Source organism: Schistocerca gregaria, chromosome 4 (genome assembly GCF_023897955.1).
Source record: "Schistocerca gregaria isolate iqSchGreg1 chromosome 4, iqSchGreg1.2, whole genome shotgun sequence".
Taxonomy (NCBI): Eukaryota; Metazoa; Arthropoda; class Insecta; order Orthoptera; family Acrididae; genus Schistocerca; species Schistocerca gregaria.
The window spans coordinates 497741832-497813920 of NC_064923.1; the positions used below are offsets into that span (position 1 = coordinate 497741832).

A 72089-nucleotide genomic window follows, 5' to 3' on the forward strand; every position below is an offset into this window, starting at 1 on the left:
CTTCAAATTTCATCCAGTTCTTGGTTCCTTGAATAATTTGAGCACATCAAAATTCATGAAAATGTATTTGTATTCGGTTGTTTATTATAAGTTGCAATGTTGACTCTCACTATGAGGAATTAATCATTATAGTTGACATCCATGTGGCATCATTTCTGCAACACCTGTTCTCTTAGAGTTCAATGTTGTTTGCACAACTGTTTTTATTTGTTTATTGCTTAACAATGCTTCCAATTATGTTTGTTTTATTCCTGGACCATTTTTGACACAATATGCATGTTTTGCCTTTCAATTATAAACAAGAAGATATTAAAAACTTGGGGGAAAGGAGTTTTTGTTCTTGGTTACTTTCGCCTCTGAACTGGGTACAGTTTCCTTTTCCTGGCACAAGATATTATAATCCAATGTGTTATCAATTCCTCATCCCTGCTTCTCTTTGATTACTCCAATAGAAGAGTCCTGGTAGATTTTACAATACTGGTATCAGTTAAGTTCTGCAGTCTGCCTGGGAACATGTTCTGGTCTGCTGTTATCAAACGTTCACATATGCAGGGGCAGCTGCAGGTTTTGAAACTTTCACCAGTTGCCAGTGTCTAACTCCCTGTACTAATTTTAGGCATCTGTGTGTCTGTTTCTTCACCATCACTACAAATGACATCGCAAAGATAAGTTTTTTGTTTCACCATATGGCAGGTGAACCTTGCTTTAACATATTCTTAGAGCTTGCACTTGTTAAATGGTATTATAAATGACCGTGCTTTTTACAGCTCACTGTTAAACTTCATCATGTTACATTCTAAGACAACGAAAATGATGCATTACGTAGGAATTATCCCAACAAGATGGAAATCAATAGATGTGATGTACATGTGCAGACAAAAAAATGATTACAATTTCAGAAAAATTGCATGATTTTTTTACGAGAAAGAGGTTCACAAATTGAGCAAATCAGTAATGCACTGGTCCACCTCCAACCCTTGTGCAAGCAGTTACTCAGCTTGCCATTGATTGATGGAGTAGTTAGATGTCCTCCTTAGGGATACTGTACCAAATTCTGTCCAAATGGCCCATCAGATTGTCAGCATCCTGAGCTGGTTGGAGGGTCCTGCTCATAATGCTCCAAACATTCTCAACTGGGGAGAGATCTGCCAACCTTGATGACCAATGTAGGGTTTGGCATGCATGAAGACAAGCAGTAGAAACTCTCAACATATGTGGGTGGACATTATCTAGCTGAAAAGTAAGCCCAGGATGCTTGTCATGAAAGGCAACAAAAAGGGGCTTAGAATATTATTGACATACCACTGTGCTGTATGGGTCACATGGTTGGCAACCAGAGGGATACTGTGCTATGAAAAGAACAGGCACCTCAGACTGCCACTCCTGGTTGTCAGCCTGCATGGCGCGTAACAGTCATGTTGATATGCCAATCTTATTTGAGGAATCTTCACATACATCTTCACTGGCCATTGGTGCTCAATGCAAAGTGAAACTCATCACTGAAGACAATTGCATTCCACCCAATGAGATTATTAGCTGAAGACATGTCTCGAGATGCCCTGGATAGTTGCACAACACCAACCTGACTGTCACCCATCATGTGGTCTGACAAACAGAATGATGGCTTGGGGTGCAATTTATTTTTGCGGCAGCACCCCTTTGGTTGTCATCCGTGGCGACCTTACAGCACAGCAGTACATCGATGATAGTCTATGTCCCATTTTGTTGCCCTTCGTAGCAAGCCATACTGAGTTCACATTTCTGCAAGATAATGCCCACACACATGGTGAGAGTTACTACTGATAAGCCAAACAACTGCTGGTATAAGGGACAGAGGTGGCCCAACACATTGTTGGCTTCCTGTTTGTTAAGTTTTCCCTACAATAAATCAATTTTTTACCTTGGAGTGTGTTTCTGATGTTTGTGAGTACTACTGTCTGCTGCTGAGAAGACTATACTGACAGAAATATGGCAGCAGGTGACGTATTCTAGAGCAGAATAGTATCCATGATTCTAAAAAATTTTTCATGAATGCAACTACATCAACAAATACATACTTCTTCAAGCAACCTCTTTAATAAACTGATACCTCCAGGATACTATTGGCCAAATCCTCCATTTGCATATATGTGTTATCTGGCTGCTGTATCAATAGTTTATTAATACTATGTATGCAACTACTAAAATGTGTATTTTCCATCACAATGCATGTATTGTTCTACCCAACTGAAACAACATCAAGTAGGGTTTTCTTGGCTGTTTGTTGCTTAAAGCAAGGGCATTATGTCTGCACACAAGTGTCACTAGTGTAGTAACCAAAACCAACTGCGGGAACATCTAGGGCTGCGGATCGGAGCCGCCAGGTGGGGAAGCTGCCGGTGGTGGAGCACGCACCACCGGGTAAACACAAGGACGAGTCGGACGACAGATCAACGACAACCGACAACGACCGACTATGAACGACACAACAAGGAAGAGATAAACAATGGAGGCTTGTAGAAACCACAACACCAAACACCAACAGTAAATCCACTCGGAACCAGAGCCAGGCAAATGTCAACAATGAGCAACGACCAGAACGCAGTACTGCTGAGATAGAGACGCAATCCAGAGCGGGTACCAGACTGACTGGACTAGGTCAGAGCGGGTCCCTATATACGAAACTGGAGGGAGCAGCCATTGGCCGTGGTCTGCACGTGGTGTATCGGTGGCACCCTCGCTGCCCGAGAGCCGCTGCGCGGAAGAGCCGCCACGGATGCGGAGCCCTCTGTGGGTTGGCCACGTCCGTTTGTTCTGGCGCGTGTTCGACTTCTGCGGCAGGAGGTACTAGAACTAGAATTTCCCTCTTTGGCAGAGGTGGTGTGTGTAAAAAAGTAAAAGGAAATGGGAAATTATAAATGGCAAACAATGGAACACAAGAAAGCTGACGACGACATCTTCTGGTAAGGCAATATATTTTGGTCAGCCAATAACATTGACCATGGCCATCTATCAGGCAGAAAAAAAGCAAAGAGGCAGGCAGTTTCTCCACTCCCTGCCTCAGCCTTCACAGCATCCTTCTGTGCTATCTACTATACAGGCTCTCATTCTTTCTCAAGTTGAACACTTTCCATATTAAAGGTATCTCCATACAACCCAGTCCTTTTACTGAAGTTATGGTTGTAAACAGTTGTGTTATAATGGTACCTCCAAGTGTTCAGTTTGTAACATGACAGGCTGTAAAACACTCTTATGAATTGTTCAGTGCTGGGACTGGTGCATATCCCAATACACAGGTTGTGGTTACAACTAAAATGTTTCGTAAATTGCTGTTAACGTTGCCATACATAATTTCACTAGAAATTGAGTTTATAATTGTGTTTACACTTAAAAAGGCTGTCTGCTGGATTTACAAAGCTTCAAAGAAATTCGAGAAACTTGATTTTACATATGAGAATGCAGGCTTTCTCGGTGAATCTTGAAGATAAATTCTTCTCGGGTTGACAGCCGAGTCAATGCGTTGTTCTCCAGCAACGTTTCAGCAAGTTTCTTACTTGCCATCTTCAGGCGAAGTGTCGGGTTCACGTCTCGTCCGGGTCTTTATAGCCGCTGGACCACGGGCATCTCTGCATCCTTGGCGCGGGTCGGGCCAATCAGGCGCGAGCGGAATTGGCGCGGCGGCGCGTGGTGGGGGGGAGCCGCGGGCGCCGGGTCCTGGCGTCTCGTCTCGGTGCGGCCTGTTTATTCCATATGCCGCCAATGACTTACCTCCATCGGAGCGCTCTCGTCTCATTCTTCATAATGTTGTATTCCACGCGCTGCTGAGTTGGAAGCCACTGTCCCGATTGACCAGGTTGTCACTAACCCGTATCTCCACTGCCTCTTTAATAACTGAGTCCCAGAAACCTTTCGCTCTACACAGTCTCTTGGTTTCTTCAAACTGAAACGTGTGTTCTTCACTGTGGCTGTGCTCCGCTACCGCGGATTTTTCTTTTTGTCCGAGGCGGATGCTTCTCACATGTTCAGAGATGCGTTGCCTTTTGCAACGCTGCGTCTGCCCAATATATTGTTTCCCACATTCACAGGAAATACTGTAGACACCCGGAGTTTTTAGACCCAAGTTGTCCTTCATTGAGCCCAGCATATTTCTGATTTTTGTTGGAGGATGGAAGATGGTTTTTATCTTGTTTTTCTCCAGTATCCTGGCAATCTTGGCCGTGGGTGGTCCTGTGTACGGGAGGAACGCCAGACTTTTGTTGTTCTCATCTTCCTGAAGGTTCTTCTCCTTCTTCTTCTTGCTCATATGGAGAGCGCGTCTAATCTGCGTATCAGAGTATCCATTCATCTGGAAGGTTTTCTTCAGGTGCTGAATCTCAGCAGATAAACTGTCCTTGTCGCATATGTCATGAGCTCTGTGGACCAGGGTAGTGAGCATGGATTTCCGTTGTGCTGGGTGATGTCAGCTGTTGGCGTTGAGGTACAGGTCTGTGTGCGTTTTCTTTCGGTAGACCGAGTGTCCCAGTGTGCCGTCCGTTTTCTTCTTTATAAGGATATCGAGGAAGGGTAGGCACCCATTTTCTTCCATTTCCATTGTGAACCTGATGTTCTCGTGTATGCTCTTCAGATGGTTCAGAAATTCCGTTAGTGTGTCTTCGCCATGCGGCCAGACCGCGAAAGTATCGTCCACGTACCGATAAAAGACCTTGGGTTTAAGGCGTGCTGTTTCCAAGGCGATATCCTCGAAGTATTCCATGTACAGATTAGCGATACATGGTGCCAGTGGGGATCCCATAGCGACTCCATCCACCTGTTGGTAAAACCTGCCGCCACACTGGAAATATGTGGTCGTGAGTGCATAGCGGAATAATTCCACTGTGTCTTCATCGAAATGATTTTCCAGTAGTTTCAGGGAGTCCTCTAGCGGTACCCTTGTGAAAAGGGATATAGCGTCAAAGCTGACCATAATATCATTTTTGTCAAGACGCCACTCCTTGAGTGTCTTAACAAACTCCGTAGAATTCTTGATGTGGTGGGGACATTTACCCACGAGAGGCTTAAGCAGTAGCGCCAGGTGTTTGGCTATACCATACCTATGGTTTCTTAGTTTGCCAAAATTAATATATTTGATAAAGACTTATGCAAATATTATGAAAAGGATTGATTGTCACTCACCATATAGTAGAGATGAGTTGCAGGCAGTCACTACAAAAAGACTGCTAAGCAAGTAAGCTTTCCGCCAAAAGGCCTTCTTTTGAATTAGACAACACAGACACACACTCTTTCACGCAAACCTAACTCACACACAAACATCATTCTTACATTCTGGATTTTCAATTTTTTGGTAAAGACCTATAATATAGAATGAAGATTGATCAAAATTTGATGTACCTTATTTAGTTAGAGTCCATACCTGACACTCCACGTGCTTGGAGAACCTAAAATTAATCTGAACTGCAGATAAGCAAGATTTTTAACAATCACTCTAGCCATAACAAAGGACGTAAAGATGAGTAACATTCTCCTATAAATTACACCAGTGTTTTGTAAGATCGTCTGTGAATCATTTATCAGTCAAACTAAAAGATCAGTTTTCACCCTCAATATTTAATACCATTTTGTAGCAGTATGTTACAAGTTGAGCTGCTGCTCCCATTTTCTGCACAATTTTTCAATGAACAACCTAGTCATCTTTTTTAGGTGCTGTAAGTTGTGCTCTTATGTGTACAGCTTGCAGCAAATGAAGAAGACAGTAGGGTTGGTCACTGAAATACTGTGCACAAAGTCGAAATAACAACTCAGCTGAACACTGAGAAACATACTATTAAATCTTCTTTCTTCTGTAGAATCTAAATACAGTCTTACTTCTGTTATGTATTTTGTCATAATATTTTGCTCCAAGTTTAGGTTGAGCATCCTCAGGTGGACTAATCTCACGAGTTCTCTTGTTGGGTTGTACATGTTTACTAACTACAGACCTTCCTATGGCACTAGCAATTTTTCACTTTGGAACTGTAGGCTCCTTAGAAGTCCCACAAGATGCTACGGAAATAAATGATGATCCAGACAGAGTTCCACTCACCTAGACAAAACTTACACAACATTTCAACTCAACAGCCAATCATCCTGCATCATGCAGTTTTGAAATTGTAGGCTCCTTATGAATCCCACAAGATGGTAGGAAAATAAATGTTGATCCAGACAAAGCTCCACTTACCTAGACAAGACTTACACAATGTTTCAACTTAACAGCCATCCGCCTTATAATTATGCAGCACAGCACAAGATTAGCCCTTGGTTTCAATAGAAAAGCCAAGGTCCTCATTCCCTATGACATATGACACACAATGCGCCACCATGATGCTTAGTAGTGGTTGCTGAAGCATGCAGAGAGTTTACAGTATTGGAGGCATTGACCAATCCTAGCTATAAGTCCAGATTTACCATGACAACATCCATGCATTATTCACTGAACCCACAAGGGAAATTATGCCACAGAGTGATGCTGATGGGCATGGAACCTAAAAAGAGTTGGAACTGCATTATCTCATACCAATTGCCTGATCGGAAAGGAGAGGGTATAACTATGTCATAAAGGTTATTTTGTTGTTTATGTGAAAAGATTAACATTGTATAAATTTTTATGGGTACACTAACACCCAATAAGTCTTATTTTTGAAATTTTGATGGTAGTCTGTACAAAAATATCCATATATTACAGATAAGTCCTGGGATGAAGATGCTACTTTTGTGAAGTATTTATCAGACCTGCATTAGATGATGTCAAGAATTTTGGCTATTTCTGTTTGCATGTATAAGCACACATTTGAAAGGCATTAAGAGGCAATAGTTTTGCTGGACACAAGAATTTGTTTGGAATACTTTAAGTATTTTTAATATAGTAATCAGTGACTAGTGACTACAATCATTACCTGTTTTCTATATTTTATTATCTTTACTTGTTACGTAGTGGCTTTGCCTCAGTACTCCTATACAAAATCAACAAAAGCAAAAAAAATTATGTGAGACATTTATGATTTATTCATTGATATTGTAGAATTACATTTTTACACAAGGAAAACATAATTATGCAAATAAAGAATTTATAATGAAGCAATTTTATGTTAAATTATATTTGGATTCTAAGAGTGGAACTTAGGTAAGACAAATTTTGAATCAATAGTTATTTAGTAAGACAAATGAATAAATGTAAAGCTTAGCTCAATACATCTATACAACAATCAAGCATCCAGCATTTTTGCAAAAAATACCACCATCTTCAGGCATGTGCTCTGAGTATAATTTGGTAAAAAGATTATTTAGAACAACATTGACACAAAATTTCAGACAGGTTTGACATTTTATGATTTCCACAAATATCATGTCACATATTATCAACAGTCAGCACAAATTTCCTTCTATGACGCAATCAAGCTTTTAAATGTGTGAAACAAAGTTGTTACAATGCAATAATAATGTTCTAAAAAAGGGAATAGTATGTTGAAATGAGTATGGTAGAGATAAGAAAAAAACAGATAATCATTCTATCTGCATGTTTTGTGAAACTTCAGACAGCCATTCAAGAATACTTGAAGGAGTCAAAGAATTTATGTAATGTGCAAGTGCACTTTGTGGCACAGAACACACTAAACAATACAACAATGCTGTGTAATTAATAAGGTCCTGCAAATCTTCTAATGTCACATTATCATTCATAGTTTTGGGCAGTTCTTCTGTGAATAAATTCTTCATATCTTGTCTCAGAAAATGTAACTCTGATCTGGTGGCACCTGGAACAGACTTTTTCCATTTACAAAGCTGGTCCCTCAATACTCTTGGTTTATCTTGATGTCCCTCTTGAAAGCCCGTACAAGATGCTTGAGAAATGAACTCTTGTCTAATTACTGATGTTAAATGATCATTTGATTTTACTGTTAGAACCTTGTCTTTATAATCTGATGATTTTTCTGTATGAAGTACAGGTGTAATGCTTTCTTGTTCATTTTCATCTTCATTTTCTGCTATGATTAGGTCACCACTGTCCCCAGAAACAGTGCTGCTGTTACTACTATTTAAAATATTTTCCACTTCTTTTCCATAATGAACTCTTTGGTCCCTGACACGTCTGACTTCATTGTTAATCTTGGTTTTTTCTTCAGTACTGAGGAGTTTTGAGATACCTGTTTCATGAGAGCTAACATGTACCTGCTCTTCTAACTGAAAAAATCCTGTCAATGGCTTTGTGTAACATGGAGATAATACTTCTTTTCCCCAAATCAGATCATTAGTGGAACAGTTATCATGCTTGCACTTACTTCCACAAACTTCAGAATATTTTTTGGAAGAAATAAAGTTTTTTAAACATTTGTTAGATGAATATGCACTCTCAGAGGTTGTTTTCTGGTTACATACCATGACACAGAAAGCCAACACAGCATGGAGAGCATGATGAGCAACTTCCTGGAGATGTTTTCTGTCCTGTGAATCTTGGTAGACAGGTCGTTCATGCATCCCTTCAGCTGGCCATTCTCTCCATTCCCACAATTTTTCAGGAGACGGTGGTGCAAACTCACTTGCCTCTGTACACCGAGATCTTGTCCGCACCTGTTTGCAGTGATATCAGAAACTCTGATAAGCATGCAGCATAAAACTAGGCAAGCAAAATATTTAGAGCCAGGCAAGCAATAAAAATAAATTCCTCCCTTTTCCATATTTTGTGGCACTGTATAAGCCAAAGTAACTCTGTGATACAATGCTCTATATATAAACTGCAGAAGACTTAAAATAAGACACACAGAGAAGTAACTACCCAAGAAGAAAAATAAATATTATATTATAGGTACTGGGGGAAGGATCTAAACTACCATCAGAACTTCAAAATCTATGGTTTACTGCACCCAGCTTCCAATTTTCTGTTGAGAGTGTAATGAAAGTGGAACCTGCACAATAGTGCACATCTTCCTCTGCAAATAATTCTTTGACTGATATTCAATGATTGAGTGGCATTGTTGTTCACAAATCTCATAGGGACTATGAGTACTGGGATGATCATGCTCTTTCTTTCTTCACAGTGCTGTGTAAATTGTGTATGCTAATGTGCTTACTAGTTGTCCTGCTCAGACCATGCTTAGATACTTCTATGCATGACAGGGTTATTCTTCAAGTGTATTTTTTTTTTTTTTTTTTTTTTTTTTTTTTTTTTTTTTTTTTTTTTTTTGAATCTGCTGCAAGGGACTGGGACTTTCTCAGTAATCTCTTTCCCCTGCTTGCGATCTACCCTACAATAATGTCACTGTTAAAGGGTTCACAATACGTTCAGTGCAATGGCTCTTCTTAAGCAACCATCACAATGTATTATTAAGTTTATGATAGTGTCAGTACAAAAATTATGAAGTCTTCACAAAACTTTTTAATTTTTTTATGTCATATTGATCATTTTATTGAAACCATCACTGTGCAAAATTAACAATGACTAGTTTGTAGTAAGACAATGCCACTCACATTTCTACTTTTTCAGTCTGGGAACAACTTGTCTCTTAAATGTGTACAACTGTCTGAAAAATTGAATATGACACTTGGTGAAATGAAAAACAATGTTTATTCTCCAACGTGGTGAAGCCACTGATGTCTAAATGTCAATATAGATATCATTGTCACACAACAACTTTATTTTTTTATTTAAAAGTATTTTACAGTTCTTGAGTGTACACTACACGAAGAAGATGTCTTGGAATTGCTCCTTGCGGCAATCCTTAGGTCAGCACTTGGGGACCAATTAATTCATTTTTGTATTTCATGCACAGTTTTCCACCCAATAATAATTTCTGGAAGCCAAAGAAAAGTGGGAAAGCAGGCCCCAGAAATTAATTGTTGTAATAGTATAGGCAGTACTGTGTTGTAAACTCTGCTGCAACTGACAAAAAATGCTGACAAATATTGTTACTTCCAACACATAATCTGAATTTCCATTGATAAAGTGTACCTTTGCCCTATCAGAAACCATATTGGGATTTGGGTACGAACCTCTGCGAGTTAAACCTTTTCTTTATCCTATGGTCAAGACTTTCACCAGTGCAAGATGAAAATATGCAGGGGTTGGTACAGCTTTGCCTCTTGTGAATTAGGCTTTTAGCAATGGGAATTATAATTGCTGTGCACCAACCAGAAATGATGTCCTCTTTCATCCAAGGAGATTTATATACTTTGAGTAGTAGTTCTCATGAACTGGTAGGCATATTACTAAGCATCATACAGTATAGGTTATTCAGATGTGGCAATACACCTGAAGCTTCTTAATTGTTTTTCAAATTTCTAACACAAAAAGGCCAGCACAAAAAGCTGGTCATATATACTGATTGCTGCTAAATTTAAAGAAGTATCAGGTCTACAGTGCTCCTTCTGCCATTTTGCAATAGATGGCAGTAGCAGCAAATGGTGTTCCAGGTGATGTGTTAAAAGTGTCATACAATTAGCTTAGGAATTTGTAAACATAACACCATCAAAATATCAGTCAATTAGTGATTGCATCATGAACTCATTCTCAACTAAATACAGCAACTTACAAGCCCAATTCTCATCATTTCCACGAAGTTTCAGTTTCGTGCTTTAATGTGAAGAATTCTATGGCTGAGGCTCATAAAAAGCTAGGTAAGTCCTATGGTGAGCCACCTATTAGTGAAAGAATAGGCAGAGACTTGTTTCAATACTCCAAGAACAGTGATTTTGATGTCAAAGACTGGCACAGTGGTGGAAGAGAGAAGGTTTTTAAAGTTATGGAAACCAACTGAAGCAATCATGGGAGATCATTATCAAAAATCAGTTGTTGAGATTGAACTGAGCACTGAAAGAGAAATGGCCACAATACATAGACATGAAATGGTGTTTTTGGAGCTTGACATTGCTTAACCTCACTTCACAAAAGCTGTACAATCTTGGAAGTGCTGAAATGGGAAATCCTACCCCACCCTCCATATTCTCCAGACATTGCTCCTTCTGATTACCACTTTTTTCAATCAATGGCACACAGCCTGCTGACCAGCAATTCCGGTCATATTAACAAGTGTAAAATTGGACCGATACATGGATCTCCTAGAAAGACACCTAGTTCTTCCACTGTGGAATCATATGCTGCCCAAAAGATGGGGGAAAGTAGTAGTCAGTGATGGCTAATACACTGAATCATAAATTTTTTGTCAGTCTTTCACAATGAAGCCTCAAACTTTGAGAAAAAATGGTGGAAGCAAAGTTATAGACCTAACACATATTTATGGGATGGGGTACCTTTTGCACCAGAATATTGCACTACAGTGTGAGTCTAGATAAGGATATATATCTACACAGAAATTATTTTTACTTTTAGTACTGTGGTTATGAATTGCATGGTTCATCCTAAATTTAGTCTCATGATTAACCACAAATATACTTAGGGAACACATGTATTGGCCCATAACAGTAAGAAATCTGAAGTCCATGAAGAGGCTTCTGCAAGATGTTCAGTTAAAAACTTTAAACATTTCTGGACAGTAAATTACTGCCTGAACTTAGTTGCATTGCCTTAGAAGATTATGTCATAGGATAGAACTGCGTGAAAATATGAGAAGTATGACAGTAATACCAACTGTAAGCCAACTCAATGAGAGAGTTTTCTTCATGCAAATCAAGAAAAACTGATTTTTATAGTCAACTTGTTCACATGCTGCTGCTACATCAGTTTGTTATCTATCTTGATGCCTTGGAATTTAACATACGGAGTTTCATCAAGTGTATGACCATTGATCTCTGCCTTTGTTATGTGTAAATCATTTTATTTGATGTTAAATGTGCTTGGGAATTGGTACCATATCATTTATTGCAGAATCTTCTGTTCCAACATTTCAGCCTTCTTGGTGAAGCCTTCTTCCAGGAACTGATGGCACTGCACTGACAATTTTTTTCGAATTTATCACCATAGATGTTAATCCTCCTCTTGGGCACCAAAATGTCCAATGAATGTATCATGCGGATATTGCAGCTAACACCATACATGTTAAAGACTGAATAATGAACTAAGTCACTGTGATTCATGGAAGTATTTACTGGTTTACTAGTGGCTGGAGGGGAAGGCAAGAGTTGTTTGTGTTTGTGTTTGTTTGCATACATTAGAAATGTACCTGTAGAGCCAAGACTAGGCAGCCACGCCACAAACAGTTTAAAGCTGTTGTTGCAGTTAAAATTGCTTATACTTTAAGCAATCTTGTCTGCCTCCTGACCTTGATCCCCTGTAGAGAAATAAAATTTAGCAATTCTACAGCCTGACCACATTTTTCACTATGTTCAGCTACAGCTGACTTGTTGTGTTGCTTGAGGCTTACATATTGTTTGTGTTGCAGCCATCCACAGCAGAGACTCATGCCTGATGCCATGTGTCCACCATGCCGGCAAGGAAACATTAATTACTACACACACAATAGTCAACCTATTAACATTTTCACCTGAAAGACCTGTCTTCTCTATGTATACTTTATTACATTTGAAGCTAATTTTGTACAGTGCAAACATATCCATATTCTGTAAAGCACTGTGAAGCACATGGAACATGGTACATCCCACTGCGTCATGCATTATAGTTTCTACTCATGCCATTCCCATGTGGAGTGCAGGAAGAATCAGTGCTTAAATGCCTTTGTGCATGTTGCACTTAGTCTAATCTTGAAACTTCCTGACAGATTAAAACTGTGTGCCGGACCGAGACTCAAACTTGGGACCTTTGCCCTTCGCGGGCAAGTGCTCTACCATCTGAGCTACGCAAGCACGACTTACGCCCCATCCTCACAGCTTTACTTTTGCCAGTACCTCGTCTCCTACCTTTTAAACTTCACAGAAGCTCTCCTGTGAAACTGGCAGAACTAGCACTCTTGGAAGAAAGGATATTGTGGAGACATGGCTTAGCCACAGCCTGGGGGACGTTTCCATAATCTCATTCTAGTCTAATCTTGTCTTCTTAGTCCCTATAGGAGTGATACATAAGAGGCTGTAGTACTTTACTGTTTCCTCACTAAATATTGGGTCTTGAAACTTTGTAAGTAGGCATTTGCTAAACAGTTTAAGTCTACCTTCAAGTGTCTGCTTCTTCATGTTTTTCATCATTTCCATGGCATTTTCCCATTTGTCAAACAAACATGAGGCTATTCATGCTATCCTTTGTATCAGTATGATATCCTATTTGAGCCCTATGTAGTACAGATCTCTTGCATTCTAGCAATATTCTACAATGGGTCACACAAGTGTTTTGTAAGTGTTCTTCTTTGTAGACTGCATTATCCCAGTATGCTAGGTACAAACCTATAACAGAGCCTGCATTGCCATTATATTTCATTTTTCCACAAACTGTTACACCCGGAAATTTGTATGAGCAGGCTGATTCCAATGGTGACTCATTGTTACTGTAGGTATAGCAAACTATAACTATGAACTAAAGCCTGCCACTTGATTAATGTATCATTGAGCCTGTGTGATCATTGTATTTCACATCTGTGCAGCTTTTTTGTAGATATTACTTCAGTAACTGCATTGTCTGAAAAAAGTCTCAGATAATCACATGTACAAACAATGTACGAAGCTGATTCTTGGACCAATAAATAAATAAACAACATGAACACAGTTCCCTGGGACCCACCTGAAGCTACTTCTACATCTGTTGATGACTCCATACTAGATAATATGCTGTGTCCATCCTACCACGAAATTCTCAATCCAGTCACTAATTTAATTTGATAACCTATATAATCATAATTTTAATAAGACTTTAGCAGTTATGTTCAGTCTCTCATTGATCTTAAATTATCTTTTATTTGATGTTGCTGAAAAAAAAAATTGACTTGTTTAATCCTTTATGTTGGAGGATTTTCCTGCTGTGAAGTTCCCTTTTCCCCTTTCTGTAAGGCAGAAACACTTCTGATGTTTACTCCTCTTTCCTTTTCTTGTCTGCTTCAGATCTCTTGGTACTGAGTTCATATCATAGGTATTTGTTGCAAATGTTTTCCCCAGATAATTTACACAGTCAATGTCTCTCTTTCTGCCAGAATGCTGAATACTGCAGATTTTTGTTCAGGGTAGTGGTGGGAACCTATGCGCATGTCTCTCTCAGTATTTGTGAGTTTTCTATGTAGGCTGTGTCCTAATTTTCTGTAGACTAGGACATCAAGGAACAGGATATGGCAACCATCCTGACTTTCAGTATGTTACTCACTTTTTTAGTCAGGATGCTGTTGAGATACCTTAAAAATGGCAATACATTCTTCAACTTGTCAGAAGGAGATGAGAAGTCCAAGAATAGTTATGTAAACAGTGCACAATAGTAAAAATAGTAAGAGCTAATAACTGTTTATTTACAAAAAGAATGAGCTCACTAAAAAGTTCTAATTTCACATTTTTCAGTAAACAGTACTTTTTATGATGGCTCATTAACCAAATAATAAATAGCATTTAAAGTTTTGCCACTCCCAGAAATGCTTTTATCATTTGAGCCTTTAGGCTTATTTATTTCCCATGGTTGATGCTATACTTTCGTTGCCTTACTTTTTCTGAATCAGATAATATATCTACTATCCAAATAAGCTGCTAATTAAGATGTGATTTCTTAGATTATTCACTAATTAAGAATTAAACCCTCTAAACCACCTCATAGGTGTAGAGTGTATCAATCAAATTGTACCTTGAACTTAAATACTTTTCTAATTCTCTATCTTAAGTGTAAAGAGTTCACACCTAGCCACCTATCAATTAACATCTGAGTTTAAAAATCCATGGACAGCATTCAGTATGGGCACATCATGTAGAAACATGTGTAAAAGTCTGTACTTGTAAAACGCTACGACAGCATATTATGTATAAAGAGTAAGTGCTCAGCTACCAACCAGTTAACTGCTTAATGAAAGAGTCTATGGACAGAGTTCATTTTTGAGCAACATCTCCTTCTCAATCGTCTCAAAAGTTCAGGATTTGTTATGAACATGTGAATATTTGTGTATAATAACATCTCATGTTGTTGTGTCTTTTTTTCTGGTGAATTTTGTGAGACAGCAATCCTGTGTCTAACCACTAGATCATGAGTATCTATGAGTGAAGCCATGTATACAATTTTATTCTGAACTCAGCATGACAACCAGTCAGTATTGTATGAAAGTATGGTGAAGATCCTGCCACTGTTGGAAGTTAGTATATAGGGTCACTACCTTGGCAGACTAGTGTCCTCATCATCTTCAGGGAAATTGGACTGATCAGATCACACGAGAATTAGTATATAAATTTTTGTGTACAAACTGTTAATCAAATGATGAAATGGTGGTCATTGCTCAGGTGCAATTTAAACAGAATAAATGTGCAAACCAATGAATCTTAAATCAATGGTTTTGTGTCCCTTATTGCTCTATTTAGTTAAAAGCCCAAATGATTTCCAGCAAGAGACTATGAGTTTCAGGTATGGCCATACTGTCTGCAACCATGTTAATTCACTTAGATACAGTGCCTGTTGTGTGAGGTCAAGTTCCTACTTTGGTACTACAGAATTAACTAAAGATGTTAGGATTGCTAGAACTTAAAACAGTAGTGAGTTATTTATTGGCAGTAACATCAAGATTAAAAAAAGATTAAAAACTTTAAGAGTAATTAGAAAAAAAGACAGAGGGCAGTTTATAAATGAAATCTGGTATGTATCAGCAGCAATGAAATATGTAAGAACAATGGACTAACAGAAAAGATAAGGTTAAGTTCAATAAAATGCAGATGACTAGCTGTCAAACAGTGTAATGTAAGTGCCAAGTTAGGAATCAGCAAATGAGAAATTCGAAAGTTGCCACTATATTGGATGGGCAGTGGCCAAAAGAAAATCCCAGAATTTGGATGTACATAATTCCATGAGGAATCAGCTCAAAATCCAGATATAAACATTGCAGCTAGAAGTGGGAACACACAATGATTGGCAAGCAGGCAACAATTACTGACAATGGCAGCAACCAAGAATGAAGTTATCAAGTACTGTTTACTATCTTGTCAAAATGACTGACAAATAAGTTAAAGACAGTGTGCCTGACATTGATGAATAAGGAATAGCAATCAGTGAGGAAAATGTTCTATTTATGAGTGAGTTCAAGGATTGGGAGCAAAGACTCCCAGAAGAATTAACTTTTTATGATGAAAAGTGGAATGGAGAGTTTCTTGAAAGGAGGGTATAAGATGAACATAAACAAAAGCAAAACGAGGATTATGGAATGTAGTCGAATTAAGTCGGGTGATGCTGAGGGAATTAGATTAGGAAATGAGACACTTAAAGTAGTAAAGGAGTTTTGCTATTTGGGTAGCAAAATAACTGATGATGGTCGAAGTAGAGAGGATATAAAAGGTAGACTGGCAATGGCAAGGAAAGCGTTTCTGAAGAAGAAAAATCTGTTAACATCGAGTATAGTTTTAAATGTCAGGAAGTTGTTTCTGAAAGTATTTGTATGGAGTGTAGTCATGTATGGAAGTGAAACATGGACGATAAATAGTTTGGACAAGAAGAGAATAGAAGCTTTCGAAATGTGGTGCTACAGAAGAATGCTGAAGATTAGATGGGTAGATCACAGAACTAATGAGGAAGTATTGAATAGGATTGGGGAGAAGAGGAGCTTGTGGCACAGCTTGACCAGAAGAAGGGATCGGTTGGTAGGGCATGTTCTGAGGCATCGAGGGATCACCAATTTAGCATTGGAGGTCAGTGTGGAGGGTAAAAATCGTAGATGGAGACCAGGAGATGAATACACTATGCAGATTCAGAAGGATGTAGGCTGCAGTAGGTACTGGGAGATGAAGAGGCTTGCACAGGATAGAGCAGCATGGAGAGCTGCATCAAACCAGTCTCAGGACTGAAGACCACAACAACAAAAACATGATGAAAAGTCAAGAGCTTCATCTACTGAGTATTGTGGTATTAAAGGAGAGGAAAGTGGAGTAGGAGTCAATAGTTATGTGGAGTTAGCATCATAAGTTGAGTCAGGAGCTTTGTTTAGAAAAGGAAATATTGAATATTATTAATATTAATCAGGGTGTAATGAAATGAATGAAGAAAATTAAATAGACAATTGTTTGCTGAACTAAAATCAAAAACTATTCAATAGTATGAGGGGTAACCTTCAATTGAGGGAGTAAGTGAAAGTCCCCTGGAGCAAGGTCCAGGCTGTAGGGAGTGATCAATGACATCTCAGGAAAACTGTTTCAACAGCAGGGTGGTCTCCTTGTCTGTACAAGGTCGCACATTGTCATGAAGGAAGATGATGCCCTCATTGAGAAGTCCTGGCTATTTCTTACTAAATGCTTACTGCTCATGTCAAGGTCTCGCAGTATCACTCTGCAGTCACTGAGTTCTCTCTTTCCTAAAATTTGACGCATATGACATTCGCGCTGACCCAAAACATTGTGGCCATCACCTTCCCGGCAGGTGACGTCACTCTAAACTGCTTTGTCTTTGGAGGGTGGAGGGGGGGGGGGCAGAGGGGGAAGATGTAGCCATGGACCCATGTTTTGCCACCCATGACAGTGTGATGCTGAAAACTGTTCCCTTCCAAAAGTTGCAGACTTGCCCCCATGTGCTTCTCCTTTTATTGGCTGGGCAGATTTCATGGAACCCATCAGCAATAAACTTTCCATTGCTGCAGAATATTGTGAATATTGTTACGAATGTTTCTGAATGACATTCCCATTTCTATCATATGCCATAACATGACCCTACTGTTGTCCTGGATCCTCCATGCAAGATGTGTTCAAATCTGTTGAAGCCCTGCTGCGTCAACCACTGCGATCCATGTCAGTGATATTTTTTTGGCAACCACAAACTTTCAACACCATTGTGCGATGTGCTGATGAGACATTACAGTCTCTCCATAAACCTCAACCAAACACCAGTGAATTTCAGCCGTGATTACATGTTTCACCCACAGAAGTCGATTTCTTGATTAGAATAGTTTTCCAAATGAGTCAACATTTGTGTTTACCTACAACTAGTGCTGTGGTGGCAGGTGGATGACACTGCACAGTTACCAACTGCACGTATCAGAATTACTGCGCACTACTAATTTCTATATAACAGACAAAACTCAAGGAATATTGGTCTTGTATCTTCAGTTTCTGATCACTTCTCATAACTGCAACCTCAAAAGTGAAATTAAAAGGGACACGGGTAGTTTAGATTAAAAAATGGACAAAAACTGTAATGAACTGAATGAGAAATTGGATCAAACTAAGAATGACTTTAAGAAGGAAAGCAGAAGTGATATTATTAATTTAAATTCAAATTTGAACAAATAGATAGATTCAATAAAAGTAAGGTTTAAAAATAAATTAGGAAATGTAAGAGAAAATTTGGAATTAAAATTGAATGCTTTTGATACTGGCATGTTGTCCAGTGAAAAAAAAAAGAAAACCAGTTAATAAGTGGGTAAAGTAGCTTTTGATGATTCTTGTCAGGCAGAATTAACTGAAGTAGCACAAACTTGTTTTGACAACAGTGGTAGCAAAGTGATTTATGACACAAAGCAAAAAGACAGTCTTGATGTAAAGTACATAGGAGTAATTCAGGATATTGTTGATGCAAATAGTGATGTACTGAACAATGTTGAAACACAGAATGTATGGGTATTAAATTAAATTGTTGACAAAGCTGGTACCGAGACAGGTTGTCGAGTTGAAGAAGTAAGTAAAACTTGTGTAATTAATAGTAATGTAAATAATTTGCATTTAATTAACTCTAGCAAGTGTGATTTTCAGATGACATGAGTGTTATGAATGATGAACAAAGTTAATGAGCTTGTAGAAGAGGAATGTAAGAATTCTGTAATTGTCAGCGAGGTAAATGGAATGCAAATAGTTGAAACTACTGTAAATAAAATGGAAACAATGTGTGTGTGTGTGTGTGTGTGTGTGTGTGTGGGCAAGTAAAGAAAAGTTTGGAAAGGTAAACGTTGCTAATGTAAACAAGACTGTTGTCAGTTTACCAGTATTAAATTTATCTAAGATTTTTGAAAGTGACAACGAAGTAAACAGTTTGCAGAAAGTAGCATTCAATACATATGCAATATTTAAGGGAATTGCATTTGTATAATGTGGAATGTTCATCAGTTTTGTTGAGTGGAAGGCCATATTTTCAATAGGTTTGAATGATAAAAGTAGGATTTTGCTCATTGCTGTAAGACTATGTGGGGGAACATTGAGTCAGAGAAATTGTGAACCTGTGTATTGTTCATGCAAACAAAGTTGACACTCGGCGCAGTGGCTGATGGGATCGACTGTAAATGGGAAATGTCTTTATGGTCACTCCCATCAACCACTGCGCTGAGTGTCAACCTTGTTTGCACGTGTCATACAGGTATCGAGTTCGCTGCACTTCAGTGAACATGTTACTTGGAGAGTACTGCCTCTCCCCCCCCCCCCCCCCCCCCCCCCAGCTGGCGATTCCATATTTTGTTTCTCGGGTCACTTCCTTCTGCAACTGTGCCATCAATAGATTGTGGGTGAAATAGAATCATCTTCTGCCATGTCCCACTCCTACACAATAAAAAATGTTTATTTCAGTAATGGAATTTTTGTATGTTGACAAATATTAAATTTTTGCAATGGGATGCAAGCCAATGATATGTCAATTGAAATTTTGACAAAATATACCTTGTTTTATATTTGGTTTCTTGTTTTGCATTTGGTTTTAGTAGTAATGGAAATTTTGATGAAAAATAACAATTTTAATTCAGCTAAAAGTTATGAAGAAACTGAGGTAAGCCAAAAATGTAAATTTTCTGGTAACTCTTACGATTTCCAGGTTTAATGAAAAAATAAGCATAATTGTCTATTATATTAAAGCGCCTTTCCAGTGAAAATGTCACAGCGTTGCCCTTCTGTCTAAAGTAAACAACATTGAGACATAATAAGTAATGTTGCTATAGTAAGTTTATCGATACAAAGATTTGTCAGTGTATAATCCTCCATGCTTGAGTAAAAAAAACTATTCTGCTTAAAATGAAATAATATTTGGATTAATTAATGATTTGTCTATATGTAGAGGAAGCTGAGGTTTTCTCAAAAATAGTGTTGTTAGTGTTAGTATCATTTCTTAGAATCGTTTTTTAATAAGACAGAACAGGGATTTATTGTATGATAATTTAGTAATTAACTGAAATAATGGAGTAAGGAATCAATGAAATTTATGATGTATATGAAGCAACCAAGTAACAATAAAATATACGCAATGAAGATGTTCATGAAATAATAATGAAACATGTGGAAGGTATTATGTGAAGGAGTGACAATTAGGGGACCCTGCCTTTACAGTAGTTTAATTTAGTGAATGCACTTCTTCAATTAACAAACTTGTAATGAAAGAATTTAATGCGATAACAGATATGTATAAACAATGAAATATACTTGTATACAAGAGATTATGTTTTTTCTTTGATAAAACATCTGTATCATACACTGAAGTGCTGAAGAAACTGATATAGGCAGGAGTATTCAAATACAGAGATATGTAAACAGGCAGAATATGGCACTGCTGTCAGCAACACCTATATAAGACAAGTGTCTCGTGCAATTGTTAGATCAGTTACTGCTGCTACAATGACAGGTTATCAAGATTAAAGGGAGTTTGAACATGGTGTTACCGTCAGCACAAGAACAATGGCACACAGCATCTCCGAGGTAGCAATGAAGTGGGTATTTTCACATACGAACATTTCAACGAGTGCACCATTAATATTAGGAATCCAGTAAAACATCAAATCTCTGAGATCGCTTGGGCTGGAAAAAGATCCTGCAAGAGTGGGACCAACAATGACTGAAGAGAATCATTCAACGTGAATGTCCCACCCTTCTGCAAATTGTTGCAGATTCTGATGCAGGACCAACAACAAGTGTCAGTGTGCAAACCATTCAACGAAACATGATCGTTATGGGCTTTTGGAGCCGAAGGCCCACTCGTGTACCCTTGATGGCTGCACGACACAAAGCTTTACGTCTTGCCTGGGCCCATCAACACCAACATTGGACTGTTGATTACTGGTAACACATTGCCTGGTCAGATGAATCTCATTTCAAATTGTATCGAGCAGCTGGATGTGTATAGGTATGGAGAAAACCTCAACATCATGAATCCATGGATCCCGCATGTCAGCAGGGTACTGTTCAGATTGGTGAAGGCTCTGTAATGGTGTGGGGCTTGTGCAGTTGGAGTGATATGGGACCCATGATATGTCTAGATATGACTCTGACAGGTGACACATATTAAGCATCCTGTCTGATCACATGCATCCATTCATGTCTATTGTGCATTCCGACAGACTTCGGCAATTTTGCAGGACAATGTGACACCCCACACATCCAGATTTGCTACAGAGTGGCTCCAGGAACACTCTTCTGAGTTTAAACGCTTCTGTTCACCTCAAAACTCCCCAGACATGAACATTATTGAGCATATCTGAGATGCCTTGCAATGTGCTGTTCAGAAGAAATCTCCACCCCGTCGTACTCTTACAGATCTACGGACAGCCATTCAGGATTCATGGTGTCAATTCCCTCCAGTACTACTTCAGACATTAGTCGAGTCCATGCCATGTTGTGTTGCGGCATTTCTGCGTACTCGCGGGGGTCCTACATGATATTAGGCAGATATACCAGTTTCTTTGGCTGCTCAGTGTATGAAGCAATATTCAAATAGCGTATATGAAAATTTTGGTTCTGTAGTTAATAACAAGTTTAATAACTTGTCAGGAAAATAATGGTTATCTAAAACTGCTGAACTGAAATCCTAATTTGACTAACAACTCAACACATAAATAATGCCGCAAAATTTATTTTCACAACTTTAATGTGTGTACCTTCTATGTGAAACAAACCTGACACTCAAGGTTTTATGTTCATGATATCATGAAGTGGTGCTCTATGAAAAAGATGTTGGTGATAATCAGTTGAAACAAATGGAAATACCTGACATGAAGAGACCAGACTCTTTAGTGTTGGACTAATTAAAGGTTGAGAAAATTAAGTAATCTGCTTTAAATTTAAAATAATTTTAATATTACAGGACAGATTCCATCTACTTAATCTAGTTAATATTACTGGTCTATGGTACTTTGATATGCATATGTTATGAATATTTTCAACCAATACAAAAAACAATCACATCTTATGCCACTTATGATAAAACAGTATTGTAATTTACTAATGTAAAAGATATTGATCATTTTTTGCGCATATGAGCTTCAAAAGCTAGAGGAATGGAATCAAGGAAATTGATAAAAAGTACAAGTGCCAATGAGGCGTCAAATTAGGACAAGACTTGTATGTTTCCCAGGACTCAAAAGGCAGTGAATGAACATTTCTGTAAAGTGACTTTTTTGCCTTCAATGCTCCAAACCAAAAAAGACCATAATGAATGGCACTGGTTGTTCTGTAATCAGAAATTTCTTTGAAAGTCTTAAAGAACTTGTTTAAATATGTGTATAAAAATAATTCATTCAAGAAAGTGTAAAAGCATTCAAAGGGACTTTTGTTTCAGAAATACACAAAATTGTATTGGTTATAGTCTGTATTTCCGTAATGCAGAGCAATGACCAGTTTCCTGTTCTACCGGAGCCAAGGTAGCCTCTGAGGGCCAGCAACCCATATACCACCACAGAGGATGAGATTGTCTATGCCCAAGGCATACCCAAAAGCACCATGGTAAACACCGGCTATTTACATACAAGATAATGGAAACAGACATGCCAAGCACTACTTCCTGCAGGGGCTAGAACCAGGCCCGAAGTTCTGTTCACACCAGATGCCGACCACGTGTACTGTGACCGCTGAAGATTTCATCTTCCTCTTGGAATTGGACTGTTATTTTGTGTGAGTTACCACGAACCTCTGTGGAAAATTAGAAGTGAACTTTTGTTTGCCTAAATTACAAGACTTTTTTCGTTATTGTTACCTTCCGTTCATATGTTCAGTCATCAACCTTGTGAACTTACATCAATAAAAGTTGTGTTTGTGAAAAATTGTGAATTGTCAGTCACAACACAAGTGGCAACAAGTTGGTGCCTGTGTGTATCTTCCTCACGGCAGAAGTTGTCCTTCAGTAGCTGGTCCAAAGTGTGCATGACTTACTACAAGGTTTTCAACAGTTTTGCAAAAAGTCTCAGGACACACAGGAACTTTTATTTATGAAACTCTTGCAAAACCACCTGGTTCCACCGCCCCCACTGTTTCCAGCTTTCGATGAAGATGCTCAAGACTGGGAAACATTCGAGAAGCAGCTCCAGCAGCATTTTCAAATCCACCAGGTTGTCCAGGAGACTGCTCATTGTTCCTATTTTTTGTCCTGGAACTAGTCCAAAGTGTAAGTTCTCTTGACGAAACTCCAACCTCGACCTCCAGTTTCTTTGACTTTCTCCCAGATTTGTGAGGTTCTCACACATTACTACCGACGACAGTTCCATGTGTTGGCTGCCCGTGTCGAATTTTACCAGCTTAGCAAGAAGGCTGGCCAATCCTATCGCCAGTGGGCAGCAGAGCTGCAAGGTCTCAGCCACAAATGTCACTTCAACACACGAGTCTCCAAAGAATCCTACGCGGACGAGATGGTCCGTGACCACCTCATCCAGGCCACCCTTGACGTGGCTTTCCAGCACGACGCCCTCAGACTCAACGCTCCTACTCCTCTGCGATGTCAACGTCTCGGAGCCCGTCGCATCACTGGTGGAGGTCAAAGACGTTGCCACTGTCTGTTCCGATGACCGGTGCAGGCCATCCTGTTCTGCTCAGTGTCGACAGGGCAGCCACCCTGCCCAGGAATTTGTACCCTCAGACAGCTCTGTGGGTCCGGTGCAGACTGTCAGTGCACGGAGGCCCCCGCACCCTCACCAGCGCCGCCAGCCCCTCCAACTGCTGTCCTATCCGGGATGCTTTAAGAAGCATGCATGGGAAGATTGCCCTGACAGGTCGGCGTATTGTGCAGTGCTTACCCGTAATGGACATGTCATCTCAGTCTGCCAATCTCAGCAGCCCACTGCTCATACAGCCAATGAACATCGGGGGCCTATACCCATGGATGTCAACCAGGAGCAGTCTTCAGGATCTTCCAAGCTGCTCACTGATCAACTACTCCTCTTACGCGAAGACAGGAGCACGTTCCCTGACGCCCATGCCTCGGTGCCTGCTTACTTATAATAAGCAAGTGATCACCCCCTTGTGTCAGTTCACGGCTTGTGTCATGTATAAATCGGTTTGCTGGGAAGTTACCTTCCTTGAGGTCAACAATGTGGCCACGGAAGATCTCTTTGGGTTGGATGCCTTCTGGACCTTTGGCTTCGCCATAGATGAGAATGTTCACCTGGTGTCTTCTCAAGTTCCGTTCTCAGCAGTTGATACCATGTGCATGGAATTCCGGGATATTTTCTTGGCAGGCGTCAGCTGTGTTCAAGATTTTCATGCTTCACTCCAGCTGAAACCGTCTGCCCGCCCGAAGTACTTCTGGGTCCAGCAGGTTTGCCACGCACTCCAGCAGTCTCTTCAACAAGAAATGGACCATCTCACAATGAAGGGAGTAATCACTCCGGTCCATTACAGTTCATGGGCGACATCATTGTTCATTCTCAAGAGACCAGATGGGCATCTTCGAGTTTGTGGCGACTTCAAGGTTATGTTTAAACCTCAACAACAGGTTGAAGACTATCCCCTCCCACATCCCGAGGACCTGTTCTCCAAGCTCGCAGGGGGACAATTTTTTTCAAAGATCGATCTTACCAAGGCCTACCTCCAAATGCCCTTAGATGAGCCTTCTACTCACTTGGCCGTCATCAACACCCAGTTTGGGCTCTTCCGGTTGAACTGCCTCATGTATGGCATCGCTAGTGCATCGGCCATCTTTCAGCGTTACTTAGAACAGCTCTTGTGGGATGTGCCCGGTTGTATACACTACCTCAACAACATCATAGTCAGTGGCTGTACCACGGATGAACATCTCAGTCATCTGTGACAATTGTTCCTGTGCCTGCAGACTGCGGGCCTCAAATGCAACCTTGCTAAATGCTCCTTTTTTTCAACCTGCTATCTCCTACACAGGTCACATCATTTCCCGCGATGGCATATCACCTACCTCCTCCCACATCACCACTATAAAGGCCCTTCCTCGTCTGCGCAGTGTCCACCAACTGCAGTCTTTCCTGGGTAAAATTGCTTACTATTGAAAGTTCATTCCCTCCGCCGCCCACATTGCAGTGCCCCTCCATCACTTATGCAGAAGGAACATGCCTTTTCATTGGTCCCCAGCTTGTGATTCGGCGTTCCAAAACTTAATGCAGAGGTGGCACTCCTGCGGAGTGTCTCATGCCGTATAATCCCTCTCTTCCTCTCCTCTACAGACGCCTCAGACTATGGTGTTGGAGCTGTCCTTTCGCACCATCTACCCGGTGGATCAGAATGTCTGGTGGCGTACATATCTAAATCCCTTACAGAGGCCCAATGCAAATATTCTTAAAGTGAGGAAGCCCTAACCATCGTATTTGACTGTGCCAAATTCCTCCTGTACCTTTACAATGCGTCTTTTCGCTTAATCACTGACCATAAGCCCCACGTGGCCTTATTTTCTCCGTCAGTTCAGTTACCCACAAAGACTTCCCACCGCCTGCAGCAATGGGCCCTATTCCTTTCATGTTTTATGTACACCATCCACTTCCAGCCCACCTCCAAGCATGTCAATGCTGATGCTTTGTCTCGGCTCCCCTCCGGCCAGGATTCGGCATTCAATTTGTCGGACCTCCTAATTTTCAGGTCGATGACAACATACAGGATGTGTTAGCTGCATTCCCAGTCACAGCTGAGTGGGTGGCTGCAGTGACAGCCACCAATCCACTCCTCCAACTGATGCGCCACTATATTCTTTGCGGCTAGTCGATGCATACTTCACATCGCACCCAGGCTGACCTCCGATTATTCTTCTCCATCCGCCATCAACTGGTGGCCGCCAACGGGGTGCTTCTCCATGCGTAAAATGACGCCACTCCACGAGTCATCGTACCAACTTCCCTGCGGTCTCGGATTCTCCACGTCTTACATCAAGGTCACTGGGGAATTGCCTGGACGAAAACCCTCGCACATCATCATGTCTTCTGGGTAGGCATGACGGCGGACTTGGAGCGCATGGTTTGGATGGTTTGGTGTTGTCAGCAGTGTACCCCATCCCTTCCCACACCACGCCGGTCCTTCCAATTCCAGCTGGCCACTTCCCTCCCATGGGAACTCATCCACGTGGACTTTGCGGGACCCTTCCATTGGTGCTTACTGGTTACTCGTCACGGATGTTTACTTCCACTTCCCTTTCATTATCTGATGCTCCTCTATCACCACAGAGAATACCATCATGGCCCTGTCAAAAATATTTTCCATTGAAGACCTTCCCGTCACCTTGGTATCAGACAATGGCCCGCAATTTCGCAGTCAAGAGTTCGCCAAATTCTGTCATGATGACATCCACCACATCTTTACCCCCCCTTTCCATTCCCAATCCAATGGAGACACAGAGTGCCTTGTTCGCACTTTTAAAACTCAGATGAAGAAGGACAGGGAGGACTGTTCCCCGGAAGAAGCTCTTACGTTATTTCTCAGTATCTACAGGGCCACGCCAGTGGGTGACAAGAGTCCAGCTGAACTGCTCCATGGTCGCCAGCCTTGGACCCTACTCCATCTCCTCCTGCTGCAGATCGGATCTTGCGTCCTGCCAGGTGCTTCCCAATATTCATGTGGTTCCAAGACGTGGGCTCGCGGTTTCGGGCACCGGCCCAGCTTGCTTCCGGGGGACATCACCCGGCCCTGTGGTTGACAACTGTTCGACGTATGCCTGGATGACAAGGTGGTTTCGCATCACTGCAACCAACTGCGTCCTCATTTCCTCAAGCAGCTGCAAATACCGGCTCCTCTCTCTCTTTCTGAAAACATCATGCTGAGAGGAAATGAAAATAAAACTTTTCCCAATATGTGACTGGGTTGTGTTGTTTTGTAGGCAAACATTTCAGTCACAGTTGCACTTAGCCAAACTAGTAGCCTAGAAAACACTTCACTCTATGCAGTCACATACTAGACAACTTTTATTGACAGTTCCTCCCAACAAGATATATTCTGGTCAGTGCGGTTGTGTGTTTAGCACTGTAACAGATGATATTTTTTGCAACTCTAAAACCACCAGACTGGCTTCATCTTTTTGGACAGGAATCCCAGGCCCCAGCAGCACAAGGAGGAGGTAGTTTAGACATTTGAGATTTCGTGAAATAATGGTATTGCCAATTCCCCTCGTGATCAAGGCATATTTCCTGAAGACTGAATTGTGCAGTAGTAACACTCACTTATAAAGTGAAGATAAGAAAGTGATTTTTAAATGTAGACCTATTTTCTTCCTCCTTGTGTTATCTAATTTTCTTTTTTGTAGTTGCAACCAAGAACATATTATTTAACCACATTTCTGACAATAAACTTTTAACAGAAGCTCGGTTTCCTTTTCATAAAGCAATATATGACCTAAGAAATTAGAAAGTTACCCTTTTAGCATTTTATGTGATCTCAACACCTTCACTTGTACAGATGATAAAATTTTTACTAGCAAAACTAGAATTGTATAGGATTAAAGCCATTCACCTAGCATGAAAGAAATCATATCTTAATATTAGAAAGCTGAGGGTCACCTAACAAATATTTTTGTAGTTGTAATTTTCAATCCAAAGGCTGGTTTGATGCACTTCACTATGTTAATCTATCCTGTGCAAGACTCTCCATCTTAGTATAACCACTTCAACCTATATACAGCTGAATGTGCTTCTTTTAATCGACTCTAAGTCTCCCTCTACAATTTTTAACCCTTACAGTTCCCTACAATACTACACTGATAATGCATTGATGATTCAGGATGTGTCCTACTACCATGTCTCTTCTTCTAGTCAAGTCATATCATATCATAATACTCTGTTGTCCCCAATTCTTTAGTGAACTTCTTCATTAGTTATATGATATACTTATCTAATTTCAGGATTCTTTTGAAACATCACTTTTCAAAAGCTTTGCTTTTCTCTTATCTGTATTGCTTCTCATTGATATTTCACTTACGTAGAATGCTATATTCCAAACGTGTTTTCAGAAAAGACTTTCTGATGCATGATTTATGTTTGACATTAACTAATATCTCTTCCACTGAAGTGCTTTACTTGCTCCAATCATTGTTAATACTCAGTTAATACTCAGCAAAAATCAAACCTACATTTGGAACGGACTTCCTTAACTCCTGTGCAGAAATATGTGCAGTATACTGCTGCATCCATTTTCAATAAGCTACCACTCGAATTCAAAAATCTTAGCAGCAATCCATGTGCTTTCAAATCAAAGCTGAAGAGTTTCCCCATGGGTCACTCCTTCTATCCTGCCAAGGAGTTCCTTGAAAAATTAAGATGACTCTTGTTGCATTGTTGATTGCATTTACTTAAACTTATGGACTGACTTTTTTCAAGTTCATAAACTTTTTTTCTGTTATTACTTTCATGTTGTAATTTCATGTACTGACACATTCCAAGTCCTTTGCTCCTCAATTTGGTCCTATGGAACATGACTTGTAAATAAATGAAGAAAATGTAACCAAAACTTTAAAGAAATCCTCAACTCACCAATAGCAGTACTATTAAGGATAGATTGCTGCACAGCTTCACCATACACAAGAGATGTCAAATCACAGACAGGCACAGCTGAAGATCGCAGAAAGTGAGCTTTCCTCCAAAAGGCTTCCTTCCAAAGTAGACAACACACACACATTCAGGCAAGCACAAAACACACACACACACACACACACACACACACACACACACACACACACACACGTGACCACTGCCACTGGCCACCAATGCCAGCATCAGTGGCCAGAGACAGTGGTCATACGTATGTGCATCGTGCACGCGCTTGTGTGTGTAAGGCCTTCTGGCTGAAAGCTCACATGTTTACAGTCTTTTTGTGTGCCTGTCTGTGACTCAAAATCTCATCTATACAGTGAGTAGCAATCTATGCTTTCCATAACATAGGCTGGATTTTCCGTTGTTCAACTCACTAATCCATTTGTTTCCCAAATGTACTGTCATAATTTATGGAGACTTTAATCATCCAAAATGCAATGGGGATAATTACAGTCTTGTAAATGGTGGTTGTCATAGGACACATTGAGAAATAATATTAAATGCTTTCTATTAAAACTTCATGGAACAAATAGTTTGGATGTGCACTCACAATGGAAAAATGTCAAAGGGGACAAACAAACAGGAGCTCGTTGAGGATATTCCCAATGAAACTTCTATCAGTGACCATGAAGCTGTTGCAACAACGATTACTAAATTAGAACACACAATTAATACAAATACATGTTCATTAAAATAGACAAAAAAGCAGTCATGTCATATCTCCAAGGTGATTTTGAAACATTTTACACTGAACAGGAACATGTAGAAGGGCTGTGGTCAAGTTTGTAAGAATAACTGATGAAGTACTGGATAGATATGAACCTTGTTAAACAGTTCATGGCACCCTCCTTGCTATACAGTCTCTGTAATGAAATCCCTGCAGAACTACTGCATAACAGGTTAATAAACACAAAGCACAGGAAATAACAACACTGTGGAAAGGATAGATTATTACTCACCACACAGAGGACACATTGAGTAACAGACAGACATTATGAAATAAAACTGTTAAAATATTAAAACTTTTGGAAAGTCCTTATTCTATAGCAGAAAACACATACTCATTCACACACACACACACACACACACACAGCCACTGTCTCAGAGCGAGAGTGCAACTGTGACTGTGTCCGACAGAACAATAATCTGCTGATATGGGGGGGGGGGGGGGGGGAGTAAAGAGAAGGCATGATGTGTGGAGGGGAAGGGATAGCAGCGTACAGGTCAGGCAAGATACTATTGCTGCCTGGTGGAGCATGCAGGCACTTGAGGAGGACAGGACAGGGCTGTTAGGTGCAGCGTTGGAAAGTTGTGAGGTGTGGTGAGTGGGAGAAAGGTGGGGGAGGGCTAGGGAAAAGGGAAAGGAGAGAAGAAGAGAAGGGCAAAGGACTTGTAGGCGTGTTGGTGGGATAGAAGACTTGGAATAATCAAGTGGTAGCAGGGAAGGAGATAGGTAGGTGGGAGAAGATTTAGGCCAGGGGGATACAAGCGCAAAAGGAATGTTGTGGGAAAAGTTCCCACATGTGTAATTCATAAAATCTGGAGTCATTACGAAAACTTCAGATGGCAAGGATTATGAAGCTGTATTTAAAGTGAAGCTCATCACATTGGGTGGAATGTTCAGCAACTAGGTAGTCCAGCTGCCTTTTGGAAACATTTATTTATTTCAAAAACAGTACAGACTAATCTACTGCCTTGAAATGTAATGTGAATTGGATGTTTCTAAATCTAACATAAAAGACTTATTATTATTACAACCTTATTGGTATACAGTTGTCAATGCTTTTATTATCAATAATATAAAGAGCATAATACAGGATGATTCAAAAAGAATACCACAACTTTAGGAATTTAAAACTCTGCAACGACAAAAGGCAGAGCTAAGCACTATCTGTCGGCAAATTAAGGGAGCTATAAAGTTTCATTTAGTTGTACATTTGTTCGCTTGAGGCGCTGTTGACTAGGCGTCAGCGTCAGTTGATGCTAAGATGGCGACCGCTCAACAGAAAGCTTTTTGTGTTATTGAGTACGGCAGAAGTGAATCATCGACAGTTGTTCAGCGTGCATTTCAAACGAAGTATGGTGTTAAACCTCCTGATAGGTGGTGTATTAAATGTTGGTATCAACAGTTTACAGAGAATGGGTGTTTGTGCAAAGGGAAAAGTTCTGGACGGCCGAGAACGAGTGATGAAAATGTAGCACGCATCCAGAAAGCATTTGTTCGCAGCCCAGGAAAATCAACTCGCAGAGCTAGCAGAGAGCTGCAAATTCCACAATCAACTGTATGGAGAGTCCTACGAAAAAGGTTAGTTATGAAACCTTATCGTCTGAAATTGGTTCAAGCACTGTCTGCAGCTGATAAGATTAAAAGAATCGATTTCTGTGATTTTATCCTTGCTCAAACGGAAACAGATGAATCTTTCGTTTCAAAGATTGTGTTTAGTGATGAAGCAACTTTCCACACTAACGGGAAAGTCAACCGTCACAATGTCTGTATATGGGGCACTGAGAATCCGTGGGCAACAACTCAGTATGAACGTGGCTCGCCTAAGGTGAACGTTTTCTGTGCCATTTCAGCCAATAACGTTTTTGGTCCCTTTTTCTTCGAAGGTGCTACTGTAACTGGACTACAGTATCTGTAGATGTTAGAGAATTGGCTGTTCCCTCAGCTTGAACAAGAAGCACAACAATTCATATTTCAGCAGGATGTGGCGCCACCACATTGGCACTTATCTGTCCGTAACTACGTGAACGTCAACTACCCGAGGCGATGGATCGGCCGCCAGGCAGCCCGTGACAGAGCACTTCATCACTGGCCTCCATGAAGCCCTGATCTTACCCCCTGCGATTTTTTCTTATGGGGGTATGTTAAGGATATGGTGTTTCGGCCACCTCTCCCAGCCACCATTGATGATTTGAAACGAGAAATAACAGCAGCTATCCAAACTGTTACACCTGATATGCTACAGAGAGTGTGGAACGAGTTGGAGTATCGGGATGATATTGCTCGAGTGTCTGGAGGGGCCATATTGAACATCTCTGAACTTGTTTTTGAGTGACAAAAAACCTTTTTAAATACTCTTTGTAATGATGTATAACGGAAGGTTATATTATGTTTCTTTCATTAAATACACATTTTTAAAGTTGTAGTATTCTTTTTGAATCACCCTGTATATAAAAATTCCCCTTAGATTCAGAGAATTGAATTCTTAACAACTGTTAAAGTAGTTCCCAAGAGTTTTATCTGCCTAATTGATGAGAATATAGTTTATATAATGCAAATGTCAAAGAAAAAATATAATATAATAAGTGTGGTGATAATAAGTTGCAATATGCAGAAGGAGGTGATATATTATATTTGGATGTGTAATAGATCTAAGTAGCTTGTTGGTTGGTAACAGCTTATTTCTACCTATTTCAGGCAAGAAGGTCTCGGCAGAACCTCGAGCTATTCTCATCTGAAATAGTTTGTGTTTATCTATATTTATTGTGTCTGTGTGCCTTGATACATTATTTTGAGTGCTTCATGTCAGGACACTACATGTTACTCAGTAGTTGTTTGTTTGTCTTATTGTTGGTAGTTGTCCTATATTCTATGCGATACCTTAATCAAACAATGGAAAATCCACTGTGGAATGTAACAGTATTACAAAAAGGAAAGGTGCTATTCAACATATAGTGGAGATGTTGAGTTGCAGATAGGCACAACGAAAAGATTGTCACAGTATACGCTTTCGCCCAACAAGGCCTTTGTCGAAAACAGAACCCCCTCCCCCCCCCAACCCTACACACACACACACACACACACACACACGTGTACTCAAACACAACTCACACACACAACTGCGGCCTCTGGCAGCTGAAGCGACACTACGAGCAACAGCAGCAGTGCATGATGGGAGTGGCAACTAGATGGGGGTAAGGTTGAGGCTGGGGAGGGGGGGGGGGGGAATAGCAGGATAGAGATGGGGAACACTGAAGTTCTGCTGTGGAGCGCACAAGGACAAGATGGAGAGGGGGTAGGGCAGCTAGGTACAGTCGAGAGGTTAGACGGAGGGCAGGGGAGAGGTGGGGGGGAGGGGGGAGGGCAGGGGAAAGGTGGGGGGAGGGGGGAGGGCAGGGGAGAGGGGGGGGGGAGGGGGGAAGGCAGGGGGGTAACAGAAAAGGACAGAAGTAAGAAGACTGGGTGTGTTGGTGGAATGAGGGCTGTGCAATGCTGGAATAGAAACAAGGAAGGGCTCGATGTGTGAGAAAAATGACTGTGTTGTTGTTGTCTTCAGTCCTGAGACAGGTTTGATGCAGCTCTCCTTGGTACTCTATCCTGTGCAAGCTTCTTCATCTCCCAGTACCTACTACAACCTACATCCTTCTGAATCTGCTTAGTGTATTCATCTCTTGGTCCCCCTCTACGATTTTTACCCTCCACACTGCCCTCCAGTACTAAATTGGTGATCCCCTGATGCCTCAGAACATGTCCTACCAATCGATCCCTTCTTCTAGTCAAGCTGTGCCACAAGCTCCTCTTCTCCCCAATCCTATTCAATACTTCCTCATTAGTTATGTGATCTACCCATCTAATCTTCAGCATTCTTCTGTAGCACCACATTTCGAAAGCTTCTATTCTCTTCTTGTCCAAACTATTTATCGTCCATGTTTCACATCCATACATGGCTACACTCCATACAAATACTTTCAGAAATGACTTCCTGACACTTAAATCTATACTCGATGTTAACAAATTTCTCTTCTTCAGAAACGCTTTCCTTGCCATTGCCAGTCTACATTTTATATCCTCTCCACTTCTACCATCATCAGTTATTTTGCTCCCCAAATAGCAAAACTCCTTTACTACTTTAAGTGTCTCGTTTCCTAATCTAATTCCCTCAGCATAACCCAACTTAATTCGACTACATTCCATTATCCTCGTTTTGCTTTTGTTGATGTTCATCTTATATCCTCCTTTCAAGACCCTATCCATTCCGTTCAACTGCTCTTCCAAGTCCTTTGCTGTCTCTGACAGAATAACAATGTCATCGGCGAACCTCAAAGTTTTTATTTCTTCTCCATAGATTTTAATACCGACTCCGATTTTTTCTTTTGTTTCCTTCACTGCTTGCTCAATATACAGATTGAATAACATCGGGGAGAGGCTACAACCCTGTCTCACTCCCTTCCCGAGCACTGCTTCCCTTTCATGGCCCTCAACTCATATAACTGGCATCTGGTTTCTGTACAAATTGTAAATAGTTTTTCGCTCCCTGTATTTTACCCCTGCCACCTTCAGAATTTGAAAGAGAGTATTCCAGTCAACATTGTCAAAAGCTTTCTCTAAGTCTACAAATGCTAGAAATGTAGGTTTGCCCTTCCTTAATCTAGCTTCTAAGATAAGTCGTAGGGTCAGTATTGCCTCACGTGTTCCAACATTTCTAGGGAATCCAAACCGATCTTCCCCGAGGTTGGCTTCTACTAGTTTTTCTATTCGTCTGTAAAGAATTCACATTAGTATTTTGCAGCTGTGACTTATTAAACTGATAGTTCGGTAATTTTCACATCTGTTAACACCTGCTTTCTTTGGGATTGGAATTATTATATTCTTCTTGAAGTCTGAGGGTATTTCGCCTGTTTCATACATCTTGCTCACCAGATGGTGGAGTTTTGTCAGGACTGGCTCTCCCAAGGCCGTCAGTAGTTCCAATGGAATGTTGTCTACTCCGGGGGGGCCTTGTTTCGACTCAGGTGTTTCAGTGCTCTGTCAAACTCTTCACGCAGTATCATATCTCCCATTTCATCTTCATCTACATCCTCTTCCATTTCCATAACATTGTCCTCAAGTACATCGCCCTTGTATAGACCCTCTATATACTCCTTCCACCTTTATGCTTTCCCTTCTTTGGTTAAAACTGGGTTTCCATCTGAGCTCTTGATGTTCATACAAGTGGTTCTCTTATCTCCAAAGGTCTCTCTAATTTTCCTGTAGGCAGTATCTATCTTACCCCTAGTGAGATAAGCCTCTACATCCTTACATTTGTCCTCTAGCCATCCCTGCTTAGCCATTTTGCACTTCCTGTGTAATGTTGGAATAGAAACAAGGAAGGGCTTGATGGGTGAGAAAAATGACTAACAAAGGTTAAGGCCAGAAGGGTTACAGGAACGTAGTATATACTGCAGGGAGAGTTCCCACCTGTGCAGTTCAGAAAAGCTGGTGTTGATGGGAAGGATCCATGAGGCACAGGCTGTGAAGCAGTAATTGAAATGAAGGATGTTGAGTTAGGCAGTGTGCTCAGCTACATGGTGGTCCACTTGTTTCTCAGTCATAGTTTGTCGGTGGCCATTCGTGTGGACAGACAGCTTGTTGGTTGTCATGCCTACATAGAATGCAGCACAGGGGTTGCAGCTTAGCTTGTAGATCATATCACTTGTTTGACAGGTAGCCCTGCCTTTAATAGGTGGTGGTGGGAGAAGGTATGGGACATTTCTTGCAACTCGGTCTATGACAAGGATGCAGAATACCACTGTAGGAGGGATGGGAAGGATAGTGGACATTTCTCATTTCAGGGCATGACAAGTGATAGTCAAAACCCTGACGGAAAATATAATTTAGTTGCTCCAATCTTGGGTGGTACTGAGATACAAGGGGAACACTCCTCTGTGGCCGTACAGTGAGACTTTGGGAGGTTGTGGGAGACTGGAAAGACAAGGCACGAGAGATTTGTTCCAGGTTGAGAGGATAAGTACGGTCTGTGAAGGCTTCAATGAGAACCTTGGTATATTTCGAGAGGAACCACATGTCACTGCAGGTGTGACAAATACGGGTGGCTGTACGGAAGTGACTTCTTGGTATGGAACAGGTGGTATCTGTCCAAGTGGAGGTATTGTGTGTAGTTGATAGGTTTGATATGGACAGAGGTACTGATGTAGCCATCTTTGAGGTGGGGGTCAACATCTATGTGATACCTTAGATACATACACCTGGAATTATACAGATAAAACACTGAGTGAGCATGAATTTTAGCTTTACATGAGAAATACACTTATGGTTGTAAATTTGTTAATAGAAATAGAATGTAGATCATTGCTACCTGAATGCAGTAGTCCTTAAATAACTTAATATGTTACAGTTTTAGTTTTATACATACTTTGTACAGAAAATATATTTGATACATAAAATTCATTGATTATAGTTTTATATAAAGAAGAGAATGTACATCTGTCTACACATAATAAAATGAATAATACATTACTGCTCGTGTGCAGCATTCTTTAAACAATGTGCAACATGTTGTTGGGGAGGAAAAGAAAAGTTCTTCAACCCTTCTCCACGCAAGCGATGGCATCTTATTACTGGTGTCTTAGTATGTGGTGTCAAAATTTGTTTGTTTCATTACTGTTATTGCCTGTTGTGTCGTTTGTGACTGCGTTAGGGCATGCAGTGTCATGTGATGTTGGTTTGGGTCCCTTATGTGTTCATCTCTTCTCGATCATGTTCGCTTAATGTGTTGGTTCCTTCCTCGGTTTCGAAATCTGCTGTCATGCTTGCGTCCTCCCATGTGGTTTGTTGTGTTGTTTGTAATTGTCTATGGCTCCTCCTGTATGGGTTTTGGCACTTGTATTCTTCATACAGTGTGTTCGATGCAATATTGGCTATTGTGTTCTAATCATCAGATTACATATTATTCTGGTGCTGTCACTATCATTCTGTATAGGTCTCACATGTGCTAAGCTGTTGCATAGTAGTGTGACATGTTCTGGTGTCCCAGTTTCTCCACAAATGCACATTTCATTGTTAGTTAGTCCCATTCGGTTTAAATGTGCCAGACCAGGTAAAGCCTGTGGCCTGTCAGGAAACGGACCATCCCCCGGCTTGGGTCAACACATTTTAGTTGTAATCTTTTAAGTATGTCAGGAAAGAAAGAGTGTACTCCGCAACCCTTTTTGGATGCGTCCCACTCTCTCTGCCATGTTTGAAACAACCATTGTTTCATTTTTGTCTTGTTTGTAATGTTTGTTCCTGTAATTTCAGTGACTTTATTGAGCCTGTCCTTCTTAAGCCAGTGAAGTGCAACTCTACAATGCATTGTTATGTCTATAGGGTAGGTCCCCCACATAACGCAAAGTGCCTCTAGTGATATGATGTAGAAGGCTCCGCTCACTCTCAGGAGTACAATACATTGACCTCATCTTGCAGTTGGCTTGTTCATGTGTATGATCAGTCTGTGACCCCAAGCACTTGTAGTAAAGCATGTGATGGATTCAAAAATCACAGTGTGGTAAGTCCTTATTGCATTAATAGGTAATTTGTACTGGATTGTGTTAAGTTTTGCTAGTTTGTGGATAATTTTTTAGCTCTTCCAGGAGCTCCTTGACAGAATAGAAGGAGTGAGCCATGAGGAAACTCTTCAGTTTAGACTTAAAAGTGTTTGGGCTACTGCTAAGATTTTTGAGTTCTTGTGGTAGCTTATTGAAAACGGATGCAGCAGAATACTGCACTCCTTTCTGCACAAGAGTCAAGGAAGTGCATTCCACATGCAGATTTGATTTCTGCCTAGTATTAACTGAGTAAAGACTGCTAACTCTTGGGAATAAGCTAATATTGCTAACAACAAACGACATTAAAGAAAATATATACTGTGAGGGCAATGTCAAAATTCCTAGACTATTGAATAGGGGTCGACAAGAGGTTTTCGAACTTACACCACACATAGTTCGAACAGCCCGTTTTTGAGCCAAAAATACCCTTTTTGAATCAGAAGAATTACCCCAAAAAATAATACCATATGACATAAGCGTATGGAAATATGCAAAATAGACTACTTTTCGTGTTGAAATGTCACTTATTTCAGACACTGTTCTAATGGTAAATAAAGCGGCATTTAGTTTCTGAACAAGATCCTGAACATGGGCTTTCCACAACAGCTTACTATCTATCTGAACGCTTAGGAACTTGAACTGTTCCGTCTCGTTTATAATATGCCCATTCTGTCTGAGTAAAATATCAATTCTTGTTGAATTGTGAGTCAGAAACTGTAAAAACTGAGTCTTACTGTGATTTAGCATCAAATTATTTTCCACGAGCCAAGAACTTATTTCATGAACTACGTTATTTGATAATGTTTCAATATTACATACAAGATCCTTCACTACCAAGCTGGTGTCATCAGCACCTGTAATACTAGAAGGCATATCATTTATATAGATAAGAAACAACAGTGGCCCCAGCACCGACCCTTGGGGAACGGCCCACTTAACAGTGGCCCATTGGGACTGAACATCACTACCACTCTCAATATTGCGGAGAATTACCATCTCTTTCTGTTCTTAAAGTAAGAGGCGAACCAATTGTAAGCTACCCCCCTTACTCCATAATGGTCCAACTTCTGCAGTAATATTTTGTGGTCAACACAGTCAAAAGCCTTTGTTAAATCAAAGAAAACACCTAATGTTCACAACCTTTTATTTAATCCGTCCAAAACTTCACAGAGAAAAGAGACTATAGCATTTTCAGTTGTTAAGATATTTCTAAAACCAAACTGTACATTTGACAGAATATTACGTGAATTTAAATGCTCCAGTAACCTTGTATATACAACCCTCTCAATAACTTTAGCAAACACCGATGGCATAGAAATAGGTCTATAATTGTCAACATTATCCCTGTCTCCTTTTATAATGTGGCTTCATTACCGAGTACTTTAATCGGTCAGGAAACCGATCACTCCTAAAGGAAAAGTTACAGATATGGCTAAGTACTGGGCTAACATACATGGAACAATACTTCAGTGTTCTGCTAGATACCCCATCATACCCATGAGAGTTCTTAGTCTTTAGTGATTTAATTATTAACTCAATCTCCCTCTTGTCAGTATCATGGAGGAGCATTTCAAGTAACAGTCTCTGAACACTTTTTTCTACGAGCGCTATACGATTCCCTGTTGGGACTGGGTTTCTATTTAGTTCATCTGCTATATTCAGAAAGTGATTATTAAATACTGTACATATATGCGACTTATCAGTAACACGGACATTCCCACTACACACTGATTCTATATCCTCGGCCTGTCTCTGCAGACCAGCCACTTTCTTTATGAGTGACCATATGGTTTTAATTTTATCCTGAGACTTAGCTATTCTGTCTGCATACCACATACTTTTTGCCTTCCTAATAACTTTTTTAAGCACCTTACAATATTGTTTGTAACGGGCTGCTGCATTTAGATTGTGACTGTTTCTAATGTTTTGATATAAATCATCTGAGTACTGAGCATATATAGACGACGTGAGCTGTACATCCTGTCATCTCTTATTTCTGCTGTGGCAATGTGTTCAGAGCAAAACTGGATGATCTGTGTTACTATGAGGTTTTTCTTAACTACTACTATCACAGTTTTTGTGTTTAGTGTCCCTGCTATAGAGAAATAGTGTAAGGGGAGCCCTGAAATCTTCCTGCCTCACAGAAAGGGTTCCTGAACGCAGGCATATTAATCACTAAAAACTGTTTCATCCCCTCATCTACAGGCAATTGAAAGCAGGTGTCGGTCAGACCTGTCTTTGAAAAATAATGGCTCCTGGCAAGTTTGCCAGCAATTCTTCTGGCTGGGGAAGTGGATACAAATCAAAATTTGTTTGAGCATTAACAGTAGACTTACAATCACCACAAATGTGAAGTGACCCATTAGGTTTCTTAACTATAGCCATGGGTGTAGCCCACTGTCTAGGTGATACTGGGGATACACCACCTCCCACTTTGCAATCTATCTAGTTTTCCTTTAACTGGCTTGCAAATGACAAAAGATACTGGAAAAGCTCTACAAAACATAGACCCTGCTGACTGCTTTGAGGATACAAGGGCCTAGAATCCTGTTGCACAACCGAATGACGGTTCAAACAGTCGCTTAAACTGTGCACAAAACATGTCAAGCTCTGTGAATGGGATTACTGTTGAAACTAAACTAACCTGGTCTTGAATTTGAAAACCAAAATTGACAAAAGTGCTTAAGCAAAAATTTTAGTTGTCATCCAAGAAGTAACTACTAGTAATGTTACTTGCCAAGCTACATTCTTATATTCAGTGTGGACTACAATCTGACCACTACATGTCACCACTATGCATTGAGGAGACTTCAGCTGCGGGGAGCCAATGCACAAGTATGTGTCCTCTTTGATCAGAAATATGGCTGCACCTGTGTCCAACTGGATATCTGCCAACATCCTATTAATGTTCAGTTGCAACATGAGACACTACGTCCCACCTGCTGCTGCCACAAGTGCCAGCAAGATGGGATGTAGTATGCTAACAGCCGATGTCGATGCATGCTGGCCGAGGCAGATACTAGCAAGGTGATCCAGTTTGCAGCACACAAAACAGATGACATCATAGAAAGGGCAGTGACACCGCTGATGTTGTGGACCAGAATCTGGACATGATTTGATGACACAAACATTTTTGGGGTCTTTCAACAACAGAAGGGGGGAAGGGGGGGGGGGATATTGCATGAGCCTCTGCTCGTTTTGCGCCACATGGACGGTGAATCGAGTGCTTTAGTTTGTGAATGTCTACTGACAATGAGGGTGGGGAATCACTATCTCCTGCATTAACTACTGAATCCCATGATGCCTGACCACTGGATGAATGGGTGTTCAGTAAATCAGATGATGATATTGGCTGGTGGTCATCAGTTGATTGTAGAGCACAATGGCAAATAATACTACTAAGAATGTTGACACCTGAAGAATCGTGAAACATAGCTTGTGCTGACACGGTTACTTCTTGAGCTTTGGCAGTTTTTAAGACATCACTCAGGGTGAGATCTGATGCCTCTAAACCTTTTGCACTAATTTCTTGATATTATCATCATAGATTCTGTATACAATGTACCACACTTTTACTGGAAAGATGACATTTGTGGGTCATGCCTTGTAAATCCGCAGCCAATACTGTGTAGAACTGCTGACATTGCTTCACACACTGATTAAACTTGAGTCTAACTGCAACAATATGACTTTGGTGACCGTAATAGTAGCTCAGCAAACAGAAAAAGTCAAACTACAAGGGTCAGAGAGTGGGTGTAATTTTTGCACCACTTCTTACAGTTTGCAACTACAGGACAGTAAGAGCACACATTGACATTCGAGGTCAGCTACTTGACTTGCCTTGCAGTGAAGAACAAAATAAACCTCCCAACTATTGTTTGCATCACTGAAGCAAGCAAACAGCGGAAGGGAGACAAGGAAATGGCAGATTCCAACTGTTGTCGGTGTTGCAGCAGTTGTAACAGCAAGGTCTGCTGCTGCCACAACTTCAGAAAACTCAGGATCCATGTTTCACAGGAACAACTGCACAGTGAGAAACTTCTCATCACTTTTCTTCCTACTCTGCATAGGTAAAACACAGTTTATAATCACCAGAACTGGTGGTAACACAGAGACCAGTGAATGAACAGGTGGTTCTGTGGTCAACAACTGCAGAATTCACAAAGTGAACTGATATCCAAAATAAGTCCCGAGTGTAGCAAAGTATATAACAGCCCAGGGACCAATCCAAACTACAAATGCAAATTAGTTAAGGTCAAGACCATACTATTCAATGGCGCATAATTAAAGGCTTCAGAGACTTGCAAGAGACTAACTGGGGTGAGCCAAGCCGTGGTGCCTAGCAGCATACACACATCAGGGGTAGCGCCACCTGACATGTTTGATGCAACTGCGGCCCCCGGTGCAGGCGCAAACTGAGACCGTCACATGCAGCCTGAGAAACTATGATGTGTTCTCCCTATCATTACTTCGACTAGGCAGGGAATCTAAATCACCATCAAATACTAAAGTTTCCACTGATCCCTTCTAAATGCTGCCTAAAGTTCATAAACTTAACACCCAAGACACCCCATTGTGGCTGGTTGCTTTGGCACCACAGAAAGAATCTCTGCTCTCGTGGATCAACACCTTCAGCCTATTACCTGTAACCTACCCTCCTATATAAAAGACAAAAACCATTTTCTCCACCAATTTTTCATAGCTCTCGTTCATTTATCACACACCACCCTGTTTTTCACTATCAGTACTACCACCCTCTACATTAACATCTCCACTGCTCGTGGCCTTGCTGCAATTGAGCACCTCCTCCCTGGTCAGGATGACCAGCTATATCCTCATCGGCAATTACTCAACTTTGGTGGCATCGTCTACAAATAAATCCATGGTACAGCAGTGGGCACCCACATGGCACTGTCCTATGCCAACCTATTCATGGGCCATGTAGAGAAATCCTTCCCAGCTGCCCAGAATCCCAAAACCATCATCTGGTTCAGATTCATTGACAATACCTCCATGAGCTGTACTGAGGGTGAAGACAACCTATTCATATTCCTCCAGAACCTCAATACCTTCTCCCTCATCCACTTCACTTTGTCTTCCTCAACCAACAAGCCACATTCCTCAATGCTTACCAACTCAAGGATGGTTACATCAGTACCTCCATCCACACAGAAACTACAACCACCAACAACACCCCCAGTTCCACACCTGCCACCTGTTCCATACCAAAATGTCCCCTGCACAGAGCCAGATCACCCATGGTCATCACAACCAGTGTGACAGGCAGTCCCTCTCCAAGTACGCCTTCACAGATCGAAGTTACCTTCTCAACCTGGTCCAGAAACAGAACTCACTTGTCTTGCCTCTCCAGTGACCAACCACATCCTACATACCCACTGGCTACAAAGGAGCAATCTGCTCATGACTCAGTAGCACCCAGGGTTAGAGCAACTGAATCATATTTTCAACCAGGTTTTTGGATACCTGTTGCCGTTCTATAAAATGAGGAATACAGTTCCCACTATCCTCCCCACCCCTTTTGTCGTGGTATTCCACAACCCACCAAATCTATACAGTATCCTTGTCCATCCCTTCTTCATCATCGTTCCCAATGCCTTGTCTCATGACTCATATCCCTGTAATAGACCAAGATGAAAGACCTGTCCCATATGATGGCTGTTCAAAAAGTAAGGTGGCTATTCAAATTTCATGGGCAATGTACATTTAATTATTGATTTTTTTATGTTGGTACACATACCCAGAACATATGTTCAAAGTTCAAGTGTACAGCCTACTTAATTTGTTTTTTCACAGATAGGAAGGTTGGACAGGTTTTAGCGTGCTCAGTCATTTTCGATTATTATAAAAAATGGAGCAAAGAATTTGCATCAAATTTTGTATGAAAAATGGAATCAAGTGCACTAAAACACTTGAAATGTTGTCAGGGGCATATGGTGAGTCTGCCCTAAGTACAAAAAATGTTTACAAGTGGTACAAGCTCTTCCAAGATGGCCAAGAAGACGCCAATGATGAACCTCGCTCTGGGTGCCCCAGCACATCAACAACAGATGATAATGTTGAAGCTGTGAAGAAAATTGTTTTGGAAAACCGTGAAATTACCGTAAGAGAAGTTGCTGAGGATTTTGGCATATCGATCGACTCGTGTCACGCAATTTTTTCGGATGATTTGGGTCTGAGACTTGTGTCAGCGAAGTTTGTTCCAAAACTTCTCAATTTTGATCAAAAGAACCAACGCATGAGCGTTGCTCAGGAGCTCTTGAATGACATCAATGATGGTCCTGATTTGCTCAAAAGGGCCATAACTGGTGATGATACATGGGTTTATGGTTATGACATCAAAACCCAAAGTCCAATCATCCCAATGGAAACATCTCGGACAGCCAAGACAGAAAAAAGGCACGCCAAGTTGGATCAAATGTCACAGTTTTGCTCGCTGTTTGTTTCAATTACTGTGGTATAGTGCATCATAAATTTTTGCCGCAAGGTCGTACGGTCAATAAGGAGTATTACCTTGACACTCAGCACTGTTTGCGAGAAGCAATATGGAAGAAAGAGAGAAAAAAAAAAAAAAAAAAAAACTCCAGAGTTGTGGAAAAACATTTCATGGCTTTTGCATCATGAAAATGCACCTGTTCATTCATCGTTGCTCGAGAGAGATTTTTTGGCCCAAGACAACATGACAATCGTGCCTCAGCCACCATATACAATAGACTTGGCCCCCTGCGACTTTTTCCTGTTCCCAAAACTGAAGGGACCTACAAAAGGACGAAGATTTTCACTGATTGAGGAAATAAAAGCTGTATTGCTGGAAGTACTCAAGGCTGTACCAAAAAGTGCTTATTAGAAGTGCTTCAAGGACTGGAAGAAGCGTTGGCACAAGTGTATTGTATCTGAGAGGGATTACTTTGAAGGGGACAACATGAATATTGATTAATAAATAAATATTTTTTCATAAAAACATAAAGTGACCTTAATTTTTGAAGACACTTCGTACATCCTGCCACTGCTACTCACTCAAGTCCTGTTACAGGCATCTCCTATCTCATTACAGGCAGGGCCAACTGTTAAAGCAGCCCATATGAACTGCCAACTGAGCTGCAACCATGAGCTGGTTTGTATGTGGGCATGACAACTAACAAACTGTCTGTCCACATGAATGGCCATCAACAAACAATTGCCAAGAGGCACCCAGTTGCGGAACATGCCACACAGTGCAGTGAGCTTCAGTTTAATGACAGTTTCATATCCTGCGCATCTGGATTCTTCGTACCAACACAAGTTCATGTGAATTGCACAGGTGGGAACTCTCACTACAATGTGGCTTTCATTCTCATAACTTCCCCGGGCTTAAACCTTCACTAGTTCCCATCTCCCACTTACCTATCCCCTTCCATGCTCCCACTCCAGTACTACAGACATCATCTATCCTGCCAAAGCACCTCCTTTCCCCCATCTCTACTTCTGTCCTCTCTCTTTTCCCCCCTCAACCCCCCTCATCCCACAGAAGAGCCTCCCAGTGTTGCATTTAAGGCCTGTCCTTTCCCCAGCAAGACCCTGCACACTCTAATAGGCTGCACTAGTATCTTCCCTCACAGGTACCCTACTATCCCTCTCCCTTCCCAGAATTTAGGATTTGACATCGGTATTGTGGAGATTAGGAGGGCGACTAAAAGCTATTGTAGGTGTGGTGAGCAAAATGTTGGACAGAATGGACCTCATTTCAGGGCACGGTATTAAGAATCATAGTCTTGTTGAAGTAACTGATTAATGCAGTCAAGACCAGGATAATAATGAGTGACAAGAGGTGTACTCCTAAGTTTTTTAAAGGGATCAACAATACCAGAATTGGATGACATGGCCAGGGAAACCTGCCTTTAAACTAGGCTGGTGGGATAATTAAGCCCAGTGGAGGCTGCACTGAGAATGGTGGTGCACTGCTGCAACTGAATAAATGTGTTTGCCTCAAGTGCCAGAGCTGTATAGGAGGGAAAATTTTCCAAGAAAAGATTCCATCTGTCAAAACGTAAGTACTATTGTTTGTTAGTAGGTTTAATGTGAACAGAAGTGTGTAGCTGACCCTCGTTGAGGATGAGGTAACCATCAAGGGAAGCGGAAAGGGATTCAGAATAGGACAATATGAAATTTAATTGGGAGAATGTATTTGGAAATTCCAAAAATTTTAGGTCAGCCTCACCATGAGTCCATATGGTAAAGATGTTATCAATAAATATAAACCAAACCAGGGGCTTTTTCAGAGCTTATAAATCCCTGGAAAGACCTCTCCAAGCAACTGAAATGAAGTCGATTCTGTCCGAGATTTTGCCCAACACACTTAAAATAGCATTTAGTCACCCCACAGTAGCTTTGTCAGATCCTCTGCTCCTTCAGCACCCATTTCCCTACCCTGTGGCTCCTACCCCTGTGACCATCCCCACACTACTACCACCACCTATGCCAGCCTTGTAGCTGGCAAAATATACAGTATCAAAGGGAGAGCTACAAGTGAAACAACAAATGTCATGTATCAGCTGTTATGTAAACACTGTTTGGCTTTTTACAGTGACATCACTATCACCAAGTTATCTGTTAGGATAAATGGGCATAGGTAGAATGTAGAGATATGAAGTTGATGATTGCATAGGCTCGGTTTTGGGTAAAGCAGGTGGTAGTCTACAGTCTATTGATAGAATACTGTGGGAATGCAATCAGTCTACAAGGGAAATTGCTTCCAAATCACTTGTGTGTCCCATTATGGAATATTGTTCAAGTGTGTGGGATCTGTACCAAATAAGACAAACAGAGGATATTGAACATAAACAGAGAATGGTCCCCAGTTTGCTTCACCCATGTGAGAGTGTCACAGAAATACTGAAGAAACTGAACTGGCAGACTCCTGAATATAGACATAAACTATTCCGAGAAAGTCTACTAACAAAGTTTCAAAAAACAGTTTTAAACGAGTCTAGGAACATACTACAATCCCTGATGCATTGCTCAGTTAGGGATCATGAGGGCAAGGTTAGAATAATTATATCACACACAGAGACATTTAAACAATTACAGTGCATGCAAAGAGATTTAAACAACCATTCTAGCCCATGCTCTAAACATAAAATAGCAAGTATCCTCTGAAAGCTCTTTAAAGAGGTTTGTAGAGTACAAATGTAGAAGTAGGTATATTCTAGCAACACAAAATATCCTGTTGCAGAACATGATCTACAACACAACAGTTGTGGCCTTGGTACCTGTTTCACCATACCTGCCATTTGGATTCTTCCCCAGACACCAGTTTCTCAGGTGGCTGCCATTACAACATGTTCTTTGTTCTCACCACCCACTTGACTTCAATTTATGTCAATTTTTTTCGTCTCAGTATTCCTTTCTACACTCCCTTTTAGATTGCATAACGCCTATCTTTCACCATTAAGCCTTCAGATTTTCAAATCTCGTCCAGTGTGGTTCCCAACAATCAGTCTTTCCTTCCCATTCTGTCTGGTAGGTTTTCCCTCGCCCAGGCTTTGGGCAACCTTTCCAAACTTCTATACCCTTATATGGGCATTCTCTATCTATTGCTTGGTGAGTAGGCTTTTTATCTATCCAGTTACATTACGTTTTCAAAAATTGATTATTTTCGTTGAACACATACACACACACACACACACACACAAACAAAAATCATACATGCATAAGTCACACACACCTGGCCACTGTCATCACGAGGCAGCGTAGCCTAAATGCAGTGAGCAGCGATCTTGGCAGTGGGGTACAGAAGACATGGGGTGAGATCGGTCGGGATAGCAGGACAGGGGTGGGAAAATGCTGTAGTGCTGCCTGAGGGAATGTGCAGGCACATAGAAGGGATACGATTGTGGGCTTTTAGGTGCAGTACTGAGAGGTTGTGTGCTTGATGGGAAAAATGGGATTGAGCATGTGCAGATGTGCTGGGGAAATGGGGTGGGGGGGGGGGGGGGGGGGGGAGAGGCATGTCAGGGGTTTGTGAAGCTGCATTGGGAGCAGGGAAGGAAGACTTTGTTCAATAGCTTAGTCTACTTTTAAACGTGCCTACCTGCCACTCAATCATTACTCTATGCAGTGACTAGCAGTCTATTCCATTTCACTGCTGTTATTGCATGCTGGATTTTACATTGTTAAAAAGTTAGCAGTATATTCACATAGTTGAATGCACAATAATAATAGCTTAACTAGAGTTACATACTATAAATGGTAAAGAATTAGCATTTCTTCTGTGAGATGCTAATTGTAGCAGTTTTTAGTGTCTGCAGAATATGACCTTTGACACACAATCCTACTGATATATCATTAATGACAGTCAGATGTTAGAGTGGACTAAAATAGAAGTTTTTAATATCTGCTAGTCAATTGGCATGATCTGCTCACTACCATCAATCTTTCCTCCATTATTTTCTAATAATTTGTCATCTCTCCACTTTTATGACATACTAAAACTGTACTATTTAAATGAGATGTGTATTAGGAATATTTCTAGCAAGAAATAACCTTCATTCGATTTCTGAAAAAGAAATTTCTGGTTAACACACCTTAAAAGTGTGTAACCCTAATTTGCTAACATGGGAGTGCGAACAATAAAGCAAAATGATAACAGAGCTCTGCGAACTTACCAAGGCAAAAATTTGTTCTTTAGCTACTAATAGCAAAAAAGAATGAAGCTAAGATGACAAAAGGCAAATATATCTATAAGACTTTGCTTAGTAGAACAAAAGAAAAAAAGAAGCTGGTTGATTTTGTAGACAGACAATAACATAACACCAGAAACAAGATAACTGTATGGTTAGTGAATAGTTGCAACGAGCAAAAATCTGCTAGTCTTGTATGGAAACAAAAAACAACTAGTGGCTCCATATGTGAATGGAACGGGGAAAAAAAAACCTGATAACTGCACAATGGGGTGTACAGACCTGAAAACAAACACAGCAAGTAAAAACAACTTAATGGCATAGAGAGCAAAAGGTACAAGGGAAATAAAGAGAAGTGGAAGTGTCCAGAAACAAAACAATGTTTTGAAAAAAAAAGTGAAGTTTGTGTTAACAGGTAATGGAAGATACTTAAAAATTAAATTGGAGTAAGACGAATCTGGAATGCAGTATGTAACAGAAAATATAACTCAGGTAGAATGCTCTGAGATGTGCGTGCTGTAATTTCATATCTTTGAATATGCCTTTGTGAGATGATGGTTGCTTTCAGAAGTGATAACAGGTCCATGGTTGTGGGCATTTTCGTTCTCAAACAGTTCACCGTTGGTCACACGAAATTCAGTCTACAGAAAGTTATCCAATGTAAGCTGCAACTAGTATCCGACAGTTATGAGTAATTCGAACGTAGACACACTTTCAAACGGACACTAATTGGGAAAATGGACGTGTGTCGGTAACGGATTACCCACTGCAAGCTTGTCGATATAGCAATAAGCAATATGACCTACATGTTGAAAAGCCTTTGGTTAGTAAATTAAATTATTTCTCAATGTCATTACTGGTTCAAATGCGAAGATTACCTTATTCAGCGCGTGTTCTTCATTGTTATCAGCTGTTCTCTCATTAATTTGTTTGTTGCAAGGGAGTTGCGCTCTGGCATCCTTATTTTCCGCTAAAAGTTTGTTCTGGTTGCTGCTATCAATATGCGTATGGATTTCTTTCGTACATTTAAGAATTTTCTTTTTCTTTGGAGCAAATTTATGAGCTGGTATATACGAGAAATCGTATTTCGACTCCAGTCTTCTCTTTCTATTGTTCAGCTGCTTTGCTAGCCGCTTGGGATTTCTTCTAAGTTGCTCCTGCCCAGGCTGGGCTGGAAAGATACTATCATTAGGCCGGATGTTCTCAGATCCATTGTTTAATCCGCGCTCTTTTGATATCGTAGGCTGTAAGTTAATTGAATCTATTCTCGTCTGTAGTTTATGTCCACACATTTTATGTAAGGGCGTCTTTTCAACAACCTTGATTATAACACAGTCATCGTCACCACAAACATCAACGTTTCGGTTCTCATCTGTATCGTTGTCATTTACCTTAAATGACGGGCTACTAATTTCATTATTACAGTCAGCTGAAGTGGAACTCATGTTGCAGTTGTTGAGTGGTATGAAACTAAGTTATGTTCATCTTTTGTCTGTTACGTGTGCGTTGTCGAGACTATTATTTTACGTTAAATAACAATGCGTTTGCGTGAAGCCTTACTCTAATACAAGAAAACAGTTTTTGTTTTAATTTGTTTAAGCCACTGTTTTCACTCGCACGAGTACCTATACCTTCAAATTTACGCGCCGCAGAGCATTTAAACTGAAAATGTGCTAATGTACCAATATGGTACGTAAAGTGGAAATGTAGCAAATAACTCGATAAGTGTAAAATAAAGTTATTGCAAGCAGTACACACTAATTTAGTTCTGTGCGTGAATGTAGACATCTTAATTTAACCGTAAGAATAGGTTTTCAAATGTGGACTCTTTCCTGTTTTCTTTTTCTATTACAATTAAAATGCTGCGAATGCCGCGCAACCACTTGATAAGTGAATAAAACGCAGCTCAACATATGTAAACACGATACGTTTCATAATAAGGATGAGATTTAATCTAAGATCGATTCACAACCATCTTCACCGAATACACGTTCGAGATAATCATTGTGAATGTGATAGGACGACAGTAGGGGTTTTCAGTCACATTTTTTTAAATGTAAACTGCTTGCGAATCAGCAAATCGATTTCATATAACTAACACGATTTCGTCAACCATTACCAAGTACTACACTGTACCAACTCTTCTTCATCAAAATAATATCACAGTTTTAAAACTAACTATGAAATTAACTGATAAACTCAACCTGTAAATCTTCAAAACACTGAGAGATGGCTGTATGGGCTTCAGGCCAAATATCACAATAAATAACAGACACTTAATGGATGACAGAGAACTATGAAGCAACAACTGTTTCTGCGCGACATATAAAAGTTTATTAGTGTTGCTCGATGAATTTATATATCTTTTCGCCATTTTAAGTATTTGCGTGCAACAGGCGTCATATGGATAATTAAAAAACATTTGCCATGATACCGATGTTAGTTAAACTTGCCTACTGTTTTATTGTGCTATTTACTGAAATAAACACGATCGAATGGAATACGATAAGAAGTGCTTATACAAAGGTGCACAGGTAGGGGCGTAAGTATAGAACTGCGCATTTGTGATGACACACACAAAAATGACAGACATGTGATTAAGATCGAGTGATTTAATGGGACAGTCGAGGCGGGCAAAGTGCCTCTGTATTTTTGTCAGACAATAAAACTTAGCCCCCGTTGTGTATGCGTGGAGCCCTGTGAAAAAACTATTATTGCCTTGGAAGACCGGTCTGTTCACAGCCTACTCATCATGAAGATGCAGAAGGAAAAGCAATATTTGGCCGCCAATAATGTTGAAATGAAGATCCCTGTTCATGCTCACAATAACCTGAATGAGTGGCCCACGTCATGATATGGAAACCACCCCCAAAACATTGTAGAACCAGTTCCTAACTGAAGTACACCTTCCAGATACCTACAGTGGGTTAAATGCCTCATTGGACCATCGATCCATTAGATTCCCTGCATCAATTGAAAAGAGGGAAAATCACTACTCACTAGTTCATATTACAAACCTCCAGTCTGTTATTGTTCAGTTTCAGTGTTGTTTGCCCAAATGAAGATGTAGGCCTACAGCTCAGTTATCCACCGCTGTGAACAATGGCCCTTTTCTGTGATCAATGGCCCTTTGCGAGGAACCTGACCCCAAGCGCCCATAGCGTGCAGTTCCCTTCGTAATGTTCATTCTGAAACTGACTGATGTGGATCTGCAGTCACTGAAAGTAACAATTTCTGTCTGGTGAACCCAACTGTCATTGACAGGATATAACACATGTCTCCTGTCCCTGTTGGTGAGGACCTTCTTATGGCCACGTACATTGGTGCAAGTTGTACACCATTCTTTGTGGACATGTTGGATAGACCATATTGATACACCAACAAAACAGGCAGCTTCATGGTCATGGAAAACATCCAAACTTGATATTTCCCCTTTATCATTATATCATGCCCATCTTACTGCTCAAATTCTATACAACTTAGAGAAACTTAATTTAATGGCGCTTCCAAAAACTTACACATGGCTTCACTGCCATGACCTGTCCCAGCAGTGGAAGGTCACTGACCTCCTGATACCATTTTTACACCACCCACAGTGATTGAAAGCAAAGTGTGTGCTCTGCAAGGATTGATTAATTTTGCCTCAAGAACATGTAACAGAACGCTATCCAGCTGCCAGTATTGAATGGAGAGGAGCCTCAAAGTGGAGTAAAAGTAGAAAATTATACAACAGGATCAGGTAGACTAGGGACATATTTGGAAGAAGAAAGAACTCCAGATGTGGTAGTCATGCCGTAGGTGCAGCACTGAGTGGGGACCAAGACAGTTCTAGGAACTCACTGAGTGGGGACCAAGACAGTTCTAGGAACTCACTGAGTGGGGACTAAGATAAGTTTAGCATAGCAACTCATGTCCAGAAACATACTGTTTTCCCACTAGACGCAAAATACCACAACAAATGTTGCCGTCTGATTCCTGCTGCTTTTTGTCTAGATCCAGCTACAAGCACAGCTTTATCTGACAACCACCAATGTCAACACAGATACCATACCTCCTTGCCATTTTCTAGTACACACAATCATGAATCCCTGGTCCTCCAGCATCCATCGCAGCCATGACCCCAGTCAGTAGGTCTTCCTCAGAACCCACAGAGGTTTTGTAAATCGAGGATTTCATGTGACTCCACAAGTAGTATTCTAGTGGATTCAAGTTGAGAGAATGTGCAAACCATGCAATTGGGCCACCATGACGTATCCACTGTTGCCCAAATTGTTGGTCCAGATGATGTTAGACTGCACTTGAAAAATGAGGTGTTGCACCATCATGCTGGAGCCATGTGTTTTGACACACTTGTAGTGACACATCTTCCAAGAGCCCATGTAGTATGTTGTCAAGGAATCACAAGTACATGGCACCCATGAGATATGGTGGAAGAAGGCATGGCCCAGTCACATGTCCATCCATGAACTCTGCCCATATGTTCAAACTGTATCATTCCTGAAATCCATTGGGAGTGTGTAGCATGTGTGTTGTCATCAGTCAACATAGGGGAACACCGTCCCTGGTGATCTTTGCTTCATCCGTGAAAATGATCCCCAATGGGAAGTAGGGCTCACCAACATAATGGTGCAAGAATGACCTGCAGAATTGGCTCGTGAAGCAAAATACAGCTGCTGCATTGACTGTACCTTCTGAAGGTAGTATGAGCGAAGCTGCTGCTAATGCAGAACACACCAGATAGTTTGGCGATCCATGTTCTTTCTACCTGCTACATATCTGATACTCGTTGCATCCTCTTCCACTACATGGAGTATAGCCTCTTCAGATTCGGATCTGCAGCAACACTGTAGAGCAACAGTTGACCCTGCTGTGTGTGAATAGACCTGGTCTCCGAGTCCCACTAGCATGTCATAGCATGAGAGGGAGTGTGAAGGTGTCTGCCGATGTGGAAAATGCACCGCATATAACTGACTAGCAGTCCTCCCATTGCACCAAGCATCACCATATGATAACATCAAGAGGTCTTACTTATTCCATAGTTCACCATCGTCAACACCACACTAAAATGAGATATTCTTACACCTTGCATTCTGTACTGTAACGAATGCTTACTACTTACAGCAGCACAGTATGAACAAAAACCACAAGCATGTACAGAGGTATCCCAAACCTTTCTGGGCGGATACAGTAGTATAGTATGAAGAAAGACCACAAAAACAACAGCATGTACAAGCCTTTCTGGACAGATCACAAACTCAACTGAACGGCATTTAAACAAACTCAAAATGGGCATAAGACATTATGTGATCTGTGAGTAATGTATGTAATACCCTGGTCAGTGGGTCAAAAAAACAGGAGGTGTGAATGTGTGTTGTGGTATTTTGCATGTTGCAGGAAAACGGTATGTTTCCAGACACGAGTTCCTATGCTAAACTTAACTGTCTCCACTATAAGTCCTTAATGCCTGTCAAGGGAATTTAGTTACATTCTGTATGTCAGAGTATCATCTTACCAGCTTTTGAAGTTGAGTGCAGAGTTCATTCATATGATATGAGTTTATATTTGATGATGAACTACAGTTCCAAATATTTAAATTTATTTTTGAAACTCACCTCAATGTAATAGGTATAAATGTACTACATAAAGCAACATATGAAAGGATGTGCTAGAAAGGAACTCAAACCCGGATTTCCCACTTCGCAGTCACCTGACTGCTTAGTGATCCGAGCATTCTTCCGAGATTGACCCTAACTTCCACACGTCACACACGTATCTACTTCTTCTCGTAGATTATTAATTTATTTTCCCCACACTCACACATCTTGTGATTCCCATGCAGGTTTTTAGAACCTAAAATTACACACAAATTTGTGCCAGACGGGGACTTGAACTTGGATTTCCCATTTATCGCAAGTGGTCATCTGTACCTATTACAATAAAGTTGAGTTTCAAGAATGAATTCGGGTATTTGAAACAGTAGTTTGTCATCTCTGCACATGCCTGTGTTTAATGTGTAACTGCCAGAAGTTTCATTATTGTATGTCTGTTAGTTATTGTTTGTTGATTGGGTGGTTTGGTGGAGGGGACCAAACAGTGAGGTCATCGATCCCATCAGATTAGGGAAAGATGGGGAAGGAAATCAGCCATGCCCTTTCAAAGGAATCATCCTGGCATTTGCCTGAAGCAACTTAGAGAAATCACGGAAAACCTAAATCAGGATGGCCAGACACGGGTTTGAACTGTCATCATCCTGAATGCAAGTCCAGTGAGCTAACCACTGCGCCACCTCACTCAGTCTAGTTATTGATCAACGCTATATTGAGTGGAACATTGTATGGCACAGTTTGTGAATTTCAATATGGCAGAGTTAGAGGAGCAAAACACCTACATTAAAATGTAGTGTGATATTTGAGAAAACCTTCACAGAGACACACCAAATGATGAATACTTAAGCCACTGGTTCATATAGACGGAAGTTAAAGATGACCCTCTTTCAGGATGCCTTTCAACGTTTACTGAAGATACCCATGTCAGGAACATTAACAAAATTGTGCGTGCCAATTGGAGACTGACTGTCCAAGAGAATGCAGAAGAATGCAATATTTCAATTGGATCATGTCATGAAATCCTGACACAGCACCTTGGAATGCATTGTGTTGCCTTGATGTTCATACCACGGCTCACGAGTCAAGACCAGGAAAATCTTCATCTCACAATCTGTGAAGAGATTTGGATCGCGCAACTGAGAACGAGATGTTCCTTTAGAGAATCCTAACTGGTGATGAGACATGAGTCTATGGTTATGATGTTGAGACCCAGGTTCAATCTTCACAGTGGGTTGGTAAAGATTCCCCAATGCCAAAAAAATTGCCTCAGGTTAGGTCAAATGTCAAAGCCTTGCTGATAGTTTTCTTTCACTTTGAAGGATTAGCTCATTATGAATTCATGCTACAGGAACAATTGATGGTACTATCATGTTATATTGCAATGCCTGCAATAAAATGTGAGAAGGAAACGGCCTGAGATGTGGCAAGACAGTTCATGGCTCTTGCATCACAACAACACACCTGCACATTAATTCCTGGTGGTGCATGACTATTGCACAAAAAACAAAATCACGTTTCCGCCTCATCCTCAATACTCTCCGGACCTGGCCCCTCCAGACTTTAATTTATTTCCGGAGTTGAAAACCCAAGTGAAAGGATGAAGATTTGCGGTGATATACAAAATGAAAGAAAATTCGCAGATGATGCTTCGTGCAATCCAGCAATAGGCATACCAGACTGCTTCTGGTGTTGGGAGCGGTATATCAATTGTGGACGTGAGTATTTTAAAGGAGATCATGCACAATAAGTAAAAGGTAAGTGTGAAAAAAAAAAAAAAAAAATTGTGAAAAAGATCCAGTATTTTTTTAACATACCTTGTGTAAATGCAGATCAAGTAAAGACAGATCTGACAATGATAATCCACGACTTCTCATTGTCTCGATTCCGATAACCTGCATGGGTATTGTGAGATGTGTGATTGTGGGTAAATGAATTAATAATATATGAGAAGAAATAGATAGTTGTGTGACATTGATTTTGGGTTATTCCGGGAAGTGTGCTCGGCAAGGCACCTGATTGCGATAAGTGGGAAATTCGGGTTTGAGTCCTGGTCCAGTACAAATTTTAATATATGTCACTTTAAGTATTACATCTATATCTATTACCATTGAATGAATTTCAAGAATAAATTTCAGTATGATAGAGATCTTAGGGCCTTAAAAGACAAGTTTCACTAAACATGATCAGGTGGTAATTGTGGATAAGACAGCAAATTGCTTGAACAGAGACAGTCCATATGACATGGATGGTAACCCGAACAAGATAGCTCTCCTTCTTAACTGAGGGAATGAATGTGCACCTTTTCAAGCTGTTCAGGCTTCACGATTGGCCTTTCTTTAGCAATGCCCTACACGGAATTACTGTGTAGCTTGAAATGATACTGATGATTGCCAGTCAGGTGCACCTTGGACTGGTGCTGGTGGTACTGTCGAGAGATGAGGTTTTGCTATCCATAACATCTGATGTTGTCTTCAAAAATGCAAACATATTAATTTATCAATAGTTTCTCTTTATAGGACATCCAAAACCATAGTGTATATCATTTGTGATTGATAACATCCACTACAGTTGTAAAAATTTTATTTTTCAATAGGAGGAGAGCACTACCAGGTTTCAGCACAGTGATCCCATTTTCAGATGCATCTGAAAAAATACAAGTAAAACATAATGGCTGTACATATTATCAAACTCTAAACAGCCAACAAAACATGTAGTAATATTCTAAAGACGAAATTACATGTACATACAGAATGTCCATTGGAGTCAACTAATGGAGTTTAATAGCGTGGTTCTCTGGTAAATGGTGTGTAAGCAGAAAATCCATTTCATATATTCATAGGCAGGATGAAAAATCTCTCTAAGAACAGGGCCTACATAAATGGCAATGGTGCTATGTCTAGAAGTTTTAGATATGATTATAATGTCAATAAGAAATTTGAGCTTAGCCATGAGATGGCATGCTTGGTGCACTTGCATATGTGTCAGTAACATGGTCTGTCACCTGACACTTTAACATTGGTGTATGGTTGGTACGATACCAGATGGGCGTGTATGAAGTACAGGTAAGACAGAATCTATACTTCAGGGGACATCGTGTGCATATGACATCTATAGGTTCAGTGTCTACGTGTTGTATCTCTTTCCGGTTCCAGTGTGCTGGTGTGTCCAGTGATTTCGCTTTAAATGGAAGCATGTTATTGTCACCCTTAAGCTTTGATCTTTCTGACTCTGAATTGTGATTTATGGGTGTGGGGACATTAAAAGTTTTTTGATTTTATTTGAGGTGGTTGCACTCTTTTATACAGTGCGTCCCAGGAGTAATGGTCAATATTCAGAGATATGACAGGAATGATCATTAGAAGCAAACATGTCTAGTAAGTATGGGCTCTAAAAAACTTACCTTAAAAGCTATGAGCACTGTTCATCTTTATTACTGTGAAACAAATCTCTTCAACTACAAGCTCTTTGCTTTCCGTATTTTGGGAGGAGTTAGTACAGAACAAAACACGAAAAAAATTGCCTAGTAAACGTGGGCTCTAAAACGCATACCTTAAGAGCTATGAGCACTTGTTCAGCAGAAGCTATGTCTTTCACAGTAACGAAGATGAACAAGTGCTCAGAGCTCTTAAGGTATGCAGTTTAGAGCTCATGTTTACTGGACATTTTTTATTGCTTTGGCCCATAATATTGCCTCACAAAACATGGAAAGCAAAGAGCCTGCAGTAGAACAGATGTGTTACACAGTACTGAAGTGTTCATAACTCTTAAGTTATGCAATTTAGAGCCCGTGTTTACTATATGTTTTTTGCTTCGAATGATCGTTCTGTCATAATCCTGAATATTGACCATTTTTCCTGGGACACCCTGTTTTTAGGGATATAATGTGTCTCATGTAGGCCCTCTTCTATGAGTGGTTTTCCATCTGGTGTAGGAATATATCATCATAATCATCATCATCATCATCATCATCATTTAAGACTGATTATGCCTTTCAGCGTTCAGTCTGGAGCATAGTCCCCCTTATAAAATTCCTCCATGATCCCCTACTCCGTGCTAACATTGGTGCCTCTTCTGATGTTAAGCCTATTACTTCAAAATCATTCTTAACCGAATCCAGGTACCTTCTCCTTGGTCTGCCCCGACTCCTCCTACCCTCTACTGCTGAACCCATGAGTCTCTTGGGTAATCTTGCTTCTCCCATGCGTGTAACATGACCCCACCATCTAAGCCTGTTCGCCCTGACTGCTACATCTATAGAGTTCATTCCCAGTTTTTCTTTGATTTCCTCATTGTGGACACCCTCCTGCCATTGGTCCCATCTACTAGTACCTGCAATCATCCTAGCTACTTCCATTTCCGTAACCTCAACCTTACTGATAAGGTACACTGAATCCACCCAGCTTTCGCTCCCATACAACAAAGTTGGTCGAAAGACTGAATGGTGCACAGATAACTTAGTCTTGATACTGACTTACTTCTTGCAGAAGAGAGTAGCTGTGCACTCACTGCATTAGCTTTGCTACACCTTGCTTCCAGTTCTTTCACTATGTTTCCATCATGAGAGAATATGCATCCTAAGTACTTGAAACTGTCCACCTGTTCTAACTTTGTTCCTCCTATTTGGCACTCAATCCCTTTATATAATAATAATAATAATAATAATAATAATAATAATAATAATAATAATATTTATTCAACATCGAATAATCAAATACAATCCCTAGAAATAATACAGTTTCAGGACATCATATAGATTATTCTTCTGAATACGTCAGTTTATAAATTTAAAAACTAATGGTTTGTTTGTATTAATAAATTTTACATTTGATGCATTTTACATTTGGTAGTATACAATCACAATATTACAAATAATGTTGTTATCAACATCGTATTAGTTGTAAGTTACTTTAAACTATGAGCTTGACATACTTATGAAGCACTTTTCATATAGATATAGTACTCATCTAAGGAATAAAAAGGGTTTTCAATTAGAATTTTTTTAGCTGATCTTTTAATTTGTTACTAGGAAGGGTTGTGAAACTTTTTGGTAGGGCATTAGCTAGCTTCAGCCCAGCATAAAGTGCATTTTTTTCATATAAAGCTGTTCTGTGGCTATTTACATGGTATCTGAACTTTTGCCTTGTATCGTACTGGTGCAGGTCACAGTTGAAATTTGGATTTATTGTTTTAACGAGCAATATAACTTTCAATATGTATAAACCTATAATGGTAAGCACTCCTAATTTTGGGAACAGATTTCGACATGATTCTCTGGGTTTGGCACCACAAATAATTCTGATAACTTTTTTCTGTAGTATTAATAATGTGCTTAGGTTGGCTTGAGTTGTTGCACCCCATATTTCTACAGCATAGTTTAAATTTGATGAGAATAGTGCATGATAAGCAGTTTTTAGTACACCCATATCCTTACAATATTTGCTCATCATATTTATAGCAAATACATTCTTCGACAGCTTACAGGCTAAGGAATCGATATGCATGTCCCATTTGAGGCTGTCCTGGATTGTAATTCCCAAGAACTTTGTCCATTTTTCTTTTTTCACAATGTCATTTCCTATGGATAATTTCATACCAAATTCTATTTGTTTCCTTGTGTTAAATTCCATCATTGCAGTCTTTGAAGCACTTACATTTAGATGGCTTTCATTAAAATACTTCACTATTTCATTAGTTACACTGTTGCACAGCACCTCCAGACTGTCATAGTCTTCGTGTCTACACACAATTGATGTATCATCTGCATACAATATTTTTTTACAGTTAGGGGAACAATACTGTATGTCATTAACATAAATTAAGAAAAGAAGGGGTCCCAAGACAGAACCTTGAGGCACTCCATATTCGATATCAGTAATTTTAGATTTGAAAGACCCACTTTTTGTTTTAAGCAAGACAAATTGTTTTCTATTGCACATATAGGATTTTATTAGATCATAGCCAGTTCCTCTAATACCCAGGTTCCATAGCTTGTCAAGTAATATGGTGATGTTGACACAATCAAAAGCTTTTTCTAGATCGAGGAACACTCCAGTTACATACTCCTTATTCTCTATGGCAGTTATTATTTTGTCTATTAATTGTGCTGCGGCTACTGAAGTTGACTTGTTTTTCATAAAGCCATTCTGATTTTCAAATATTAAATTGTGTTGACTCAGGAATGTCATTAATCATGATAGTTCTTAAATTCTACCTTTAGTCTATTATTATTGTTATTATTTACCATTGCATATTGGAAAAGTCTAAGTTTCTCTCTTGCTGTTTTTACTTCATGATTTATCCAGTTATTTTTTTGTCTCTTTTTGCAGTCATTTACTGTAAAGGTCATTTCTGGGCATGAAATACTGAAGCAATAATAAAAATCTGATGCAAATTCACTGAAAGTAATGCTGTTTTTTTTTCACCCCATTGTAAGCTTTTCAGCAAACTGTTGAGATCTTTAACATTGTCATCATTGGTGATTCTTTTTGTTAGATATTGTTTCTCTTTTCTATTGACATGAGGATTTTCAGCTTCTATCAATACCTGTATTGCGTGGTGGTCAGAAATGGCAAGCTTCAGAACTGATGCACTGCATGTAAAGTGGGACATGTTAGTTATAATGTTGTCAATGCATGATTTGATACTATTGACCTCTCTAGTGGGCTCATTTATCAGAAATGTTAAGTTAAACTGTGCTAGTATTAGCATTAGTTTTTTAGAGATAGAGTCATTGGACAACAGGTCAATGTTTATATCTCCAGTTAGTATTATGTTAACCCAGTCATTTTTACTGCAGTGTTTACTGTCAATGTCAACAAGCAGGTCGTTAAGAACATCAAAGAAAATATCTAGGCTACCAGATGGAGGTCTATATAGGCCTATAATAATTAAGTTCTCTTTCCCCCACTTATAATTAATTGCTGCTAGTTCTATTATTCCCTCAATGCTGAAAGCACTTACATCTATTACACTATAATTACTACTGCTGGTAGCAAAGATAGCTACCCCACCACCACGTTTCTCTTTTCTACTGAAGGCAGAGCAAAAGATCATGGAGAGTGGCTTACATACACTGATTAGCTCATCTGTGTACCAGTGTTCACTTATAACTAAAACATCTGGGTTATCAATTGCTGCAATGGTATCCAACTCATTGTGCTTATTGCTAAGACTTTGAAAGTTCTGCTGAATTAATTTGAATGTGAGTTTGGATTGTTGAACACTTGATGGGGGTGTCACCCTACCAGGCTGATTGTTTTTAAGACTACAAGGGTTCCGCTGTATGATATTAGGGCTGAGTTTCTCCTGCTGGACCATACAGGGAGATTTAGAGCTACCAGGCTGTCCAGCAGGGCTTACAAGTTTCCCTGGCTTGTCAGCAGTAGCTGTTTGTGTGGTAGGTCCTGTTTGGGTGGGTTGTGCCATTCCATAGCAATGCACTTATTTACACTGCTTTGTGTATTGTTTCGTCTGATTTCATTAATAATTAATTTACTCACAAACTTTTTACCTCTCTTATTTATGTGCATACCATGAGTTGTGTGCAGGTTTCTTTCTAGTTTACTGATGTTTACCAAAGACACATTGCGAAATTTATTAAGCCTAACATTTGTCTTTTGCACTTCCAAGTTCACAATAGATTGGTCCATTAGATCATGTCTATGTGGAACGTTAACAACAATTACTTTCGTGCCAGTCAACTTACCGAGTGTTATTTTCATGTGCCTGATAGCGTCATTTGCTTGGTTTTTAGCCACATCATTTCTACCACCGATGATATCTCTTTCCCACTGACATTACTTTCGTTTTGGAGATGCTAATCTTCATACCATACATAGTCCTTACATTTCTGATCTAGCTCTGAAATATTAAATGCAAACTTTCAATCGAATCTGCCATCACAACAAAGTCATCCGCATATGCAAGACTGCTTATTTTGTGTTCACATATCTTAATCTCACCCAGCCAGTCTATTGTTTTCAACATAGGATCCGTAAATAATATGAACAACAGTGGAGGCAGGTTGCAGCCTTGTCTTACCCCTGAAACTACTCTGAACCATGAACTCAATTTACCGTCAACTCTACCGGCTGCCTGACTATCCATGTAAAGACCTTTAATTGTTTGCAAAAGTTTGCCTCCTATTCCACAATCTCATAGAACAGACAATAACTTCCTCCTAGGAGCCTGGTCATATGCCTTTTCTAGATCTATAAAGCACAGATACAATTCCCTGTTCCACTCATAACACTTCTCCATTATTTGCTGTAAGCTAAAGATCTGGTCCTGACAACATCTAAGAGGCCTAAACCCTCACTGATTCTCATCCAATTGGTCCTCAACTAATACTCGCACTTTCCTTTCAACAATACCTGAGAAGATTTTACCCACAACGCTGATCAAAGAGATACCTCTGTAGTTGTTACAATCTTTTCTGTTTCCATGTTTAAAGATTGGTGTGATTACTGCTTTTGTCCAGTCTGATGGAACCTGTCCTTGCTCCCAGGCCATTTCAGTTATCCTGTGTAGCCATTTAAGACCTGACATTCCACTGTATTTGATGAGTTCAGACTTAATTTCATCCACCCCAGCTGCTTTATTGCACTGCAATCTATTGACCATTTTCTCCACTTCCTTAAATGTGACCCTATTTCCATCATCATTCCTATCCCATTCTACCTCGAAATCTGAGACATTACTGATCGTGTTTTCACCTACATTGAGCAACTCTTCAAAATATTCCCTCCATCTGCCCAAGGCATCCACAGGATTCACCAGCAGTTTTCCTGACCTGTCCAAAATACTTGTCATTTCCATCTTACCTCCCTTTCAAAGACTGCTAATTACACTCCCAAGTGGTTTTCCAGCTGCTTGACCCAAAGTCTCCAACCTGTTTCCAAAGTCTTCCCAAGATTTCTTCTTGGATGCTGTAATTATCTGTTTGGCTTTGTTTCTTTCTTCAACATAACTTTCTCTGTCTACTTGAGTTCTAGTATGTAGCCATTTTTGATATGCCTCCTTTTTCCTTTTACAGGCTGGCTTGACTGTGTATTCCACCAAGCTGTTTGCTTCATCCTACCTTTACACACTACTGTTCCAAGACATTCTTTAGCCACTTCTAGTATTGTGTCCCTGTACCTTGTCCATTCCTTTTCCAATGACTGTAATTGACTACATTCAACTAACTGGTACCTTTCTGAGATCATTGTTATGTACTTGTGCCTGATTTCCTTATCCTGAAGTTTCTCCACTCTTATCCTCCTACATATGGACCTGACCTCCTGCACTTTCGGCCTCACAATTCCAATTTCGCTGCAGATTAAATAATGATCAGTGTCATCAAAGAATCCCCTGAATACACGTGTGTCCCTCACAGCCTTCCTGAATTCCTGATCTGTTATTATATAGTCAATGACAGATCTGGTTCCCCTGCCTTCCCAAGTATACCGGTGAATGTTCTTATGTTTAAAAAAGGAGTTTGTGATTACTAAGCCCATACTGGCACAGAAATCCAAGAGTTGTTTCCCGTTCCTGTTGGCCTCCATATCCTCTCCAAATTTACCCATAACCTTTTCATACCCTTCTGTTCGATTTCCATCCTGGCATTAAAATCACCCATGAGCAGAACAATGTCCTTGTCCTTTACTCTAACAACTACATCACTGAGTGCATCATAAAAACTATCTATCTTATCTTGATCTGCCCCTTCACAATGCGAATATGCTGACACAATCCTAATTTTCTTGCTAGACATTGTCAAATCTATTCACATCAGTCGTTCATTTACATACCTTATTGCAACTACGCTGGGTTCCATTTCTTTCCTGATGTAAAGCCCTACATCTCATTGTGCTATTCCTGCTTTGACTCCTGACAGGTAGACCTTGTATTCTCCCACTTCCTCTTCTTTCTCACCCCTTACCCGAATGTCACTAACAGCTAAAACATCCAGCCCTATCTTACCTGCAGCCTCTGCCAGCTCTACCTTCTTCCCAGAGTAGCCCCCATTGATATTAGTAGCCCCCCATGAACCATGGACCTTGCTGGGGAGGCTTGCGTGCCTTCTCAGCGATACAGATGGCCGTACCATAGGTGCAACCGCAACGGAGGGGTATCTGTGGAGAGGCCAGACAAACACGTGGTTCCTGAAGAGGGGCAGCAGTAGTTGCAGGGGCAACAGTCTGGATGATTGACTGATCTGGCCTTGCAACATTAACCAAAACGGCCTTGCTGTGCTGGTACTGCAAACGGCTGAAAGCAAGGGGAAACTACAGCCATAATTTTTCCCGAGGACATGCAGCTTTACTGTATGATTAAATGATGATGGTGTCCTCTTGGGTAAAATATTCCGTAGGTAAAATAGTCCGCCATTCGGATCTCCGGGCGGGGACTACTCAGGAAGACATCGTTATCAGGAGAAAGTATACTGTCGTTCTACGGATCAGAGCTTGGAATGTCAGATCCCTTAATCGGGCAGGTAGGATAGAAAATTTAAAAACGGAAATGGATAGGTTAAAGTTAGATATAGTGGGAATTAGTGAAGTTCGGTGGCAGGAGAAACAAGACTTTGGTCAGGTGAATACAGGGTTATAAATACAAAATCAAATAGGGGTAATGCAGGAGTAGGTTTAATAATGAATAAAAAAATAGGAGTGCGGGTAAGCTACTACAAACAGCATAATGAACGCATTATTGTGGCCAAGATAGACACAAAGCCCATGCCTACTACAGTAGTACAAGTTTATATGCCAACTAGCTCTGCAGATGACGAAGAAATTGATGAAATGTATGAGGAGATAAAAGAAATTATTCAGGTAGTGAAGGGAGACGAAAATTTAATAGTCATGGGTGACTGGAATTCGTCAGTAGGAAAAGGGAGAGAAGGAAACATAGTAGGTGATTATGGATTGGGGCTAAGAAATGAAAGAGGAAGCTGTCTGGTAGAATTTTGCACAGAGCATAACTTAATCATAGCTAACACTTGGTTCAAGAATCATAAAAGAAGGTTGTATACATGGAAGAATCCTGGACATACTAAAAGGTATCAGATAGATTATATAATGGTAAGACAGAGATTTAGGAACCAGGTTTTAAATTGTAAGACATTTCCAGGGGCAGATGTGGACTCTGACCACAATCTATTGGTTATGACCTGTAGATTAAAACTGAAGAAACTGCAAAAAGGTGGGAATTTAAGGACATGGGATCTGGATAAGCTGAAATATCCAGAGGTTGTACAGAGTTTCAAGGAGAGTATAAGGGAACAATTGACAGGAATGGGGGAAAGAAACACAGTAGAAGAAGAATGGGTAGCTCTGAGGGATGAAGTAGTGAAGGCAGCAGAGGATAAAGTAGGTAAAAAGACGAGGGCTGCTAGAAATGCATGGGTAACAGAAGAAATATTGAATTTAATTGATGAAAGGAGAAAATATAAAAATGCAGTAAATGAAGCAGGCAAAAAGAAATACAAACGTCTCAAAAATGAGATCGACAGGAAGTTCAAAATGGCTAAGCAGGGATGGCTAGAGGACAAATGTAAGGATGTAAAAGCGTATCTCACTAGGGGTAAGATAGCTACTGCCTACAGGAAAATTAAAGAGACCTTTGGAGAGAAGAGAACCACGTGTATGAATATCAAGAGCTCAGATGGCAACCCAGTTCTAAGCAAAGAAGGGAAGGCACAAAGGTGGAAGGAGTATATAGAAGGTTTATACAAGGGAGACATACTTGAGGTCAATATTATGGAAATGGAAGAGGATGTAGATGAAGACAAAATGGGAGATACGATACTGCGTGAAGAGTTTGACAGAGCACTGAAAGACCTGAGTCGAAACAAGGCCCCCGGAGTAGACAACATTCCATTAGAACTACTAACGGCCTTGGGAGAGCCAGTCATGACAAAACTCTACCATCTGGTGAGCAAGATGTATGAGACAGGCGAAATACCCTCAGACTTCAAGAAGAATATAATGATTCCAATCCCAAAGAAAGCAGGTGTTGACAGATGTGAAAATTACCGAACTATCAGTTTAATAAGTCACAGCTGCAAAATACTAACACAAATTCTTTACAGACGAATGGAAAAACTGGTAGATGCGGACCTCAGGGAAGAGCAGTTTGGATTCCGTGGAAACACTGGAACACGCGAGGCAATACTGACCTTACGACTTATCTTAGAAGAAAGATTAAGAAAAGGCAAACATATGTTTCTAGCATTTATAGACTTAGAGAAAGCTATTGACAATGTTGACTGGAATACTCTCTTTCAAATTCTAAAGGTGGCAGGGGTAAAATACAGGGAGCGAAAGGCTATTTACAATTTGTACAGAAACCAGATGGCAGTTATAAGAGTCGAGGGGCATGAAAGGGAAGCAATGGTTGGGAAAGGAGTGAGACAGGGTTGTAGCCTCTCCCCGATGTTATTCAATCATTATATTGAGCAAGCAGTAAAGGAAACAAAAGAAAAATTTGGAGTAGGTATTAAAATTCATGGAGAAGAAGTAAAAACTTTGAGGTTCGCCGATGACATTGTAATTCTGTCAGAGACGGCAAAGGACTTGGAAGAGCAGTTGAATGGAATGGACAGTGTCTTCAAAGGAAGATATAAGATGAACATCAACAAAAGCAAAACGAGGATAATGGAATGCAGTCAAATAAAATCGGGTGATGCTGAGGGAATTAGATTAGGAAATGAGACACTTAAAGTAGTACAGGAGTTTTGCTATTTAGGAAGTAAAATAACTGATGATAGTCGAAGTAGAGAGGATATAAAATGTAGACTGGCAATGGCAAGGAAAGTGTTTCTGAAGAAGAGAAATTTGTTAACATCGAATATAGATTTAAGTGTGAGGAAGTCTTTTCTGAAAGTATTTGTATGGAGTGTAGCCATGTATGGAAGTGAAACATAGACGATGACTAGTTTGGACAAGAAGAGATTAGAAGCTTTCGAAATGTGGTGCTGAACATAAGGTGGATAGATCACGTAACTAATGAGGAGGTATTGAATAGGATTGGGGATAAGAGAAGTTTGTGGCACAACTTGACTAGAAGAAGGGATCAGTTGGTAGGACATGTTTTGAGACATCAAGGGATCACAAATTTAGCATTGGAGGGCAGTGTGGAAGGTAAAAATCGTAGAGGGAGACCAAGAGATGAATACACTAAGCAGATTGAGAAGGATGTAGGTTGCAGTAGGTACTGGGAGATGAAGAAGCTTGCACAGGATAGAGTAGCATGGAGAGCTGCATCAAACCAGTCTCAGGACTGAAGACAAAGACAACAACAACAACAACAACAACAATCATCTCATTACCATTTGTTTGCCAAGTCATATCTTAGGAGTCCATGGTTTGTCAGTTAGAGGTGGGACTCCGTCACCTGCAAAGGTCCGAGGCATTTTGCTCTGATTGTTGCCAGCATCATATTTAAAGTACCAGGGAAGCAGGTTGCTAGCCTTATTTGCCCCGAGTCCCATTGAGTTTCACCCCTAATGGTTGAGGGACTAACCGCTGGATTTGGTAGTCTTTGCCGTATGAGCACAAAGGTGACCGCGACTCAGAATATGTCTGAGATGCCCAGCCTTATTCCAGAGTAACTGGTATCCCGACTGTCGGGACCAGTTACTTGGCCACTCATACGTTGCCCGTGGTTCATAAACTAGGACACGGCAGCAGGAACCCACACCATGAACCATAATATTGAATATATGAGATGGAATTTTTGTTTACATGCCATATACTAGATAATTACTGTATTAACCCCTGTTAGTTGACTTCTATGGACATTGTGTGTGTAGGTGGCATCTTGTTTAGAGTATTACTACAATTTCTTTTTTTGAGTGTGACAATATGTATAGTTGTCACATTTTAACTGTAATTTTCCAGATGCACCTCAAGACAGGGCTGTTGTGCTGACACATGGTTATGTTCTTCTTTTATTAAAAAATACAATTTATACAATAATATCTGAGGTAGTCAATCACGAATAAATCAATTCTTTGAGGATGGTTTTGACAAAAATGTGGAAAACACAGTGCCTACATACGATTAGTTTAAGAAGTTAAGTTAAGAAGTGAACTGGAAGTGGTGGCATATGCAGAACTGGATCTGGTGTTACTACAGAAAATTCCTACTGAAGGGGCTTAAAGGAGGATTGAAGCTTTCAGCCTGAGGTGTTACATCAGTTCCAGAATTTTGAAAGGAGTTATTAAAAATTGAAGACATACCATATGCTACGTTCATAAGGTTAGGAGATGGAAACAGCCCTAAGGAAGTGATAGCACTACTAAGTAAGTCTGTATGTGTTGAACATTAGGGCAAAGACAGCAAAACATCTTTCTAGATGCAACAAAATGGACAAGTGACATCATAAATTTAGGTCTCTGCACAGTGAATATGATTGAGCAGAATTGGGAATGTTATAAGGAAGAAGAGCAGATTAGATTAAGTTGGTATTTGTTCCATAGATCATGAATAAGACACTTTGTAATGATGTGGAACATGTCATGTTAATAAAATGTGTCTATACAAGATATTACGTTACACAAAATATTACACGACACTTTTTTTTTTTTGCGCTTGGGGAAATCACCCACTTACTATATCCAAAAATTCATCTAATGAGGAGAAGGAGTTGCCATTAAGAAATTCTTTTAATTTCCTTTTAAATGCTCTATGGCTATCTGTCAGACTTTTGATGCTATTAGGTTAGTGACCAAAGACTTTTGTGGCAGCATAATTTACCCCCTTCTGAGCCAAAGTTAGATTTAACCTTGAGTAGTGAAGAGCATCCTTTCTCCTTGTGTTGTAGTCATGTACACTGCTATTACTTTTGAATTCGTTCAGATTATTAATAACAGATTTCATAAGTGAATGTATATATATTGTGAGGCTACAGTAAGGTGTCCATTCGTCCTGTTTTTCCCAGTACAGTCCCGCTTTTTTACCAAAATGTCCCGCTGTCCCGAAAGTTTTTTTTGGGAATGCTCAAATGTCCCGTTTTTTTATGATTCCACTTGGCTAGAGTATTTTATGGTACGGGTTGTTTGAATTGCTATTAACTGTGCAATTATTTACACTAGGAAGTGTGTGGTGACTTTCAGCATACCCCAAATATGTATAAGTCCCATAGTGCTCAGAGCCATTTGAACCCAAACATGTACCGAACTGTCAAAAATCGGGAGTAATTTTAAACGCACTTTAGGTTACAAATAACAACGAAGATTCTTCTCATCTAAATCGATCCACTGAGTCCGTCCTTTCAGTCCAGAGATACTCTTCACCACTGATACTTGCTCTTAGGCTTTCGTCGCCACACTGTTAATGTTTAGCACTGTGCAATCACTGTTTCATTATGCCAAAATGAAAGTGTAATTTTAACAGCAATATAAAAAGCAAGTTTCCTTTTATCACTGGTAGTGGAGAAACTATAGAATGTACATTGTGCAGATCAAAATTTGGTATTGATCATGGTGGAAGGTCTGACATTGTGAATCACATTAAGACAAAGAAACATCACATGAGTGATTAAACAAAAAGAGCAAATAAATGCGTGAGTGACTACTATGTAAAATCAGTAACAGAAATGGATAGCCAGTTGGCAGCACAAGAAGCTATGTTTGCATACCACAGTGCAATGCATAACCATAGCTTTAAGTCAATGGTTTTTGGAGTACGAGGATGAATTGTCACATCTCCCCTGGCCACCACTGTAACCAGATCTCAATATTACTGACCTTTGTGGTCTACTTTGGAGAGGAGGGTGGGTGATCGTCATCCACCCCCATCATCGTTACCTAAACTTGCCACTATTTTGCAGGATCAGTGGTATAAGATTCCCTCAAAACATACAGGACACTAATTTATCCATTCCAAGACAATGGAAAGTTGTTTTGAATGCCAATGGTTTCAATATACCATATGGGCATGGAAATGGGTTGTGTTTGTGGTGTTTATGTATTTGTATCCACTATCAGTACTTCTCAAGAAAGTTGTGTCGTACAGTCCAAGATATTACCTCTGGATTAAATCAAGTGGAACTAATTGAATCTTACATAAACTATATCATTTCACCACTCAAAGAAACTCAATAAGAGCTTAGTATAGTTGGATCTCAGTTACTCAGGTTGTGCATTTGTATAAAAGATGATGGAATGATAATTTCAGAGATAAAAACTTTCTGCACAGAATACAATTGCAATTTAATCATAGCCTATGATCCGACGGACGAATGCTGTAAATTCTAGATCCCAGGAAAGAATGGAATACTGTTCTCTTCATCAATAAAAAGAAATTAATTGGGTCTGATAACTCACCAGATTAGATCAGTGTGGTAGAAAAAACGAAATGAGATGATCATCCCAGGTCAAGAAGTTAAACAGTTTTCCAGGTCAGTGCTTTCCTCCAAAGAAAATGCATAGATCATAGAGAGTTTCTTTGAACTGCTGAGTCTATTAGATGATTTTGTATTATATAACTGAAATGAAATGAAATGTCGTGTGACGAGGGCCTCTCGTCGAGTAGACCGTTCGCCTGGTGCAAGTCTTTTGATTTGACGCCACTTCGGCGACTTGCGCGTCGATGGGGATGAAATGATGATGATGATTAGGACAACACAACACCCAGTCCCTGAGTGGAGAAAATCTCCGACCCAGCCAGGAATCGAACCAGGGCCCTTTGGATTGACAGTCTGTCGCGCTTACCACTCAGCTACCGGGGCGGAAATTATATAACTGAAAATGGAGTAGTGACTCAGGAGCAAGTTGTAGTTTTCCACAAAAATGAAGGAGGTGTTCCATCATTGTGTATTCTTAGCACATCCAAAATTAATGAAATCAGAACATGTTTGCAACAGGGAGTTAATCTAGGAAGTACAGAGATTACCTGGCCAGAAGCCATATATCAACAAAAAATATCAGCCATAATATTTCTGAAGACAAATTATATTTCTTCTTCTTCTTCTTCTTCTTCTTCTTCTCCGTGAAACATTTCTGCTTATACGTTCTGAGCACTGGCAGATAAATCATAAACCTTGCTGAGATGAGGAAATGCACATGAGGCACTGACCATCCAATGCACAATAAAATGTTAATGCAAAGATCCACAACAGGCCTAGCAAGTCAATGGTAGCATATTATCATTGCTTGGAATACAAAAACCAGTCAAACCAAAATCAGATTACATACTAGGCATTAGTAACACCAGACTATGATCTCAAAAAAAGGTTACCATACTGGAAGCAAAATTAATGGGCCAATTAGCCCAACCAAAACCTGATGCAAAGTGAAGGTTTTGATGACACAGAGACTGAGGATACTTTTACCACTACTAAAAAGTGGTAATTAGAAATATAAAGAAGCAAGATAAGGAAGATCAAAACATTACATCAAGCTATGGTGAAGATTATGAGATAAAGATTGAATAACCAACAAAAGGGTAATGCTCTACAGATTGGGGTATGTAATGTCAGAAGTTTGAATGTGGTAGGGAAGCTAAAAATTCTGAAAGGGGAAATGCTAAGGTTCAATCTAGATTTAGTAGGGGTCAGTGAAGCCAAATGGAAAGAACACAAGGATTTCTGGTCAGACTTGTATAGGGTAATATCAACAGCAAAAGAAAATGATACACTGGGAGTAGGATTTGTTATGAATAGGGAGGTAGGGTAGGTAGTGAGTTACTGTGAACAGTTCAGTGATAGGGTTGTTCTCATCAGAATCAACAGAGAACACTGACAACGATAGTTCAGATATACATGTCGACATCGCAAGCAGCAGATGGAGAGATAGGGAAAGCATATGACGATACTGAAAAGATAATCCCGTATGTAAAGGGAGTTGAAAATCAAATAATCTAAAGGTGTTGGAATGTGGTTGTAGGGGGAAGGAGTAGAAGAATATGTTACAGGGAAATATGGGCTTGGCAGTAGGAATCAGAGAGGAGAAAGCCTGACTGAGTTCTGCAATAAATTTCAGCTAGTAATAGAATCACAAGAAGAAGAGGTATACTCGGAAATGGCCAGGAGATGTGGGAAGATTCCAGTTAGATTACATCTTGGTCAGACAGAGATTCTGAAATCAGATATTGGATTGTAAGGCAAACCCAGTAGCAAATATAGACTCAGATTACAATTTAGTAATGATGAAGAGTAGGCTGAAGTTTAAGAGACTAGTCAGGAAGAACCAATGTGCAAAGAAGTGGGATACGGAAGTACAAAGGAATGGAAGCTCTCTGAGGCTATAAATACTGTGATAATAAATAGCTCAATAAGCAATTCAGTTGAAGGTAAATAGTCATCTCTAAAAAGGGTAATTACAGAATTTGGAAAGAGAAACATAGGTATAAGGCAGATAATTGCAAAGAAACTTTGGATAACAGAAAAAATACTTCAATTCACTGACAAAAGAAGAAAGTACAAAAATGTTCAGGGAAGCTAAGGTGAAATGGCTGCATGAAAAATGTGAAGAAATTACTATCAGAAGGACTGACACAGCATACAGAAAAGTCAAAACAACTGTTGGTGAAATTCAAAACAAGTATGGTAACATTAAGAGCACTATAGGAATTTCACTGTCAATTGCAGAGGAGAGAGCAGATATGTGCAAAGAGTACAATGAAGCCCTCTATGAGAGAGATGACTTATCTGATGACATGATGGAAGAAGAAACAGGAGTTGACAGGGAAGGGATATGGGATCTGGTATTAGAATGAGAATGTAATAGACCTTTGGAGTACTTAAGATCAAATAAGGCAAAAGGGACAGATAACATTCAATCAGAACTCCTAAAATCA

General features: G+C 40.1%; 1 protein-coding gene across 1 annotated transcript; it reads right to left on the reverse strand.

Annotated features, from left to right (window-relative positions):
• Positions 1–6992: 6992 nt before the first annotated feature.
• LOC126267408 (uncharacterized) lies at positions 6993–49508 on the reverse strand. The gene is made up of 2 exons (XM_049972637.1): positions 48577–49508; positions 6993–8580 (listed from the first exon to the last, which is right to left on the reverse strand). The coding sequence occupies exons 1-2, from the start codon at positions 49141–49143 to the stop codon at positions 7516–7518; spliced, it is 1632 nt and encodes a 543-aa protein (XP_049828594.1). The 5' UTR covers positions 49144–49508; the 3' UTR covers positions 6993–7515.
• Positions 49509–72089: the final 22581 nt, after the last annotated feature.

Bases quoted from the DNA above. Each gene is read 5' to 3' on its own strand.
- LOC126267408 (XM_049972637.1), bottom strand. From the start codon at position 49,143: ATGAGTTCCACTTCAGCTGACTGTAATAATGAAATTAGTAGCCCGTCA. The intron at 8,581-48,576 runs GTAATCTTCGCA...CACTGCAAACAG, and splicing joins AAGAACACGCGCTGAATAAG to GTGCGGACAAGATCTCGGTG.